This window comes from Alligator mississippiensis, chromosome 5 (assembly GCF_030867095.1).
Source record: "Alligator mississippiensis isolate rAllMis1 chromosome 5, rAllMis1, whole genome shotgun sequence".
Taxonomy (NCBI): domain Eukaryota; kingdom Metazoa; phylum Chordata; order Crocodylia; family Alligatoridae; genus Alligator; species Alligator mississippiensis.
In genome coordinates, this window is record NC_081828.1 from 24,418,726 (window position 1) to 24,479,673 (window position 60,948).

Sequence of the window (60,948 nt, forward strand, 5' to 3'; positions counted from 1 at the left end):
GCCACCCCACCCATGCAGCTATGCACCATGTCCCCCTGTGTGTCCCATGCCACACCCCAGGGCCACTCCCCATGCCATGCAGCCACAGCCAGTGGGTTCTTCCCATGCTGTGGCTGCTCCCTGTGCCATGCCTCACAGCCACATGCCAGCCCCCATCACATGTGCCTTTGCATCAAAGCCCCCCCATGCACCCAGCACCACATCCTGGGGCTGCTGCCTGTGCTATGACCTGTGGCCATGCACCACCCCACCATGCAGCCATGTGATGCCCCACCACATGCCCCGCAACACACCCCGAGGCTGCTCCCCATGCCTCATGGATGCAGCCAGCAGGCACCCCCTGTGCTGTGGCCAGTCCCTGTGCCATGCCCCACAGTCACATACCACGCCCCCCACAAACCCTGTGCCACACCCCAGGGCCACTCCCCATGCCATGTGGCCACAGCCAGTGGGTGCTCCCCTCACCGTGGCTGCTGCCTGTGCCACACCACAGCACCCTCCCCCGCACAGCTGTGCACCACACCCCTCTGTTCTCCTACTCTGTCTCTCAGCATAACTGTAGGGTTTCCATATGGAACGTTCTTCATTCTGTGGTGGGCTTGCCTATCTTCGCCCAGTTCCTTGGGTTTAGAGAATGGCCAAAGCGATTGGTGGGGCAAACCCACCAGAGACCAACAGGGGAGGAGCCTTGGGAGGAGTCCACCCTGCCCCTACATCAGGGTGAGGTGAGGAGCCGACCTAATTAAAGACTGTGCTCCACCTCCCCCTGACTGGCCAGTCTTCAGTCTTGGGGCAGAGCCCCAAAAGTGTTTATAAGAAGCTGCATGTATGTCATGCAAGAGAGATGAGGGCAGATGGAAAAGAAAGAAGAAGCTGGAGCTGAGGAAGAGCTGGGGTAGAGCTACCCAGGGGGGCATTTCCAGTTGTCCTGAAGAACCTGAAGACTCTGCTGTCAAATGGGAGCAGCAGGCAGCCGTGTCCCCAACCCTTCGTTGTGAGAAAGCATGGTGAGCCGGTGCAGGTGTTGCTGCACAGAGGGTCTGTGAGGGACTGGGACCTTGGGAGCCGCTCAAGGCAGCTCAGGTCTCCAACCCGGCACAAGGCTGGACAGTGCAGGTGTCACTATACAGAGAGTCCGAGAGGGACCAGGACCCTGGGAGATGCTCAAGGTGGCTCGGGTCTCCACCCTTGGCATGAGGCCGGGACTGGTGCAGATGCCACTGCACAGTGAGTCATTGTCAGGCTGAGGGCCTTTGGAGGGGGCTTGGGCCCTGTTCTCCATTGTCGGGTGCGAGGGCCTGAGCACAGCACAGGCTCTGTAGAGCAAAAGGCCTGTACTGGAGCCCTGGCCCAGGGAATGCACAAGGCAGCCCAGGTCCACAACCTGCTAAGAAGGCCAAGCCATCTGGGTGTGTGAACGAGCCATGTACCCCACACCGGGACTGAGACTGAGCACTGCAGAAAATGCTTGCCTAGCTGGGGACGAAGCCCTGGGAACCCTTGCTGGACCCCTACTCACCAGGAAACGTGAGTTCTTGGGCAAGGGGGTTCCCACTGGGGAGGGACACAGTGGCTAGCCCTATCAGAGGGGGTTTAGGCTAGAGAGAGGAAGACTCCTTTACAGGAGGGGAGTATTTGGGATTATCACGCTTTATATTTTGGAGTGTTTATTAATTGTTTGCTGCATCTTATATTTTGGAGTGTTTATTAATTGCTTGTTGTGTTTCCTATTCTGGAAAGTTTATTAACTGTTTATTGTGCTTTACATTTTGGGGGTGCTTACCCATCAGTTGCTGCGACATACTTACCCTCTGAGGATCCATGGGCGAGGTTTCTCTGGTGGGTCTTGGGGACTGCTATACTTACCTGTTCTGTTATTTGTTGACTTGAATGTATTAGATGTAAATATTCATCTTTATCACCCATCCAGTTTATTCTATCACCTCCCCTTTTATCTGCATCTGAATAAACCATGTATATAGTTAAGATGTTGTGTTTTTTGTCTTCCTCTATAGAGCACTGGAGAAGGGGAAGCTGTGAGCAAGCTGCAGTTTCCATTTCCAGCAGGTATGCCCTGCTGACCATACCTTATATTGGAAAGGGTGGGTACACACTCCACTACACCTGGGTTACAATTCTTTTGCCTTATTTAGGGCGCATTTCTCCACTCGTGTGCACCAGTTTTAAATCAGAGGGAACTCCATTCAGTTCAGTAGAAGAGATTGATTTTTACACTGCCATGTGAGGAGAAACCAGCCTGTTGCACAGTCATATTTCCTTTGAAATATGAAGACTTTACTTAATCTAGAAATTGCTAAAAGACATTACGAATATAACAACTGTCATGAAGTGTTAGCATTAGCTGACAATTTTCACACAGTGGTTATTAATTTTCCTATTCTGATATACAGAGGGAAATTGCAGGGTCCCTGGATGTTCCCTGAACCAAAGCTGAGGGTTATGACTTTCAGTTAGACTCTGAGAGGTAATTAACCACAGTAATCTGAAGTTCAGCAGAAGGCAGGGAGAGGTGACACCTTAAAAACTAACTGGTTCAGAGGAGTATAAACTTTCATAGGTAACACCCTACTTAATCAAGCAGTCCGCCTCCTCAAAAGCTTATGGCTTTCTGAGCCAGTTAATCTCTAAGGTGCCTGGCAAATGTTGCACCTAAAAGGCGATTAATCCTTCAAGGCTCTGGTGTGCTCCCACAGCTGAGAATGTCAGTCAGCTGACTGGTGCTCTTGTTGAGAATATTATTAAAAATGAATTTTAGATGAATGCATGGGTGAGTGAATGAATATGGTACCAAGCATACCCAGTCTACTGAGAAAGCAGCCTTGAGAAGAACAAACAAACCATCTACAAGAAGACAAGGAGCAAGCAGACACCTTGTCTCCCCTGTCTCAGGATGTTGTAAATCAAAGTAACTCCTTACCATCCATCCATCTGCATATCTAAGCCATGAGGTATGTGACTAGAGTCAGCTCAACAGCAACAAGGTGACTGGCTAAGCGGGTTGTCAGGGGCACTGCAGCAAAGTCTGCCTAAACTAGTGGAACCTGAGCACCAGTGGATTGGCCTGTGTGTATGTGTGTGACTATGAATGGTTTTTGATAAAGCATTGCTTTTACCTACTTGATCTGTGTGTGTCACTCAGTAAAGATTGTGGTTGCTGAGCCCTTGCGTTGATCTTTCATTCAACGCTCTGAGCCACAGGAGGACCAGGCACTTGGCTTGCTACTGGCTGGTGCAGGGGGAGCTGGGGATCCTGATCCTGGGCAGTCAGCCCATCAACAGGGTGTAACTGGGATCCCAAAATTTTGCCTCTTATCTTGTACATGTGGTATAGCAGGAGGCGTGATTGTTGGGATTTAGGATCAGATCCCATTGTGCCTTTAACTGAACATCTGTCAGTGGACTGAGATGCCACCCTGACCTGCCTTCTGTGCCCTGACCTGCCTTCTGCTTAACAGACTCAGGCAATTTTACTTGGTCAGGCCTTGCTTTCTTCTTGAATCACATGTCTACTCACAAAGAACATTTCTCTGTCTCTTGCCCTAGCCATTCTATTGGTCAGGAAATCGCTATTCACCTCTAAAGCACGTGTTGTATAAGCAAACATTTTAAGAAAGCTTCTTGCTCCCTAGTATATCTATGTTTAATAGACTTTTATAAAAAGTAGTTATTCTTTGAAAATGGATAATATATCACCAAATTTTTTGGAGAATATGTATTCCTCAACAATAGTACCTTTTTGAATACTAGACTAGATGGCATGATATAATTTAATTGCATCACTTGTCTTTATAGTTCAAAACTGAAGCAGTTGGAAAAGTCCTGAGCAGTTCTAGTCAGTGCCTTAAACTTTCCTTATTGCATATTGTTTGTTTTTTTAAATTAGCATTTCAGTGTCAATAGTGTTATATTGACAAAAATATGATGCTGACTTGCTGTACAACTATCATATCTTGAAATATATTCTGGAGGAAATCTATTTTTGTGGGAGGGATGCTAATGCTTAGAATTCACTAACCTCACTTCTTTACCACATGACTGTTGACATGCTGTGGACAGTTCACAGAGATAAAATTATGAGACAGTTTGCATGTCAACTGATGGTGTTCACTGAATGATATGAATTCTTATTTCATTATATTATTTCAGTGAAGAAGATGACACCATTTTGGCAATGATACTCAAGGAACTGTGGAGTCATTAATTCAGGACTATTACACTTTTAAAACTATAATGCTTTAAAGTAGTTTAAGTTTTTTAGCAGAATCAAAGATTTGTATTAAGATAATATCATTTTACAAATCACCTGGCTGGAACAGATCTTGGAAATGTAACCAGATGTTTCAAGAGAATATTGGGTGCATTGGGATACATGTTTCCTGATGACCTGTATAAGTGACAGCTTCATTGGGTGCATTAGTGAGCTAAGGCAGACAAGGTTCCTTGGGTGAATTTGATATCTTATATTAGACCAACCCAAATGGTTGGAGAATAGTTATTAAGCAAGCTTTCGGGTTCAAAAACCCTTCGTCAGGCTAAGGAAGCTGCAGCAGTTGCTGCGTGCTCTTCCTGGATGGAATGAAAAGTAAAGAAGCCAGGGGCTGGGCTGGGCTGGGGAGTCAGTTGCCAGGCACATTGTAATGTATCAGAAATCCAATGTCTACGTTTAGTCCCTGATCTCTAGTATCCAGCAGGTTGATGAAATGGAGCTCATAGGCTCGTCTCTGGGAAGTGTTGTGTAAATTTCCCTTGAGGATCAGGACTGAGAGATTAGAGAGAAAGTGGCCCTCCTGTGAGAAATGTGCCCCCACCGGTAATTGGGTGTTTCTGTCTTTGATGGATTTCCAGTGTGCGTTCGTTCTGGTGCGCAGTTGTTGTTTGGTCTCTCCTACATATCTTCCATCAGGGCATTTGGTCCATTGGATGAGGTATATTACATTCCTGGAGGTGCAGCTGTAAGATCCTGGGATGCTGATGGCTCTGTTGTGGGGTGTAGTAATAGTGGGGGTGGTGGAGATGTGGGGGCAGGTTTTGCATTTCTTGTCCTGGCACGGTCTGGATCCTTTTGGTGTGTTCTGGGCTTGAGGAAGTTTGCTTCTGGTGATGAGGTTGGCGAGGCTCGGTGCTTGTCTGAAGGCTAGGATGGGTGGCTCTGGGAAGATCTTTTGAAGAATAGGGTCTTTTTCTAATATGGGTTGCAATTTTTTGAGGATTTTCCGTACAGGTTCAAGGGATGGGTGATACGTCATAACCAGCGGTGTGCGATTTGTGGGTGTTTTTCTTCTGTGCTGCAGCAGTTCTTCACGTGGTATCCGGGTGGCTCTTTCAAACGTGCGATCTACCTCTCTGAAGGAGTGTCCTTGCTGGGTGAAAGCCTTTTTAAGATCGGTGAGGTGGCAATCCCGGGTGTTCTCTTCAGTACAGATGCGGTGGTATCTGAGGGCTTGGCTGTATATCACAGCTTTTTTGGTGTGTTTCGGGTGATTGCTGGTTCTGTGCAGATATGTATGTTGGTCTGTGGGTTTCTTGTATACTGTGGTCTGTATTTTACCCTTCTGGATACTGATCATTGTGTCTAAAAAGGAGATGTTGGTGTTGGAGTATTCTAAAGAAAGTCGGATGGAGGGATGGTGACTGTTGAATTTCTGGTGGAACTCAATTAGAGATTCCAGGTTCTCACTCCAAATGATGAAGATGTCATCGATATATCGTAAGTATAGCAAGGGTTTGATGGTGCAGTTCTTGAGGAAGTCTTCTTCCAGGTGGCTCATAAAAAGGTTGGCATACTGTGGGGCCATTTTAGTGCCCATAGCTGCTCCCATCATCTGGAGGAAGTGTTGATTATTAAAAGTGAAATTGTTGTGTGTGAGGGTGAAGTGTATAAGCTCAGTGATATCTTTGGGTCTGTATTCTGGGTTGTAATCTTGTTCCTGTAGATCTGTAAGGCAGGCATGGATACTATCCTGGTGTGGGATGTTGGTGTATAGGCTGGTAACGTCCATGGTGGCTAGGAGGGTGTTGCTGGGAAGGTGGTCTATGTTTTTAAGTTTCCGTAGCAAGTCTGTGGTGTCTTGGACAAAACTTGCTCTGTGGGTGACAAGTGGTTTTAGGATGGATTCAACAAAACCTGATATTTCTTCAGTTAGGGTCCCATAGTTGGATATGATAGGTCTGCCAGGGTTCCCTTGTTTGTGGATTTTAGGGAGCATGTAAAAAGTCCCTGGGTTAGGTAGCGGGGGGATCAAGGTCTGTAGTTTTTCTTGTAATCTCGGTGGAAATGATTTGATGGTATTGTTGAGTTTTTTGGTGAAAAGGGGAGTAGGATCTTCTTGTAGTTCTTTGTAGTAGGTGGTGTCAGAGAGCTGTCTGTTGGCTTCCTTTATGTAATCCTCACGGTTTAGGATGACTATGGCTCCTCCTTTATCTGCTGGTTTAGTGAGCTAAGCTTTTTTTTAAATCTAAAACTGAGCTAAATGTAGTATAGTTATCAGACACTTTTTACTCGTCAAGCAAAATTTCCAGCTAAGTTATAAAGTGAATTGACCAAACCAGTAAACAGTAACATGTTCATGATAACCCTTGGACATGTAAGTGCTGTGTTTATGGCTATGTGCATTTCTTCATTTAGCATGATTTTTTCTGCCAGGCATCAACTGTTCAGTTATCCTGCATAATATAGCTGCCTTACCTCCCCAGTCAGTTCCAGCTTCTCAGTACATTAGTAAAGAATGTTATTGCTTTGTTACTCAATACTTTTTGCTGCTTGTAATTCTGCTTTCTCCTACTGTGAAACCAATTTTCTGGTTGGCACTGTCAAATGCTAATACTTAATCTCCAGATAAAACACCAAATAAAAGGTCAGATCCTTAGATGATATAAACTGGGTTTGCTCCATTGCATTTCATGGAGCTATGGCATTTTATATGTATTCAGAGTCTGCCCCTGTTTTTCTTTGTCTTAGTATCATTTTATGGCTATGAAACTGATATTACATCTTATGTCACTGCAACCTGGTGCCTCCATTTATTTTAAAGTACTACTTATTTTTAGATAAATATTTTAAAGCAGTCCAGGTCTCTTGAAAGATTAGTATAACCCCGATAAATATAATGAACACAGAAGGCAGTGAGACAGAATTGGAAAGGAGGTACTCTAAAATGGCTCCATGCAAAAAGTGACCTTAAGCAAGGGGAGCTGGAAGTGAATGGGAAATAGGATATTCTGAAAGCAGAGGAGACTCAGTGTGTTATTGCATTGTGGCAGTCCCCCAGATATTCTGTATAATCAAATAGGGAAGGCTTCTCAAAAACCTTAACCTGAACATTAGGTCAAGTGAATTAAATGTTGTATTATGTGCAGAAGCTGCAGTATTTCCATTTGCTTTTAGTTTCAGTGAATTTGCAGGCCTGTGATTTGTGTTCAGATGAACCCTAGGCTTCAAAATTCAAGCTCAGGTAAACCAACACAATTCACCAGCTGCTGATCTAAATAATATGAGATTTGCTTGCGCTTAGCCCAGCTTAATTAAAATTCACTTTCATGAACTTCAGAAATTTCCCAGAGCTAAATTCCCCTGGGCTAAATTCTCCAGTGAATTGACTCTAGTTCCAGGTTTCCTCAGGAAATATTTATACCTTTCTATTGGGAATCCTTTGCTGGGAGTAGTGGAAGCCAATAACTGGCAGTGGGAACTGGAGTGGTCCATCATGTCAACTCCATGTACAGACAACAAGGTAGATTTGTACCATACAGAGCTCGCTGTACGGCGATGTTGCTATGGCGCAGTATGGGTGGTTACTGCACCATGTGCATAGCACACGGGTAGATTTTGCTGCTATGTTGCCATAAAGGTCTGCTTAACTGTGGAGTGCACTGCTATGATGAGATAGCTGGTGATCACATATAGACCCACGTGATTGCTACGTCACTGTAGTGCGCTGTACGGCGATGTAGCATGTCACTACGTTGCCATAGGGCGATGTGTAGAAGCATGCATAAACTAAATCAGAGATGTATAGCATAAGCTGTCATGAGCTTATGGAAGCTTATTATTATATATCTCAAATTCAGCTAGGCTATAAGGTGATAATCTACCCTGTCTTCTGCCTGATTTCAGACTACCATGACTAACTTACCTCCCTTTGTACATCATTGGGACCAAGCCTGAATTTCCTTAGTTACCCGCATTTCTTAAAGAAGGTTAGGAATGTGAGTTATTGCCAAAGCATTGTCAAAGTTGTGCATGCTCTGACAACTGCACTTTTTCATACCTTAAAAAATGTGAACTCCTATAGTATTACAGACAGAGAGGATAATAACATCCTTTCTCTTGTGTTCAGCACTTTACACTCTGAGCTATGAAATCTGTTTCTGAATTACTGACTTAGCTTCAGTAGCTACAAGTATTTTTAGTGGCCATGAGATTACTCAATATGCTTTAGAATAAATTTTAGTTTAATATAACTTGCAGTATTTAGCTATGATATTCTGTGTCAGTTTAACTGTATGCAAATATATTTTCCTTTTTATTGGTCCAAAATAGAATGTTCTTTAGTTGCATCAAATGTCTTTCTTTCATACTCAAATTACATGTCTGGATGATGATTACGGACTGAAGATTTATTTATTTTTTCCCCCTGTACCTTTTATAATTTTGAACACTTCAACCAAATTTCCTGGAACTGCTCAAGGGAGTTTAATTGGAATAACACTATTCATTAGTTGGCCCTTTCTAGTAACTGGAGAATAAGCCTTTCATTACATCCAGATGATAGTATACTATGCCCAAAAATCAAGAACACAGATGGAACTTATAAACCTATTAAATGAAGCTCAGGGTAGGTGACTTATTGGTCTGAAACCTGTATTTTAATCTGTAAACATTCAAGGTTGGGTGTTATTTGGCAGATTCATGCTGCAGAACTTGGCTCTGTTTATCCATATATTGGCCCCATCATGATCTTCACATGAAGCTTAGAGTCCCTTGCTACACACATTAGCATCTAAAAAGACTAGAAAGAGTCACATTTTTTCTGCATTTAGAAAAATAGAGCCTGAAAAAGAAAGTACATTCTACTTGAGAGTGCAAAACTAACAATGACCAAATGTGTTAAAACGGTTGAATATGATTTCATTTTCAAGTCATTGAATATCATTTAAATTATTTTTATTTATAAGTGTTTCTTTTTTGCTTTTTGTCATAGCACCATAAGGGCAAATGAAATAAGTTTTGGGGGAAATTTTGGGCCATAAGTTAATATGAGTTTTTTATTGACATATGTAAAGTTAGAGGTATTGACCCTGTTCCCTTAGGAAACAGGTACACACTCCACTGAAATCAGGATCCAAATTAATTATCATGAAATGGTCCCATTGTTATTACTTACTTATCCAAAGCCTTTACAATGTGGAATCAAATACCTATGTTTTACTAATGTATAACATGAGCATTTTTGCATTCCAGTATCCCTTTAATATATCTTCTAGTTCTTCTTGCACAAGAAAAACATGAGGCAAAAAGTGAAGGGGTGAAGTATAAGGCTGAGACTAAAACACAGAAATACAAAATCAGGGCCTCATTCTTGGGTTTGGTCTGGTGCAGACTCAAGGAAAAGCAATAAGATTTATTATGCAACTTCCTTTTTCTAGATACCTGAGCTGGTTGGATTGTACCCTCAGCTAAAAACAACTGGAGCTCTCAGATGTTCAAGCTAAGTTTGTATCTCAGCCATGCTTATCCTCTATATGCTTTAAGTATGTGACTCATATTCTAGCATGCATAGCACCTGAAGATATAACAGTAATATGGTATTCCAATTTGCCCTGATCTACTGGGTTCCTGGCCCCTTTGAGCTGGCAGAGCAGCATAAATGAGCTATAGCAGGGCAACATTTGGGTCCTGGGTCCCTGGTCTCTGGTCTCATATATATAATACCTTTCAGTAGGTCCAGCCATTTTCCTATGAGACAAGTGGTAAAATTCAAACTGACTTTGGCTGAGGAGGATTGAACTCAAGATTGCTACATTTACTTTTACAAAAAGGAAAAAAAAAGTTTTACTAGGCATTCAAACGACCTGTCACAAACTGAAAACCATTATTGTGGAGAAGACAGGCGATAGCTGTGTTATTTGGTATGATAATCAGATGTACCCCAGTTTCCCTGCTCAGTATTGCCATATGTGATTCTACACAGGTAAATTAGGGAAGGCTGTTAGGAAGAATGAGCAGGAAATTAAAACATGATAGAGATAAGTTACCTCCAGAAAGAATGTCAAAGGTCTTTAAGAAAACAATGGAATGACTATTAATTAGGAAGTATATATTACAAGAGTAGAAAAGTTGTCATCCTATACCTGGCCTGATTTCATCCTGTTCTGGTGTAGAGGGAAGGGATCTTTTCCCCCAACACTCATGTGTGTGACCTTTGAATTCTGAAACTAAACTTTCATAGTTAATATGCTTAAGGTAGTGCAAGGCTTATTCCACTGACCATACTTATGGGGAGAAGTAGGAGGACATATATCATTGCCTCCTATCTGTACTGATCCAATAAACTGGCAGGACACATGGAATGGGAGGAAGAGGGGAGCAGGAAGAGGATGGCATAGCAGGCATGGTTTAGTATTTCCTAATGCATTGGGGTGGTTAGCAGAGTACATGCAGACTGGAAGGTACTTTGGATTTTTGTGATTTTTTTCTTTGGGTTTTTTTTGTGTGTGTAATGAAAAGGTAACAGAGAACAAATACTACAAAACAAGCAACATCCTAAGATGAAAAAGATATACTAGCAAGGGCAGTCACTGTAGCTATTAAGAGACTATACAAAGAGAGCCATCTTGTGGTCAGGGAAGGTTTCTTCTATGTAAGCATGGTGGTAAATACATCATCTCTCTAGGTATTTGTTCTGTCCCCAGATGTGCTGTCTACGAAGTCATTATATTTAAGGATTTGTTTGCTTTTATAACAGAGCAACTGCACTGATTCTGATGATGTTAATACCGATTTCCCTTAATGTAAATTTCTTCCCACTTAGGCTTTGGACCTTCATTTCAAATTTGACTTTATAACAGATCTATGAACAAAATCCTGCTCCGGCATGTTAGTGAAGGAAAGGAATATGACACACTTGTCTCTCCTCAGATTTCATTGTTTATTTTTCAAGATAGTAAGAGTGAAGAACAAGAGGGGTGAAAGAAACATCTATCAACTTTATGCATGATCTGTGAAATGACATATCAGTTAGTTACTTTTAAAAAAATTTAGTCCCATCACTTGCTTGTTGTAATATATTATCTTAATTTAAACTATCAGTCAGTCCAGCATGACTATGATGTTAAAACATTCATTATTATATCCATGTTGGAGGAACAGGGATATTAGTCATCAGACTTACCCCTAGTACACCTATTTTCTCCATTTTATATATCTTTATTAATGAAACAAAGTTTTGGAGCAAAGCTGTCCAATCTCTGAGTGGCCTTAGGCCATACTAAAAGGGGCTGCAGGCTGCAGGGGCTGCACTAGTAGGAGCAACAGGCAGTAGGGTTGTATGCGCATGTGTGCACAGGTATCTGTCCCTCGCCACAATTGCACTGCATGTGTGTGCATGCAGGCAACCCCACTACTGTACCATGTGGATGCCCCTCACCCCTGCTGCATTGCACATTGGCACCCCGCTTCACAGCTCCCTGGTGAAGGACTACCCTGCTGGACCATGGCAAATGGCATGGGTGCTATGACTCACCCAGCCCCATGGGTTGCCCTGCTCCCTGGGACAGGAAATGGAAACTGGGGGAGGGAGGGTAGGTCCTGAGACCTTAGCTGCTGCTGCAGCCAGAGCAATGGCAGGCAATGGCAGCTAAGTGGGAGTTCAGGGGCCTCATGTTAACCCCTCATGGGATGAGCTCAGAGTTGGACAGCTTTGGTGTTAGAGGATGTATAGAAGTTTGTAAACCACCATGAGCCCAAGGATTTAACCCTTACATATACTGAGCACCACTTCACATGAATAATCCCACTAAAGTCAGTTATGCCTCTATACACTTCATGAGTTCCTAGGAAAAGTTCATATCCCAGTTGGATAGGTGCAGCATGCAAATATCCAGGAGAAGGAGAGTAAAGTAAGACTACCAGTAATGATGATCAGTATTTCCTTTTTTGCCCAGAAAAGTGTGATTTCACCTAAATGAGATTATTTTTAGAATGTGTTTTTCTTCCAGCCAAAATGTTTACTTTCTTGTTGAAAAAGTTAAAGCTTAAAAAATTTCAGCCACAAAATGAAAAAGAATATAGTTTTGGTGATTTTTGACTGCAAGTATTACAGCTATCTGTAGATATTATTATCCTACTCCATGACTGAAATTTTAGAAAACGTTGGGGTTTTTAAGATCAGATTGTGTGATCTGAAATCAATTTCCCTTTAGCAGTCATGTCTTCATAAAGGATAAGATAGTAATTATATGGTGAACTGTTGGCCTAGGCTCAGCCTTTTGTAAGGACTCTGGGAGTATAAGAGCTAGGCAGCAATATCTGTAAAGTACTGAAGTTAACTCTTTGTATTTTCAGTGCAGTCAGAATCCATTCCATGCCACTGCATGATTGTATTACAAAATGTACATTATTATCAACCTGTACATTTATTATCTTACAAATTGGTAACAAAGGCATAGGGAAATAAAGTAACTTGCCCAGGGTCACATAGGAAGTTTGTATCACAGACACCAACTGAATCTTGATTGCATGAGTTCTTTCCCCTTTAATTGTTTATGCCTATTTACTTTAACAACTTCTGGGCACAAAGACTATTCCAGTCTCTGTCTTGAGAGCCTTGTATGGAAAATAGTATAAGGGAGCTAAGGCTGAGAAGATAGCCCTTAACAAATAATATATCCAAATAGAAATTGATATTTAATGTTATCATCAAGGTTCCCATGTGCTCTGTTGATTTATTTTGGGGACCATTTCTTCACTTTACAACAGGGACAGGCAATTATTTTGCGCAGAGGGCCGCTTACTGAGTTTCGGCAAGCCATCGAGGGCTGCATGACAGGTAGCCCAGGACAGATAAATATTAATTTTCTAAATTTTTTAGGGGCTCCGCAGGCTGGATAGAATGGCCTGGTGGGCCGCATCTGGCCCCTGGGCCACATTTTGCCCACCCTTGCTTTACAACCACTTCTGGGACCCATGATGACAATCATTAAGCTATAGATGTCAATATTACATAAGAAAAAAATTAAGACTATTGAAATAAAAATGAACCTTGTCTGTACAGATCAATTTTCTAAGGGGAAGCATGAAAAGGAAGGTTGAGTATTATCTTTTTATATCATCTCATCTGCACTGACTCTCCTCATTCTCCCCTGAGGATGAAGCCTGAACAGAGTTCCCTCCACTCACAGAACCAAAGGGGGGTAATCAGCCCTTAGTCCTGACCAGGCCCAACTCTGGTTAGGCTAAGAGATGGTGGCCCACTGTGGAGCAACTAGAGCAATTCTAGAAGGGGCTATGTTCATAAAAACAACCATCTGGTACATCTGGTATTAAATATGCTGTAGATAAGTCTCAATAAATAGTGATTTTCTTTATTTCTGTCAAGCCGGCCTCTTTCTACACAAGATCGACTATTCTAATTACATTCAGCCTTCTTTATGACACCATTTTACTATTATTTATGGATTATTTAATTCTTTTAATGGCTTTGCACAGGTACATTTGCTTTCTTTCAGGTCTTAAAAAATTACACGCACTGTTCTGTATAGAGGGAAAATTTTCTTCTGCAAAGAATTGTGGATAGATTAAGAGCCATCCTTTACTTAGCAGTGCCATAAATATTCATTGTCTCAGCACCACTTGCTTCCTACAATGGCTGAGAATAGTTGAAAATGCACGTTGTAAATGGTAATGAATAACAGGAGAGAACAGTTGCTTTTCAGCTTCCAAATGAAAGTTAGTGCATATAAAAGCTATGCTGCAATGGCATTGTTTCTTTTAGTGACCTCCTGAAAGTTAAATGATCAAAATTCCCATGAGTGGAAATATTAGCACTTACCATTTCAAAGCTTTGTAAATCAGTGTAACAGGATGCTTAGGGCACTCGTTACTTTAAGACAAGGAAAGGCTGCTGAGAAAGCAGGAAGCAATCTCCTGTCCAGCAAGCGGCTGGTCTTAGGGAGGATATAAGTCCAGGGCTAGAGCTGAGCAGACACTCTCGCCCTGAGAGCCACGGAGAAATTGCTCCTGAGCAGCTGGGCTGCAGCAAGGCTGCTGACTAACACCAGAGTTGGGGTAAAGAAGACCAGTGGTTTAGGGTGAGACTGTAGGGGCAATGGAGGTCTCAGCTGGGCTAGGAGTGAGGTCAGAGCCCAAAGGATAGGGGCTACAAGGCTACAGCTGGAGAGGGGCAAGAACCACGGCCTGGTACCCATAGCAAGCAAGACCAAACAGAACCTGGGGAGCCCAAAGGCCTCAACTGGCCTAGAAGTGGGGCCAGGGCCCAGGAGTAGGGGCCAAAGGTCAAGGAGGGGACACAGCTGGAGATTGTCAGTGCCAGGACACTAGAGATCTCAACTGGCCTAGGAGTGAGGCCAGGACCCGGGCCAAAGGCTGAGGAGGGCCACAGCCAGAGACTGACAGTGTCAGGGACCCACAGGCCAGAGAAGCGAGGGGTCAGGGGCCCATGCCTCAGGAGAGGTGGGAACAGGGTCAGGGACCCAGAGCAGCACTTGGGAGTAGCCACGATGGGCAAAGTGCCCCAGTGTAGGCAGAGGGAGACAACTAGGGAGTGACCGGTAACAGCTGTGAGGCTTGGGCATGGCTACAAGGTGAGATGAGGAGGCCATGTAATCATCCCTTAAGGCAATGATCAGTGAAAATGATGCTCATAAATGGGATCTTGCTTGGGGACCCCTGGTGTAGCTTCCCACTTCTAAATATAGATACATCAAGGTGTGGCAGAAAGTAGACGGGGATATGCTATCACCCTAAAGGGAGTGAAAGGAGACAAAGGCTGAGAGGGTGCTCCAGGGGCTTCACTGCCACCCCTGGGGCAGGATCCCATTACGATCAGGAATATTCATAGACGATCACCTGTGTCTAGAAGGTGTCATTCAATGACATGGGATGTTTTTCCCAAACTCACTCTGTCATGCAGAACAAAAATTTCTAGCACTCCTTCAGATAGCAGCAATGGTGTCAGCTACAGCTATGTTCCACCTGCTGTTAAAAAAGCATCAGCACAGCAGTAGACACTATGGCAGTGCTACTGCCAGTGATGGCCTCTCCAGAGGGGGAACAAAGAGTAGCATCAGGGAAGCTTGGTGGAGCTGGCAACTAGGGGGGAACACACATTGTCTCCTTTGCCTGGGTGGTATATTCTCCTCAGTGGCATAAAGTGCTTATTAACTGCCAAAGGCAGGGAAAAGAGCAATATTTTGCTTATCTCATTTGTCCCCTGCCCCCTTGCCACTCATAGACTCATAGATTGTTAGGGGCTGCAAGGGACCTCGCAAGATCATCGGGTCCAGTTCCTCTGCATTAGGCAGGAAGGGCAACTGGGGTCAGGTGACCTTAGCAAGGTGACTGTCCAGTCTCCTTTTGAAGATTTCCAGGGTAGGTGACTGCACAACCGCTGGAGGGAGTTTATTCCACAGTCTGGACACTCTAAGTGTGAGGAAGTTTTTCCTAGTGTTAAGCCTGAAATGGTCTTCCAGGAGTTTGTGGCCATTACTCCTGGTTTTCCCCAAGGGTGCCCTGGTGAACAGATGTTTGCCAAGCCCTTGATGTATTCCCCTGATATAGCGGTAAGCTGCTACCAAGTCCCCTCTCAGCCTTCTCTTTTTTAGGCTGAAGAGGCCCAAGTCCCTCAGCCTTTCCTCGTACAGGTTGCCTGGCAAGTCTCTGATCATATGGGTGGCTCTTCTATGGACCCTCTCAAGCTTTTCTATGTCCTTGTTGAAGTTCAGGTGGCCAGAACTGGATGCAGTACTCCAGCTGTGGTCTCACCAATCGTGAGTAATGCAGAAGAATCACTTCCTTGGTTTTGAGATACATCACTTAATGCATGCCAGAGTATTGTTTGCCCTGATGGCTACAGCATTGCATTGACAGCTTATGTTCATAGTATGATCTATTATTACCCCTAGGTCCCTTTCAGTCATGGTGTAAATCAGTATGGAACCCCATGGTCCTGTAAGTATGTTGGAGATTTTTCATCCCCAGATGGAGCACTTTACACTTCTCAATGTTGAACTTCATCTGCTTCTGATCCACCCAACTTGCTAGTCTGTCTAGGTCCATGTGTATCTGCAGCCTATTTTCAAGTGTGACCATGCTCCCCCATAACTTGGTGTTGTCCGTGAACTTGGCCAGTGAGCTCTTCACCCCCACATCCAAATCATTGATAAAGATGTTGAAAAGCACTGGACCAAGCATGGACCCTTGAGGGACACCACTTCTTACCAGGATGACACAGATCCATTCATTAGAACTCTCTGGGTCCTACCCACCTAACTGTCAAGTAGTTAAGCCTGCAATCCTCCAATCTTCCTGTGAGAACATCATGGGATACCAGATCAAAGGCCTTTTGGAAATCTAGGCATACAATGTCAACCTCCTCTCTCTTATCCAGGTGGTGAATTACCTGGTTGTAGAAGAAGATGAAATTGGTAAGACAAGATCTGCCCATGATGAAGTCATATTGCCTGTCATTCAGAATCCTACCTTTTGCAAGCGTATTGTACATAGAGTCCTTGATGAATTTTTCCAGGATTTTCCCTGGGATAGAAGTTAGGCTAATTGGCCTATAGTAGCCTGGGTTCTATCTGCTCTCCTTCTTGAAGATGGGCACAACACTGACCCTCTTCCAGTCTTCAGGGACCTCCCCTGAGCGCCATGAGTTTTGGAAGAGTTTCGCCAGAGGTCCTGCAATGACTTCGGCCAGCTCCTTCAGCACTCTCGGATGAAGTTCATCTGGTCCTGTTGACTTACAAATGTCTAACTTTTCCAACTGATCATGCACCAGCTCAACATCAACAATAGGAAGGCAGTCATTCCCACTGTACCCATTCTTAACCTTATCTAGTATGATTTTTCCCTTAGTCTGCTGAAATACCAAAGCAAAGTAATCATTCAGGAGTTCAGTTTTCTTCTTAGTGTCAGTAACCAGCTGTCCTGAGTTGTTAAGCAATGGCCCCACGATTCCATTTGTTTTCCTCCTGTTCCCTATATACCCAAAGAAAGCCTTCTTATTGTCCTTGATTTCTGTTGCTAGTTTAAATTCAGTCACTGCCTTAGCCTTTCTAATCTGCTCCCTACAAGTGCAGGCAGTTGTTGTATAGTCCTTCTTAGGGACTGTCCCAAGTTCCCATTGTTTGTATGCTTCTTTCTTCTTTTTCAAGAGGACTATGATATCTCTATAAAGTCAAGAGCGCTTACCAGCCCTTCTGCTACCTTTTTCCACACGGGAATGGGCTTTTGTGCTTTGAGGATCATATCCTTGAGGAATGACCACTCTTCATGCACTTCTTTTACCTTCCGTCCCTGGTCCCGCAGTGCTTCCCCTACTATTGCCCTGAGCCTGTTGAAATTCCCTTTTTTTGAAGTCCAGAACTTCAACCTTGCTAGCTCATTTGCCTGGCTTGCAATGGACAGTGAACGTGATGGTTTCAAGGTCGGTGTTGCCCAGGCTACTCTCTGTGTTCAAGTCGCTCACCAGATTGTCTCCTTTGGCCAAGACCAAATGTAGGAAAGTGTTACCTCTGGTTGGCCTGTGCACTTCCTGAGTCAGGTAGAGTTCTTCAATACAGGTCAGAAAGCAATGTGACCTATCTGACTTAGCCAAGTTTTCCTTCCAAGAGATGTCTGGGTAATTGAAGTCACCCATGATGGCCATGCCCCATGTGTGCGCGGCATCTGCCAGTTCTCGAGAGAACTCCAAATTGAGCTCCTCCCCCTGGTTTGGTGGTCTGTAGTATACACCTACAGTTAGGTCTCTCTCACCGCGCTTGCCCATAGTTTGACCCAGAGAGTTTTGAGCTGCTCTTCTTTGGAGCCTTTGGAGCCGATGTTGGCCTCCAAGGAGGTGTACTGCTCCCTCACATAGAGAGCTAAACCTTCACCTTTCTTCCCTACTTAGTCCCTTCTGTGCAGGATGGAGCCCTCTATGGCTATGTTCCAATCATGTGAGGAGTCCCACCAGGTCTCCATAATCCCTACTAAATCATAATGCTCAGTGGAGAATAGGAGGGATAGGAAAAGGTATTTCATATTTTGAAGTTTTAAGAGTGTGGTACTGGAATGTGCCTGAATCCTGGTTTTCTTATTAGCAAAGTCTAATCCCTTCAAAAATAAAAGTTTATTTTTTTTCATCTTCCACACAGTTCCTATGAGACATTCCCTGGAGAGTATCCTGCCATGAGAAACCTTCAGGACTAGACCAGTCACCAGCCCATTGAGATTATTTCTTTCTGCTATATAAAAATCCCAACCTATATAGACCATTTGATAACACTCCATAATAATAACAACAATCACTTATTTATTTTTTTCAGGGAAAGGCTAGTATCCCATGTCTTCAAAAATTGTGACTTAGCTCTTCCTAATTGTATTTCAGACTGGCTTAATTTTTAAAAGAGCAAATATTATTTTCTATTTATATCTATATATACTAGCCTCTTGGGTGTTTTTTTTTGGTGTGCTTTTTTACGATTCAAACTATTTTACATAAAAATGGAGGCTGCACAACATTTGAGTGAAAAATCCTGGATTACTGAAGAGTGGTGGGAAAAGGACCCAGAATGACAGTGCTTCCTGTGTGAGATAACTTTTTGTCCTGTATGGCAAAAGTTTTGATTTAGGATTGTACCACACATAGGCACTGATTTTTATTCTTGCTGGGGGGGGGGGTGTGCTAAGATGATGGACAGGTGCCCCCTTGCTTAGTGTGCAGGGAATGGGGTACGTGTGTGGAATGGGGTACGTGTCAGTTGAAATGACTGCCTAAAAGCTGAAATATTGAGATTTAGAAATTCGGCTGTGATGCCTGATGGGGCTGTTGTTCAGTCAACTCATGTTCCCATTGTCCTCAGGGCTGAATTTCTTGGTTGGACTACGTCCACCTGTGTGCTGTGCTTGTCCTATTCTCACTTGGAAGGATAAAGTACCATCCACCCTTTCCTGAGGTGCCTGGTGAGGGAGAACAGTCTAGAAATCCTCAGCATGACAGAGACTGAGCAGCAGACCCTCCTGCATACTAGGCCTTAGTGCTCTGGTCTGCCACCTCAGGGTGACAGGGGACATTGTTACTTAATCCATGTTGTAAACTAGCTAATTGTCTGGGGGGGGCGGAGCTTGCTAACCCTAACCTCCCCCACACCTGCACTGTTGCCACCTCCCAAGAGTGGGGTGGGGGAGAAGCTTGCCCAGCTATCCCCTCCATTCCCCTCCATCAGCACCCTGTGCCACTACCACCACCAGCCGGGGAGGGGTGGGTGTGGGTGTGGGTGTGGGATGGAGCCGCTGTGTTGCCTCCTGATGAGCGGTATCCTGTGCCCCCTGGATGAGCTGGGGCTTTGTCCTATGCCCCCTGCTCCAGCTGGGCAGTGGTTGCCCCTGCCCCAATCCCTCCTTTAGTGTGGGGGCATTGATCTGCCCGCCCCCGCATCCTTTCCCTCCCCTTCCACCACAACATACTTACCAGCTGGACTCAGCTGTATTGGGCGTTGTAAAGGAACCAATGACCCATTTATAACATTGTTCCTATGGGAAAATTAGTTCTGAGTTACGACATTTTGACTTAAGATGTGGTTTTCAGGAACCAATTGTGTTGTAAGTCTGAGGACTGCCTGTATTTCGTTCTTGCTACCTGAATTGCCATTGGTTGTAGCATTTGGACAGAGAAGATTAAGACAGAAATTGTTTTTAACTTTGTTTCTCTCCCATGTTGCCTTCATTTAAAGAGAAAAAAAAAACTTGTTATCTCCACTCTTCATCTTCCTAAAACTTGATGAGCTTGTAAAATATGTTACATAGCTGCCTTTTTGTCATCCTGGGTTTTTCATTGTGTACAAGCATGCCACGCAGTATTTATTTTCCTGTTCTGCACACAAGGAGTGCTAATAAGTGCCTTTATTTTGGCTTTTCTTTACTTTTTTCCCTTGCAGGGAATTCAGTCTGCTTTCATGCCAAAAATCATTGGATAATGCATTTGAGCAAAAGAACATCTTAATATTATGAGTGGACTGATGTTTCTACAACTCAGAATGGGCTAATTATATTTAATATGCATTATTTTAGGTTGCTATAGTGAACTTATTTTATAGGCAATGATAACTGCCAAGCTGTCATTCTCTGACATTTTTTTTATAAGTGTCACTGTCAAGATTATAATGCCAGAAAATGTTTTTAGGCTTAACAATGGAAGTGAATTAAATGTGGTGTCACTTCACTTAGGTATCTTCAAGCTCATTTGGCCGTATGTTGACTACAGTCCTTGCTCTCTTGAAAAATAATATTTAAAAAATCACAGGGATTTGCATAAAACAAGCAGGTCAGACAAATGACATTCTAGCTAACATATCTGTAATGGTCAGTTCTATGGTCAGAGAAGTTGTAAAAAATTTACTTGGAAAGCTGATGCAATTGAATCTACAACATCAAAACTTTTCTGTAACCAAATACTCAGCAAGGTGCTTTGTTCTATGGAGCCTGTGTTCCATAAGACTGATGTAAATTTACTGACGTTAACAGGAGACTTACCACTTATTTATAGGAACTCTGGATCAGGCTCAATAAGGATCAGTGAAATGTATGATCTTGACTCTCTTGCCATTGTCATAAGAATGACACTTTTTGAGAGGAAATTATCTGGAAAAAAATGCAAAGAAAATAATTGATGGTCCTGTACTTTGAGAAATACAAGATCATTTTTATAAGTGTCACAAAACGGAAGAATGACTAGCAACTTTACAATACTCAAAGCACATCTGGTAATAGAGTAACTACTTTACACGGGGATACATTCTCATTTATTGGAACGATTTGGCATTTTACCTCTTTCTATGCTGAAGCTTCATAATAAAAGTAATAATTCCCAGCAGAGCCGGTATGATTAACAGAGCAACTCACCATAGAGCTGTGAATCCTGAATGTTCTGATATCGAGAAAGGAACAAGGACACCGTGTCTCTGATTTTTTTTGTTGTTGTAGAAGGGTCTTAAGAATAGTGCCTTGACTCACCTCTAGTGTTTCTTTTATATCTACAAAATAATGAATAAGATTGAGAACAAATAGGGAAAGGGGAGGAGAGAGAAGAGAGAAACAGAAATGGCTGCTGGCCTACTACTAAAAGCTTTCATTTAAGGCAAAAATTAAACTTGAAGTATAGGGAAAAGTTTTAGAAAATGGAAGATGTTCTGTACCTGAGAAGAAAGTGTTTGAGTGGAGGAGGAAAACCTATTACAAATCATATATATAGCACTCTGGACCAGGACTGCAAGTTGCCATTAAAAATATGTTTTATAATCTTGTAACTAAGCATTCAATTGAATAAATACCTATAATTTAAGCCTCAATTATCAATTTTTTGAAAATGAACTTTTTTCCTCTTTAAATTAGTAGCAATTAGAATAGTGCAGTTCTAAGTTATTTTGTTCATTTAGGAAAAATGTAGGAGGTTGATATACAACTTAATGCGTGTGAGAGCTGAAATGGTAGCAAAGTTCAGCATTCTGCATTGATTTTGGTTCTATTTTGCTGGTTCTCAAAGTGACAGTTGTGGTAACATATTCTTGGCAATGTTACTTTCAAATATACTGGCTATAAAAGTATTTGGGAAATACAATGCACCATTCTAAGAGTATATATTGCCTTAAGGTTTCCAGCATTTAGTGTCTGGAATATAGAGAATATGTTGATTGGGGTATCTTGAGAGTGTCATGGATCACTGAAACAGAAGATCTGCCACACTAAATGAAACCAATAATCAATGAATAGAGATAATTATCTGGAAATATTCCAGAGGAAAGTGACCACCCTTCTTAATTTATGCAGCTAGCACCACTAGACAAAAAAATCTTCTTTCCTAGTCTCTAAAGCCACCATTTTTATATCCTGAGGCATGGGTGCTGATGAGCACTTTCTTGCATAGATATACATATCATAAAGGAATCTTCTATCCACAGTATTTGATTTGCTGACTTTGGAGGGCTCTGAATTTAAAAAAAGAAAAGAAGACTGTGTTGTGTGAAAGCAGTATTTCCTTTTGCAAGTTCTGACTTTCACTGTCAATCTCGTTCTGGTAATTTGGAAAAGCAGAAGGATACAACCAGTTTTTATAGAAGACTTCCATTGGGAACAAGTTGCATTTCTATTTATGCTATTATTTTCCAGGCCACGTATCTTTGCTTTTGAGTCTTTTCATTGGCCCAGTCTTGCAAAAAGCACTCTGATTCATATAGCTTCAAGGCCTCATTTAACCTTATGCTGTAAGCCACACAGGTTAATCAGGTTAGTGCTGATCAGCTTAGTGGAGCAGTCACAACTTAAGGAGAAAAAACCATCTCTGACTGTCCTTCACTTGCACAACTGTGACTTGCCACCATAGGCTTGGTCAGCAGGGGCAAAACTAGTTTCATAGTTTTATAGTTTCATAGTTTGTAGGGTCGGAAGGGACCTGAGCAGATCATCAAGTCCGACCCCCTGCCATGGCAGGAAAGAGTACTGGGTCAAACGACCCCAGCAAGGTGTTCATCTAGCTTCCTTGTAAAGACCTCCAGGGTAGGAGCCAGCACCACTTCTCTTGGAAGTTGGTTCCAGATCCTAGCCGCCCTGACAGTGAAGTAGTGCCTCCTGATGTGTAGCCTAAATCTACCCTCTGCCAGCTTGTGACCATTATTTCTAGTTACTCCTGGGAGTGCTTGGGGGAACAGGGACTCCCCCAATACCTGCTGGTCCCCCCTGATAAATTTGTAAACGGCCACTAGATCCCCCCTCAGCCTTCTCTTGTAGAGGCTGAACAGGTTCAGGTCCCTTAGCCTCTCCTTGTAGGGCCTGCCCTGCTGATCCCTGATCATGCGAGTGGCCCTCCTCTGGACCCTCTCCATGTTGTCCACATCCCTCCTGAAGTGCGGTGCCCAGAACTGAACGCAGTACTCCAACTGTGGCCTGACCAGTGTCGCATAGAGGGGGAGGATCACCTCCTTGGCCCTGCTTGAGATGCATCTGTGGATGCATGGCAAGGTGCGGTTGGCCTTCCTGACCGCGTCCCCACACTGTCGGCCCATGTTCATTTTGGCATCAACAATGACTCCAAGACCCTTTTCTGCCTCTGCACTGACAAGAAGGGAGTTCCCCAGCCTGTAGGTATGCTGCTGGTTCTTCCTCCCCAGGTACAGCACCTTGCACTTGTCAGTGTTGAAACCCATCCTGTTCTCATATGTCCACCCCTGTAACCTGTCTAGGTCCAATTGCAGCCTATTCCTCCCTTCTAGTGTGCCCACTTCCCCCCACATCTTAGTGTTGTCTGTGAATTTGAAGAGGGTGCTTTTTACCCCCTCGTCCAAGTCGCTGATAAAGGTGTTGAACAGTGGGGGCCCGAGGACTGAGCCCTGCGGAACCCCACTGCCCACATTCCTCCAGGTCGAATAAGACCCATCCACAACCACTCTCTGGATGCGGCCCTCCAGCCAGTTAGTGACCCATTTGACTGTGTAGGTGTCAACACCACAGTCCCCTTGTTTTTTAATGAGAATGGGTGTTGAAGGCCTTCCTAAAGTCCAGAAAGACTACGTCCACTGCTACCCCTGCGTCTAAAAATTTTGTAATCTGGTCATAGAAGGCCACCAGGTTGGTCTGACAGGACCTGCCTCTAATGAACCCATGTTGGTTGCCCCTAAGCATGATCTCCCCTGTTGGCCCCTCATGGACATATGCTATGATAATTCTCTCAAAAAGTTTACCCAGGATCGAGGCAAGACTAACTGGCCTATAGTTTCCTGAGTCTTCCTTCCTCCCTTTTTTGAAAATGGGAATCACATTGGCCCATTTCCAGTCCTCTGGAACGTCGCCAGAGTACCATGAGTGCTCGTAAAGCCGTGCCGGGGTCTTGCAATGACCTCTGCTAATTCCCTCAGCACTCTGGTTGCTGTGCACTGCTCCAGGCAGAGGCAGAGGCAGTACACCATAATGTTCCTTGTGTTTTTCTGTGATTAAAAACTCTTTGAATCCCCTGTATCTGAGCCCCTTTCAGTGTCGGGGTAAAAGGCAGTTGGAGCATCCCTAGCAATCCCAGGTGATGCCAGGACCTGATGTACACAGGGGCTGGGAAGGAGATTGCTGGCCATAGGGAGGGACCACAAAGGAGGCACTGTGGCTGTGGGGCATGCCAAGGCTGTGGGGTATTAATTAATGTTCACTGTTACTGTTTATTTTCCATGTTTGATAGACATAATTCACTTGTTTGTACAACTGTCAAAACTGTAGATACTAGCGGTTGCTAAAAAGAGAACAATTTATTACAGCAACTAGCTAGCATAAAGCATCTATAAAACAAACCAGCAACTTATTACCTAACTGACTAATCTTGCCATTGATGTTGTTATACAAGAAAAATAAATGATATTAATTTCCTAAATTGTCTCGTTATTGCCATAGCACATCATAGCTGTAAAGCTCCTGAACCCAAGTGCAGAGAAGGGCTTACTACCATTTATAGCAAAAGTGGTAGGAATAGTGATATAGTTTCATAGTTTCATAGTTGATAGGGTTGGAAGGGACCTAAACAGGTCATCAAGTCCAAATCCCTGCCATAGGCAGGAAAGAATGCTGGGGTCAAACGATCCCGGCTAGGTCTAGCCTCCTTTTGAAGAGCCCCAGGGTAGGGGGGAGCACCACTTGCCTAGGAAGTTGGTTCCAGCTCCTAGCCGCCCTGACTGTGAAGTAGCGCTTCCTGATGTCTAGTCTGAATCTACTCTCAGTCAACTTATGGCTATTATTCCTTGTAACTCCTGGTAGTGCTTGGGGGAACAGGGAATCTCCTATTGCCTGCTGATCCTCCTTGGCAAGTTTGTAGGTGACCACCAGATCCCCTCTCAGCCTTCTTTTGTGTAGGCTGAACAGGTTCAGGTCCTGTAGTCTCTCCTCATAGGGCCTGCCCTGCTGCCCCCTGATCATATGAGTGGCCCTCCTCTGGGCCCTCTCTATGCTATCCACATCCCTCCTGAAGTGCAGCGCCCAGAACTGGACGCAGTACTCCAACTGTGGCCTGATCAATGTCGCATAGAGGGGGAGGATCACCTCCTTGGACCTGCTTGTGATGCATCTGTGGATGCATGACAAGGTGCGGTTAATCTTACTGACCGCACCCCCACATTGGCAGCCCATGTTCATCTTGGAATCAACAGTGACTCCAAGATCCTTTTCTGCCTCTGTGCTGACAAGAAGGGAGTTCCCCTGTAGGTATGCTGCTGTTTTTTTCTCCTCAGGTGCAGTACCTTGCACTTGTCCATATTGAAACGCATCCTATTTTCATCAGCCCACCTCTGTAACCTGTCCGGATCTAGTTGTAGCCTGTCCCTCTCTTATAGCATGCTCACTTTTCCCCATGTCTTAGTGTCATCTGCAAACATGAACAAGGTGCTTTTCACCCTCTTGTCTAAGTTAACGATGAAGATATTGAATAGTGGGGGCCTGAGGACCGAGCCCTGGGGAACTCCACTGCCCACATTCTTCCAGGTCGAAAATGACCCGTCTACCACCACTCTCTGGTTGCGGCCCTTCAGCCAGTTTGTGACCCATCTGACTGAGCAGGCATCGATGCCACAGTCGCCTAATTTTTTAATGAGGATGGGGTGAGAGACAGTCTCGAAGGTTTTTCAGTGGGCACATCTACACATGCATCCCATTGTGCAGTTGGTACTGCACAGTCCCAGTGGCACATGGGTCATTTTCAACCCCACTGCACACTAGGAATGACCTAGTACACAGTAGCTCATTCTTCCTGCGCAGTAGCAGTGGCGTTATGGTTAGTGCCTGCTGACACTATGTTGCTGTAGCTTGTCACTACAGTGTAGATGCACCCAGTGTCAAGTAAATTTATTCCAGGTAGGTGAAAAAAACACGGGACTAATTAGAATTAATTACTTGGACTGGATCTTGGTATTAAAGACTTAAGGAACAAGTGTTTATCAATTCTGTGCTGTATAGTTTTGCTACCTGCAGGAACGTATATATGGTCTTTTCTTGGCCAAGAGACCACTGATTTTGAGGAGAGTTTTGCAGTGATTGTAGGCCATATAAAACAGGTTTTCTCACTTATCTTTTCTGTTGAATATTGATGATACTTCTATCTGCCTGAGATATAGGACAAGTATTCATCAAATTAAGGATCAGCGACACTGAGAAGGGAAGAAGGATGAGAAAAGGGTGTATTTGGTGTAAGGAGAAGCACAAAAACAAAAATGTTTAAAATCAGTACAGGCAGATTGAGTGTGAGAGTATAGAGAAGGGAGCTGCAGGTCAAGGAAGCAGAGATGTATATAATGGAAAATTTATATGGGGGCTAAGGATGATGAGATTTAAATCTGGTGATATGAGAGACAGAAAGCCAATAGTTCGATGAATAAATCATTTGAGCTGGGGAGAGGTGGGAATGAGAAACACAATTCAAGGTGGGAGGGGAGCACCATGATGTTTGCATGGTATAAAATATCAGGTCCAGTAGCAGTTTTTAACTTCCAGCCTCATTTTTAAATCAGGTTGTGAATCAGTGCTGGAGATCTTTCCCTTTAAAATGATAAACTCAACATCATGCGGCTGCTGTATGATGAGTACCCTTCTTGGGAGAGAATTGGAAGTGTAAGCCACAGTAAATAATTATGTTTCATTATTTAAAATATCTTTTTGCTGATGTTCTTCTCAAGGCTCATATAGGAAAGGACTGTGCTAGCAGAAAGGACTGTGCTAGCAGAGCCTGGGGTGGCATATCCCTCAATCTCAGTTGCCCTTTCCAGTCTGCTGGGTACTTGAAGTATTGATTTTGATGGAATAAATGGACAGAGAGAGTCAAAGGTGTTTGCAGACATGCCCAATGTACAATGCTTAAAAGTGAAACAAGATTTGATATTTTTGGTTTCTGGGTTATCATAGCAAACATGTTAGGAAGATGGTGCCAAGATCTGGAGATGGAACAGGGTCCAGATGTCTTAAGTTCGGGTCTATGCTGGTACAGTTATGATGATTGGGTATTCCCACTCATGTGCTGCACTAAGAACATTATGAAGGTTTCATGATTCTTGAGGTACACACATGAAGGAGAGAGTTCCTCAATAGAAGTAGAAGCTAAGTGGCCTTTTGCTTGAAGCTATTCATCTCCCTTCTATCCCCAAGTCTGTTTTTTAAGGGCTCTAGAAAGCAATAAATATACTCTAATTGTAGAGCAGCAATAGCTGTCTAGTGAAAAAAAAACACACCAAACCTCATGGAATCTAGGGAGTTTACAATCTAACAGAAGTAGAGAGCTTCAGTCCATTAAAGAGACTATATATCTCCACTTTGTTTAGTCTATAAGGTGCAAATCTATCCTACCTTCTACATTATTTGCATGTGTCTATATGCATGTTCATATTTGAGGCTCTGAGACTTCTATTGTGGACTAAAAAGTAAAGTCAAGTAGAAATCTACATACCTACAACCAATGGGTTGTAGTTATAGAGTTGATGATTATAGCTAGGAATCAATACAATCATTCTTATTATATGTGCTTAGTGAAGTACATGCTTACTATGTCCTCAGTATATAGAAACAGATCAATTGTAAGCTGGTTAGGTATATTTTTCTTCATATGAAAGAGGGGTCACACAATTGTGACATTTAAAATGGGTCAGAATATGTTATTCTGAAGGGATTATTCCAATTATGTCATTCCTGAATTAGAAAGGAATTGAAAGGGTCCAAGAGTTTTTCCTCCAAGTCAGCCTATCCTTAGAGATATATTACACTGTAAGACAGTAATAAATAACCATCAGTCTTTCATGTTGAGGAAATCTACACACATTGTGAAGATGGATATATGCTAAATTTGACCTGCTAAAACACAGTCTTGTCCCTAGTAACATTTATCATGTTAACAATCTGTATCCTATCGTATCTGAGCTAATAAGATGTTTCTTCCACATACCTATGAAATGGCTGAATCAGATACATGCTGTTTTCTTCCTTGTTGATAGCTTCCAAAACTGATGCTTAGTTTATTGTCTCAATGGCATTTTTGGTTTCAATGTGGTGCTTAGAGGAAGTCCACGGAATACATGGGAAGCCTTCTCCGGAATACATATTCAATATCTCAGTGTAGTTGATACTCAGATAAAGTGAATGAAGTCCCAGAAGGCCAGGAATTCTCTGAACGCCTGAACCTATTCCATGGAAATCCTGTCCTGTTGTTGTCCCCCATTAAAGAAAAAAATGGAAGTGCTCCCTGGACAGGGATGTCAAACACTGAAACAGAATCTGATGAACTGAACTTGGATTCACAAAAGCTTCTGCTCTCTGTATCTTATTTAATTAGTCTATAAAGGTACATATCTACCCTACCTTCTGACTGACTTCATACTAATGAACCTAAGTACCTCGCTTGACACTGAAATAAACACCCACCAACAGCTGAGGAGTGGAAACAGACCAGCTGACACCCTGCAAGTTAAGTAACCCAGTGCTTTCCTGGAGAGGAGGTGCCACCTGTGAGTGACCTAGTATGAAGGAAGCCATTGTTTAAACTCTTAGAGAAACTAATATCATTGCTGGAACATTGAAGGTGGACAGGATGAGCTAAGGCAAAGGGTGGGCTGTCAGATGAGAGAAAGATTGGTTAATGTTCATTTACCTATGTTAGATTTCCCATAGTTGCTTGGCTCTGTTTTGGTAGCTAAAGTACAGATTTGAGGATCATTTAAAATTATTAGCCAAGATACTTATTTTGTAAAGCAAATAAGTAGTTAGAGAAAAAAAAATGAAGATGATAATGTTTACATTGCCAAAAATAAAACTTAGCATGAGGTATTACAATTTTCAAGAGAGATTAAATTAATTCAAGTTCATTCTAGAATCTTGTTATGAAGGCAAGCTTTATACTTTTCTACACCACTCTGAATAGGTGACTTTGGTACCAATTTGGAGCTACAGATACCTAATTTAACAAATCCAGTGAAGTCACATTTAGGTCAGTCAGTTGCAAATAGCTTCAAGGTGGGGTCTTGAGCTCAGCTTTATGTTGCAGTAAGTGCTTTTTTCACGATAAGACAGACAAGATTCTTTGGGTAAATGTGATATCTTTTATTATACCTTTTACAAGATAAAGAGTTCCTTCAGGTGATTCACTAAAAGTGTTAGGACAGCTGTATTCATATTCTTCCCAGACAGGCCTTTAAAAGACAGCGTTAATAGGATACTTGTCAACAAGGCTTTAGTTGTTATCAATGATAGTGCCAGTCAAGGTCTCTCTAACTTAAATGCTTCAGCTTCAGGGGCGAACATGCTAGAAATCATAGGGCATTTTATTGACTTTCTGCTGGGTGGCATGGCATCATATTCCCCTTTCAACAAAGCTAATGTGGGTCAATCAAAGTGATGTGTGCTTCTGGCTAAGATGCAAAACATTTAACAAAGGCACAAAGTGCCTCTTCTATGGTTTCATGCAAAACGTCTTGTGCTGTACCAGTTTGTTTAAAAAGTGTTGGGCCATACATTCAACAGCAGCTGGGCAAGCTCTTGTCAGCAACCAACTTCTGTGAGTTATTTTCCTTGCCATGTGATTTTATCCATTTTGAAGTTAGAACTTGGGGCTAGATTCACAAAGGGCTAGTGAATACCTGCTCTACCTGAATCTACATCTCCTTCCTGTCAGGATGATGTGCTAACCATCAGGCTACAGGGCAGAGTTCTCTCAGTCTCTGCTGTTGAAGCAATTTAAATTTGCTTAGAACAATTAAATATTTATGGGGTCAAAAAGAGAGGGATACAGAATGAATGGTTAGGGTACTTGCCCATCCAGAAAAGACACACTCTAATCCCCACTTCAATTAATATTTAAATATTGTATATAAAACAGAACATCTTCAACAGCAGAGAATGAAAGTAATCTATCCCAAAATGCTATACGTCTTGCTGGTTTGGGCACTATTGTGTGATGTATAGGCCCAGGTTCTCTCAAGGGGGGATGCATTTCAATCTTTATCTCACATATCCAAGATGAGTGCTCTAGGATTTGGGGTACAAGACACCACCACTTCCTCCCACTATCTGGTTTCACAAGGAAAAATACCTTCTCCAGGAGAGTGTTTCCAAAGAGATTCACATCTCCTTGTAGGCTTAAGTGCTTCTTTCACTTACCTTAAGTTCACCCCGCCTATCTCCTTGCCATTCCCTAATGGACTTCCTGGCTTTTGTGGATCCTATTTTATGTAGTTCTACCTGAGCATTGTATAGAAAGACTAGGCCTCTGACTGGCTGTGTAGCAGAAAGCCCCCTTTTCCTCTTGCCTGCATTTACTCTCCCCTATTTGGATATGTTTCTCTTTTTTTAGCTTTTCTTCCTTCCTCTCTCTTTCACTTTAAGATAAGGAATTGTGTTTTAAAATTTGTATGTGTGCATTTTGTATCTCCCCTTGTAGTTTGGTATTTTTATCTATTTGTGTGCCATGGCATTTGTAGCTTATATTTTATACTCCTCACCTTTCAACTTTCAACTGAATGTGTTTAGTTTCATAAGTAAATTATACATTGTAACAATGTTAACAAGGGCAGGAATCAAACTGCCCTTCCCTGTATCAGGCTGGCCTCTGAAAGAGTGAGTGAATCAGTGATTGAATGTATAACGTGACTGAATGTGTAACATAGTAGCAGGCAGCAATTATCACCTGGAAGCTGCAGATCAACCAGCGGAAGAACTCAATAGAAGACAATGTAACAACCCGGAAATCTCTAAACGTCACTGATCAAGGGCTAGAAGCCCTGGCCTGAGTTAATCAACACAGGGGACCAACTTTTGGGTTGAATATCTCCAGATCGACCACTCCCAGAGCCCTATTCTAAATTCATCAACAGACTCCCAAACCTGCACATACATGCAGACGACCCCTGTGGCTGACAGATGCCGTCCAGTAGCCACCGAGGGGGGGGGGGGGAGTCCCACGAGGGTCAATGACCCCTGGATTGGGCAAACCTGAAAACTGGGGAGTCACCAAAGTCTGTCAAGGACAGATAAAAGGCAGTGAAAAGTGACCCTCAGTGGCGCCCTCTTGATCTCCAGCTCGACCAGACCTGTCCAGCCAGAAGGACCAGCCGGCGACCCCCTTCTGAAAGATAACACCACGCTGAAAGAAGCCTCAACGACAGACTCCAGCGCTTGTAGGATAGGTATACCTGACTGTAGCCTGCTACTGTGTGTGCATGTGTGTGTGTGTGCATGTATGTGTGTATGTGGGGACCAGCCCCAAGGTTTATGATTACAGTGTTTCAATCCGCCTAATAAACTAGAATTTTAAGGATCCCGAGTTGGACATTTGTAGCCAACAGCTGCATTCCTTTAGGTAGCAAAATTAGGCTAAATGCTTCTATGAATCTAGTCTGAAATCTCTGGCCACTAGCAAAAGTTTGTGGTTAAACCTAGCTAGTTAGCCATAGTCACTCAACCTCTGGGAAACATTTGATATGTGTGAATGTTTTTTATTTATAATTCCTTAATTTCTATGTTGTACTATGTAGACCAATACACGTCCAAAATTTAGGGCATATAAAGGGGATTATGACATTTAAAATATTTACTGAGACTTATCAGACCCTCTGACTACTACCTCATGCTATTCATTCATGTGGGCACAAATGATACTGCCAGGGGAGACCCTGAGCAGATTAAAAAGTGACTACAGGGCTCTGGGTGAAAGGGACAAGGGCGCAGGTGGTATTCTGCTCGATCCTTCCAGTCAAGGGAAAGGACCTGGGCAGCAGCAGGTGTATCCTGCAGATCAATGCATGACTGCACAGGTAGTGTTGCCAACGGGGCATTGGCTTTTTTTACCATGGGATGATATTCCAAGAAGGATTGCTAGTGTAGCAAAATCCCCATTTTTTTCTTTTTATTTAAAAATACATTCCTCCCCCTTCCCCAACCATTTCTGACACTCTCTCTGCCCTCTCTATCCCTTATAAGTAGTCACAGATAAGCTAAGTTCTTGTAGTCCATTATTGTAATAAGCCCCTTTTTATACTGTAAATAGTGTTCTATTATTTTTGTATTGATTTGCACTGTTTTATATTGTATTCCTGTTATGTTTGTATTGAGTATTACTGTTTTATATTGATATTGTATGGCTTACCTGTAAGTTAACCAAAGTAATGTCAACCCTCCATCTTGTAATGTTAAGTTTCCGTCTTGTAAAGTCAAGTCTCCATTTTGTGTCCCCTGCCTGGGTATAACCTATTGTAACTGTGTTGCAACTATGATTCATTCCTACCCCTCCTATGTAAATTGGTCCCTAGGTGAATGAGGATGAATGAGGGTGCTTGAGACATAATGGTAGCAGGCCTAAAAATAGCTCCTGCTCAATGACTGAACCATCAATTTAATGACTGAACCACCTCCTTGCATTGACTCTCCCTGAAACCACAGACCTACTCCCAGGACCCAATATTTGAAAGATAAAGACCCTCAGGAAACCAGCTACTCACTGGAGTCACAGGTAGCCCACCCCTATAAAAGGGGTGGTAGAGTGTGACCTCCTTGGGATGCTCACTCCATCTGGACCAGCACTACACCATGCCACCTATCCACCCAGAGGCCCTGCCAGTGACCCCCTCTGGACAACACTTTTCTGGAGAAGACCCCGACTGGCCATCGAGGATCAACTCTCAGCCTGGGATAGGTAGCTATCACCCACCTTCTTCCCCCAAGCAAAGGACCTGAACTCTGTCTCTGCACACCTGGACCTCAAACCCCTCCTTTTCTCTCCTGCTACCATTGTGTGGGTGTGAGTGTCTTTGTGTGTGTGTGTGTGGGAACCAATAACTTTGTGATGCTGTATAGTGTGTTGCTGGGGCTGTATAGCTGGGTTTTTATCTTACCAACCTCCTGGCCCTGCTCCAGTCTCTACTGTCTGCCCCTCTGACCTTCGTTCTGACTGTCTGTCTCTCTTTCTCGCTGTCATCTCAGCTCCCTCTCTGCTACCTCTAAAACCCTGGCTCTGCTCTCTTCCAAACCTCAACTTTCACCACTCCTCACTTCTGCTCCACTGCCTCTCAGCTTCCCGGCTTCTACACCTTTGATCTCACTGCTTTCCCGATCTCTCCTGGCGTCATCTCCCCTGGCCGTCTCCTCCACCTCTGTTTCGACCTCCATCTCCCAGATCAGCCCCCCCTACCACCCCACAGCTTTCTCCCCTTCCTTCGTTGTCACCCAGCTTTTTCCTGCTCTGCTGCCCAGTCTCTTTGTCAGCCCCCCAGCTTATCTCTGTCCCACCCCCCTCTTTTCTCCCACAGCTTCTGCTCTGTCTGTTTTTCCCAGCCGCTCTCTTCTGTCCCCTGGCTCCTCTCTGCTGTCTCCCAGCCTTTCCCAGCTCCTGGTTTCTGCCTTTTGATCCCCTGGTGGTCAGCCAGGTCCCTGGCTCTCTGGCCCAGCTATCTCCACCTCTGCTGACTCTGCTTTCTCTTTGATCTCCCAAGCTCCCTGGCTCACTGCTCCACCTTCTCTCTTCAGCCCTGGCATCTCTGCTGGCTTTTTCCCTGCCACCTCTGCTGACCCCCACTGTCTACCAGCTTCTATCGCACCAACCCGACTGGGCGGTACATATTGAGGGCTATATATTGTATAGAAAGGACAGGTCGGGGAAGAAAGGGGGGGGGTTGCACTTTATGTCAGTGAGCAATATACATCAACCCTCATCAAGTCAGAATCCGAGGTTGAGGAAGTAGAAGGATTGTGGGTTAGGCTACATGGGGGGCAAGGAGAAAGGGATTTGGTGGTAGGGGTCTGCTACAGACCCCCACACCAAGGGGAAGAAATAGATGCGGGGCTCCTGAGGCAACTCTCGGAGACCATAAAAGCTAAAGAGGCGGTAGTCATGGGGGACCTAAACTACCCAGACATCTGCTGGGAGACGCAGAGAGCAAGGTCCCATCGCTCACGCAGGTTTCTAACCTGTATACAGGACCTCCACCTGACACAGGAGGTGCATGGACCCACTAGGGGGAATGCCATACTGGATCTGGTATTGGCAACAGGGGATGACATGATAGGGTACCTCCAGATCGGTAGCCATTTGGGAGACAGTGATCACCTTATAATAGAATTCAACATAAGACGGCGAGTGGGTAAGGTAACTAGTAGGGTGAAAGTGCTAGACTTTAGGAAAGCTGATCTCAATGCACTCAGGCAATTAGTCAAGGAAGCACTGCAGAGTAGGAGTTTTGAAGGGATGGGAGCCCAAGAAGAGTGGCTGTGCCTAAAGGAAACGATCCTTCGGGCACAAAGCAAGACGATCCCCGAGCGAGGCAAAAAAGGGAAAGGGGCCAGAAGGCTTCCATGGCTGACCAGAGAAATCCAGGGCAGCTTAAGGGCCAAAAGGGGAGCACATAAAAAGTGGAAACAAGGTGAGATCACTAAAGATGAATATACCTCCTCTGCTCATGCTTGTAGGGAGGCAGTTAGGCGGGCCAAAGGTACCATGGAGCTGAGGATGGCAACCCAAGTAAAAGACAACAAGAAATTGTTTTTTAGATATATTGGGAGTAAAAGGAAGGCCCAGGGAGGAATAGGACCCCTGCTAAATGGGCAGAAACAATTGGTGACAGATAGGGGGGACAAGGCTGAACTCCTCAATGAGTTCTTTGCCTCAGTGTTCTTAAGTGAGGGGCACGACAAGTCTCTCACTGGGGTTGTAGAGAGGCAGCAGCAAGGTGCCAGACTTCCATACGTAGATCCTGAGGTGGTGCAGAGTCATTTGGAAGAACTGGATGCCTTTAAATCAGCAGGCCTAGATGGGCTCCATCCGAGGGTGCTAAAGGCACTGGCCGACATCATTGCAGAGCCACTGGTGGGAATATTCGAACGCTCGTGGCGCACGGGCCAAGTCCCGGAGGACTGGAAAAGGGCTAACGTGGTCCCCATTTTCAAAAAGGGGACGAAGGAGGACCCGGGCAACTATAGGCCAGTCAGTCTCACCTCCATCCTTGGTAAAGTCTTTGAAAAAATTATCAAGGCTCACATTTGTGAGAGCCCGGCAGGGCAGATTATGCTGAGGGGAAACCAGCACAGGTTTGTGGTGGGCAGATCGTGCCTGACCAACCTAGTCTCTTTCTATGACCAGGTTACGAAACGCCTGGACACAGGAGGAAGGGTGGATGTCGTATACTTAGACTTCAGGAAGGCCTTCGATATGGTATCCCACCCCATACTGGTGAACAAGTTAAGAGGCTGTGACGTGGATGACTGCACAGTCCGGTGGGTGGCGAATTGGCTAGAGGGTCGCACCCAAAGAGTCGTGGTAGATGGGTCGGTCTCAACCTAGAAGGGTGTGGGCAGTGGGGTCCCGCAGGGCTCGGTCCTTGGACCAATACTATTTAATGTCTTCATCAGCGACTTGGACGAGGGAGTCAAATGTACTCTGTCCAAGTTTGCAGATGACACAAAGCTATGGGGAGAAGTGGACACGCCAGAGGGCAGGGAACAGCTGCAGGCAGACCTAGATAGGTTGGACAAGTGGGCAGAAAACAACAGGATGCAGTTCAACAAGGAGAAATGCAAAGTGCTGCACCTAGGGAGGAAAAATGTCCAGCACACCTACAGCCTAGGGAATGACCTGCTGGTAGGCACAGAGGTGGAAAGGGATCTTGGAGTCCTAGTGGACTCCAAGATGAACATGAGCCGGCAGTGTGACGAAGCCATCAGAAAAGCCAATGGCACTTTATCATGCATCAGCAGATGCATGACGAATAGGTCCAAGGAGGTGATACTTCCCCTCTATAGGGCGCTGGTCAGACCGCAGTTGGAGTACTGCGTGCAATTCTGGGCACCACACTTCAAGAAGGATGCAGATAACCTGGAGAGGGTCCAGAGAAGGGCAACTTGTATGGTCAAGGGCCTGCAGACCAAGCCCTACGAGGAGAGACTAGAGAAACTGGACCTTTTCAGCCTCTGCAAGAGAAGGTTGAGAGGCGACCTTGTGGCTGCCTATAAGTTCATCACGGGGGCACAGAAGGGAATTGGTGAGTATTTATTCACCAAGGCGCCTCCGGGGGTTACAAGAAACAATGGCCACAAGCTAGCAGAGAGCAGATTTAGATTGGACATTAGGAAGAACTTCTTCACAGTTCGAGTGGCCAAGGTCTGGAACGGGCTCCCAAGGGAGGTGGTGCTCTCCCCTACCCTGGGGGTCTTCAAGAGGAGGTTAGATGAATATCTAGCTGGGGTCATCTAGACCCAGCACTCTTTCCTGCTTATGCAGGGGGTCGGACTCGATGATCTATTGAGGTCCCTTCCGACCCTAACATCTATGAATCTATGAACCCTTACCTCCTGCTCCACAGCTCCTCCTGCTTCCTCTCTGGTTCCTTCCACCTTCTGGTCCTTCTGGTTCTCCACCCATCACCTCCACCTTTTCCTGGCTTTATTCCCCGGCCTCTGCTCTGTCCCACTGCCCCTCATCTTTTCTCCATTGCTTCCTGGCTCACCGCTCTGTTACCTCCAGTCTCCAAGGTGGCTCTCTCTCCCAGCCCCAGCTTCCCCTATTGCCTTCTGCCCCAGCTCATAGTTCCCCAGCCCAGCTTCCCAGCTGGTTCTTTCGCTCTCTAGTTCTTTCTCTTGCTCCCCCAGGGCAGCGTGATCCTGAGTAACCCCTAGTGTTAACGCACAGCCACGAAAGTGCATGTTTGCATGTTTGTGTATGTGCATGTGTGTGTAAACCCATAGTATTGTATGTGGAGTTTGTGTGTGTGTGTTTGTGTGTGTGTGTGTATAGTTTTGTGTCATGCCCTCCTGCCTAACAGCGCGATATTGAGATCCTAAGCATTGATCTGGATGGGATCCACCTGATGAAGAGAGGGAAGAACATCTTTGCAGACAGTCTCACTAACCTAGTGAGAAGAGCTTTAAATTAGGTTTGTCAGGGGATGGAGACCAAAGCCCTGAGGTAAGTGGGGAAGTGGGTGACCTGGAGGAAGGACAAGCAGGAATGGGCAACAGGGGAGGTGTTCTCATTCTTTCTGAGAAGTCAGGGCAATCGGCTAGTTACCTCAGGTGCTTGTACATGAATGCATGGAGCCTGGGAAACAAGCAGGAAGAACTGGAAGTCCTTGCACAGTTGCAGAATGATGACATGATTAGGATAACAGATACTTGGTAGAATAGCTTGCATGACTGGAGCACTGTCATGGCTGGGTATGAACTGTTCAGGAAGGACAGGAAGGGGAGAAGAGGAGGAGGAGTTGCACTTTATGTAAAAACTATACAATGGCTCAGAGATCCAGTATGAAACTCTGGGTTAGGGTTAGAGGGGAGAGCAACAAGGGTGATGTGTTGGTGGAGGTCTGCTACAGACCATTAGATGAAGAAGTGGTGGATGGGGCTTTCTTCAAACAGCTATCAGAAGTTTCCTGATCACAGGCCCTGGTTTTCATGGGGGAGTTCAATCACACTGATATTTGCTGGGAGGGCAAAACAGCAGTGCACAGGCAATCCAGGAAGTTTTTGGAGAGTATTAGGGACAACTTCCTGGTGCAAGTGCTGGAGCAGCCAACTAAGGGCCATGCTCTTCTTGGTCTGCTGCTCATAAGCAGGGAAGAATTGGTGGGGAAGGTAGAAGTGGATGACAACTTGGGCAGCAGTGACCACAAGATGATTGAGTCTAGCCACAGGGGAAACATTCACAGGACACTGAACACTCTGCTCTGTTGGCTCCATACCTCCTTTTAGAGTCACCTGGTCCACCAGGTGTGACCAACACCTGAGCAGAAGAAAGGAAAGAGTTTAACTTTGCGTTCACGTAAACCACCCAGCCTATCACATGCACCCACTTCACTGGGCCCCTCCAGGCCCTATCTGAGCTGCCCTTAGTTCTCTGGATGCACAGGGTCCCTCCAGGGTTTAATCATTCCTGTGCACTCCACATGCCTTTACCTCCCCTTTCCCAGGTTTCTTCCTGAGTTAACACAACAGAAACATTCTCCGCCCTCTGCACTTCCCGGGCTCTCCCTCACTCTCTGCCAACAGAGGCTTCCCTTCCTGAGCAACAGCTTTTCTTGCATGGCTTGCTCAGAGCCTTGCCTCTCAGGGTAGCTGCATCCTACCCCGCCACTCCCCCTACCTCAGCCTTGAGAAAAGGTTTATAGCCTCCTCAGTCAGCTGACCAGGCCTCCTAGATGTGGCCTAGATGCGGCCAGTCCCTGCTTTCTCTTCCTGCTAGTGTTCCTGTAGCCAGTTAGCCGGGGCAATAACTGTTTAAAAATTCTAACCTGTGCCACTTTATCTTACTGAGAAGCAGAACTATTTCTTGCAGAGGAGAGTCTTCTGTTGTTTTAAATTAGTTCCTGCTGGCCTGAAGATTGTTAGGAAACACGGCAGGTTGCTTTGTTATTAGCTGTGATGTTGAGGCTTGAATGAGGAACTAGAAATAAGGAAGCAAAGCATCAGCCTCGTGGTGATGTAAAAAATTGCTTTCACTTTCCTTTCCTTGCTCCATACTGAACTTTCCCAGCAGACGTGCTCACTTGGTGAGAATATATAATTTTATTTATATGTTATATTAACATGTATTATTAAATGTATGGCATAACTGAATGAAATGTAATATGTTAATATTTATAACACATACGTGTGTGTATATATATATCATCTCTTGAACTATTTGGGAGGCTTTCTAGTTTGTAAATGTTGTCTGGGTGTGGTATGAACATTTCCTTTTTTTTGCTGTGTTACTATGATCTAACCGGTAGCTGATTCTTATGTTTGTAAGATTATCATGCTCCCTTTTGCTATGTTTTAATTCTACATTTTAGCTTTATTGAAATAATTTCTGCTATGGAAAAGGTAAGTTATGTGCTTTGAATCAGAAAAGAGAATTAAACTAGGTACACTAGTTTAGCCAAAGAAACCCTGCATGTCCCAGATAATGATTTAGAAAGACGGTTTTATGTTAGCTATGCTGAACAAGCACGATGTGCTGGGAAATCTTGTACCAAGAATGAGCCAGTTGTGCCAGGCACCAATGATGCAGCAAAAAGAGCATGGATCATTTTCTGAACTTCTTCATTCTGCAGCATCACCATTTAGCACTGACCCTATTCTCTTTCCCCCCCATCCCATCCCCTAATCCCCTGTGCTGTTCCCTCCCTCCCCCATGAACCTTTTATACTGAACCTTTTTAGCAAAGTTTATGATGAAGAGGCTTAGAGAAAGTAGGGAAATACTGGCTGCCTACTCCCAGTTCTCAGCTTGTGCTACAATATACAGGGTGGGTAAATAAAGCACTCCCTTACCACCCCTTTAACCTGTGTGTGAGAAGTTGATGACTCTGATTGAGTTCCACTGCTGACTGACATCAATGGGGGTGCAATGGTGTAAGTAAGACAGAAGGTGGTCTGTAAACATATTTGTTTAATGATGCCTGTATATTGCAGTGCTAGTATGAATCAGTAGTGTAACAAAGGAGTGTGATTGGGGATTGGGGGTGCAAAACTAGCAGCATGTGAGCTCCTGGCCTGTCTACTGCTTCTGCTGCAGGCAGCACAGCACTGATGTTGCCATTCATGGCACTCAAGCATCCAGTTATACCTCTGGTATGGATCTTGTTCCAGTCATGGTAACTTTGGCTTCTAACTTTCAGCTGAATGCTTAACTTGTGGCAACAATCAGTGAGTAAGTTAACCAAAGCATGTGCAGGTTCCACCTGCGGGTTCAGTGCAGAGCTTTCAAAAGATTCTGACTACAATGGGATTTTCTAAGCAAAATGTTTCATAGGTTACCACATTTACCTGAATCCAATATGAGTGACTTTAATATGACCCCTCAATAATTAGATCCTAGACCTGGAAATTTTATAAATTTGTTATAGTTTTCCATGTATAGAATCTAACTATTGGAAGGTTGTCTTAATTTGCTCCCCCCTGCAACAGGAAAAACAGTGGCAGGGGCAGCTGGAGGGGGAGTCAAGCAGTCTGCCCCCCACCTCTTGCCCCTGTGCACCTGGCCCATTGCTTGTGATGGCAGCTCCAGCCCTGGCCCTAAGTTTGGAGCTGGGGCTGGAACCAGAGCTGGAGCTGTCAGCGCCACCATCACTACTTCCTGGCCAGGCAGGAGCCAGAGTCAGCATCTGCTCTGTGCCGTGGGCTGGAGTCACAACTCAGGGTGAGCAGTGGGGTGGGGGCAAGCAGGTGGCAGGGGGGAAAGGCAGCACAGAACAGAAGTAGCAGAGGTTGGGTACAGGAGTCAGGGATGGTGGCTCTGACTCTTAAGCCCAGCATGGTGCCAGAGCCACAGCCAGAGCTGCACTAGCTGCCTGCCCTCTTCCACTTGTACTTGAATCCAAAACAAGGGATTTTGCCCCATCATGTTATTTCCAAGTAAACATGTATACAGTGTGCTGCTTGCAGATTTGTTAATATGAAAACAGGCAGTTTGTAGTGCTGGAAGTTCTGCCTACTGCTGTGTAAATGATGTAAAAATTAAAGGACAACTTTATATGTCTCATTTATCTCTGTAGTTGAGAATAATAAAATGATAGGTATACAATCCCCATGACTTGAAAACCAGTATAAGTACACCTTAAAAAAAAAAAAAAAAAAAAGGGATAGCAACTTATTTTCCCTCTTCCCATATCAGTTCATACAGTGGAATTATTTTGGCAGAATTACGGCTATGAAAAATCAAGCAGAGATATAAAGGAAGTAGAAGAAAAAAGAAATAAAAAGAAAAACATAAAAACCACAAATGATGTATAATCTTTATCACTCCTATAGTACAAGCAAAATTACTAGCACCAACATATCTTACATGCATTTTTACTCATGCAAACAGTTCTGAGACTAGTTTGTGACACTATGTCTGTGAACGAGTCGTTCTATAAACATTGAGGTCCAAGAATATGTGTTGGTTTACACTAGCTGAGGACTTTGGCCTCCTGTATTTCATTTCTCATATGTAAAATAGAGAAAACAATTGCTTCTTCCACCATGCTCATCTTGTTTGTGTAGAGTGTAGACTTTGTATTTTGGAACTGTTCTCTGTTTTAACCCTGCCTGACCTCATTTGATAATTCTAGATACTAGTCTCATACATATGAATGAATAAATAATACATTTGTAATTTCTCTCTCTTTCTCTAGATTAAGAAGGATGAGTGCTGTCAAAACCAGATTAACAAAAGATGAAGAAAAGGAACTGAAATATCTTTTGGGAAGCAGTCACTTGACACTTCTCTACAAGGGAAGTGTCCATGGTTTTACTGCTGCTGAATTTCATGCCAAGTGTGATAATCAAGGACCAACTGTAACAGTAGCATATAATGGAAGTGGTTTTATTTTTGGAGGCTTTACAAGTCAGAGCTATGTTTCAGCTCAGATGTGCCTAACTGATAAGAACGCTTTTCTCTTTAGACTAAGAAGGAAAGAGGGTGTGGTCACCTCTCAAACATTTGTGTGTCAATTTGCAGCTAATGCTGTATATGTCAGTCAAAACAATGGCCCTAATTTTGGAAATTGCTTTCAAATCACTCTGGGTGGTAATAGTGCATCATCAGTAACAATAAATGCTAACCAGAACTACATAGCCACTGCTGAGGAGTTGACTGGAAATGATTTAATGCTTTTGGAATGTGAAGTTTATAGAGTTGAAGGTAAATTCACATCTAAAGAGAAAATGATTTCATAATTTTCAACAACAAAATTGTTTCATATTCTTAATATTATATTACTTTCCCCTAGATTATAATGATTTCCTAGAATCTCCGTGGAGGAAGGTGACTTGGACAGCTGGGTAAGTTAATTATTGTAGCAAATAAATGTGATGATCTGTGGCTAGTGAACGCTGAGGGTTATCTGGGAATTTGATAGATAATGATAAAGTTTGATATAGATATTAGATACTGAAATGCTGTTTGTCTATTTTAGGTACTTATATGAATTCCATCAACATAGAATCCAAGTGCCTCCTGGTCTTATTGCATTTATTCTTGTACTATTTCAGCAATAGATGGAAGTATATTATTACCATTTTAAAAGATGGCAAATGAGGCAAAAAGGCTGCTGACAGACATGAACCCCCCCACCCAAACTCCAGTGCTTTACCAGAAGAGGAAGCACATCAGTTTAATCAAGCTCCCCAGTGTCATTATAGATCAGGTGCTTTAGCAGGGCTTTTTGGCACTTTTAACTAAAGCAGATTCAATCGGCCATTAGATCAAAACACCAAAAAGCCCTGTTGAAGCATGTGATCTGTAAAGCCCTCCCACTCTTCCATAATGCTGAGTTGAGGAAGAGCATGACCAGGCCCCAGCAGGATGCTCTGACTAGGGAGGGGTTTCCCCTCCCTCTATCCGGAGCAGCCCAGCAGGAAGTTGATAACACAGTATTTATCACCCCTAACTCAGTGTTGTCCTCCCATTAAGAAAACAACAGCCTCTCTCCATTAGTTCAAGCTCTTCTTAAACAGCTTTTTCAAGGAAGGAATGGAGGGACATTACCAGCTACTTGTTGATTAGCTCCAGAAAGCCCTAATTTGACACAGTCCTGTCTGCCTTTATCCCATCTCCCACACCACAGACCGTAGCCAGCATGTGGTATGCTAGCTAATGCTGGGAGGTGTTTGGGTAAGGCAGAGCAGAGGGGGAAGTTCCAGCTTGAGGAAGGAGTGGCGGGGGGGAGAGGGTGGAGAACAGGAGGAAGCCAGGCAGACCCTATTGTATGCGTAGTCTGTGGTGGAGCTGCAGCCAGGGAGCAGAGAGGAAGGGCCAGCCCAGAGCAGAGGGCCCTGCCCAGCCCAGAGAGTATGCCAGGATGCTGGGGGACTCTGATTTAACTTAAACCAGGAAGGAGACTGGGACAGACATTGCATAAACTGGTTTGACCCAAATCAGTTAAGTCTGATAAACCTGGTTGAATGTAGTATCTCAAACCAATTTCAGCAATTTTCAAACTGTTTTATAACCAGTTTCAGCAATTTTCAAACTGGTTTATGTGCACTGAACTTCTGTTACAGGTTTAAAACAGTTTTTGAACACTTAAACCGGTTTATGTGTAATGTCTGTCCTTAGCCTTAAACTACTGTTCTGTTTTGGGTTCAGTATTAATCTGTGGGTGAAAGACAGCTGGGCTGCAACGCTCAATTTATGCAAGGGGATAACAGACAAAATCTGCACCAGAAATGTGCCAGAGAGGCCAAGTGTTTCAGCCTCCTGAGATCCAGAAAGTCTTAAAGGACATTAACTCAGTGGACTGGGAATTAACACTGTTCTGACAGAGGGAAAACTGCCAGGTCTGTGATACTATTGTCCTGGGTTCCCTGGAGATTCCAGGCTGGCATGAGGTTCTGAGAAACAGTGAATAAGTTGTTATCTTTAAGTTAAGGTTTATTGACAGCAGTCGTAACCTATTAGAGTTTCATGACTCTTTGGAAGAAAACATTTGAGGAACTTTGAGAAAAGGTAAGTTTACTTTATGGGAATTTGTTGTTATATGTTGTGTATGCTTAAAGATCATCTTGAGGAGAAAATCCTTATCACTTTTACACAATTGATGAAAGTTTCAACCATAGTAAATTTTCTGAAAAGCTAGCCTTATTGCTAGCCAAACTGTGTACTCTTTGGAAGAGATTCAAGGTGGCTGATCTACAGGATTATAGGCCAGTTAAACAGCTAGTTAAGATAGTTAATTGACTGAACAGTTCCCAAATCAGCCTAAGAATAGTGATAGCAAAAAATAGTCCATTTGCCCCATCTGGAGAACGCCCTGCACCCCAACATCCTTCATCATAGTGGCAGTATGCTGCTTTTCAAATCTATGCTGTACGTCCTTTTCTGCAAAGGATGTCCTTAATGTTCAGAGTGTAAAAAAAAATAAAAGGTATTTCTACAAAGCTTGACATCTCTTACATAAGAGATCAAAACATAAAATCGCTGTATTTAATGTTATTTCTCTGGGGGTAGTTAATTACTGTTTACCTCGAATTAGTCAAACTCCTTTACTACATTGATATTTGCGCTTCTGAACAATGGTTACATTCCAGTGACCACATTCTAGACACTGGTTCATCTGTTTCTCTTCTGCTTGAATCTGTGTATTTCCTATGTTTCACAGTATACAGGTTTAAGATATAAGCTGCATTTGGTGATTTATAGAACTTGAGCTCTGTTACCTGAATGCGTGACAGAGCTATAGATATTGTGTGTCTATATGTTCTGTAAATGGAGTCACCTACTCTCTTTAAAAAGGGTTTTTAACACATTCCTCAGATTGCTTAGATGATTTTACCATGGCTCAGTACCTGTGGCAGAGCCAGTGCATTTTTCTGGTTTTAACTTAATTCAGGGGTTTAATTTACCTCTGGTAAAGCAGAACAACTGTTTTAGGTCTTTTAGTTGCCTCATTTAGGATGCCTGTACCAGATTTTTTACAGCCAACTTTCTTTAACTTCAGAAGGCACTTTCTGAAAACCAGGCCATAGATATTTCTAACTCAGAATGCAGAATTGGAGGACACCAGAGTTGAAAGTGGGGTGTGGGAAGAGATGGGAAATATTTGCATGTTCCTGATCTTCCCTTGTTAATATGCATCATAAAATAGGGGCTGAGATACCACCTGTGCCTGATTTTGGTATATTTTTATCTTCACAGGGAGAGAAATAAAATCATGGAGGAAATCAGATCTTATAAGCCATATCTAAATCCAGTCTCTCAGGTTCGAATTCTATTTGTTGGTCCAATTGGAGTTGGGAAGTCCAGTTTTTTCAACTCCGTGAATTCAGTTTTCCGAGGCTATGTGACAGGCCAAGCAATAACAGGGTCTGATAATACAAGTGTGACAACACAGGTATGGATTTGCTTTTAACTGTTTAACTTCTAAGCTACGGGCACATTCACTTAAACAAAATCAATATATCATTTCAACACAAGAGAAAAAAATACAGAAGTTTCTTTAAGGATCATATTTTAATAACTTTTTCCATGCTTACCCTCACTGAAGTTCATGCTCCAGCAAAATGTGTTGTGGGAAAAGTCATTACGCATTTTGGGGAAGGGATGTGGAATCTGGCTGTCACTGTGCACTTTTCAGTAACATGTTACATTATGTTTCTGCTCCACTAGTATCGGATGTATCCAGTTAAAGATGGAAGAGATGGCAAGACTCTCCCTGTTATCTTCTGTGACACAATGGGACTGGAAGAAAAATTAGGATTTGGTTTAGAAATTGATGAAATAACTAACTTAATAAAGGGCCATATTCCTGATAGGTACCAGGTAGGATTTCTTCAAATGCTATGCATTTTGTATTGAACTCTGTAAAGTCCTTAAATGGTTCTTTGTCCAAATTTTTATCTTGCATGTAATTACTAGAGGAAAATAAGTACTGTGCTCAGTAGATTATGCTAGAGATTCTGGCAGATTTGGAACTGACTATAGGCACTGATTAAGGGCAGTCAGAAGTGAGGTGTCTTTAAAAATCAATGAACTATACGAAAGCATTAAGTCTGATTCTCCGCTGTCCTGCACTGTCTGTAATCACTTATGCTGTTATGTATAGTCATACAAACTGGTTTAAATAACAATTTATTCTTCTTGTCTGGTATAGTTTGGGAATCATTTTGTACTTGTGTAAGCCAATGAATAATTAGGCCCAAGTTATTACAGCTGGTTTAAACTATTTTGAACCATATTTGCTACTAGAAATGTAAATGACATACTGACTTTGTAGGTTTAAAAAAAATATTTAACAGCATTTTTCGAAGTACGGGTGACAAATAATAAAGTGTAACTAAGTTTATTAATAATTGTAATAGTTCCTCTTTAAATATTTTCATATGTATTCAGATATAACTTATACATTTTTAAATGGGCTATTTTGGATTTACACCAGCTTATAATAACTAAAATCAGAATTTGGCTGTCTGAAAGAATGACTAAGGGACTGGAACACCTGATGTCTTTTGGTTTTAATCTTCATTCTAGTAGTCCCACTGTGAGTTCAGTCACCTCCCTACAGACCAGCATTTCTCTCCTATTAAATGAAGCAAATACTACTTATTATTTGTTTAGAGATATGGCTCATATAACTCTTAGAATGCAGAGTTTTCTGGAACTGCTAAAACTTATTGTCAGATATTTTCTTTGCAGTTTAATTCAGCCGTCTCCATTTGCCCAGATTCTCTAGGCTACATAAAAAGTCCTGCTCTGAAGGATCAAATTCACTGTGTTGTATTTGTTATTGATGGGTGCAAAATAGAGATCCTCTCGGAGGCACTGGAACAGAAGCTGAAACAACTTCGAAGGAAAGTGAATCAACTTGGTATGTTTTATGTTCCTTAACAGTGCAGAATTGAAGGAAGTGAGCATGCTTAGAAATGAATCGAGGTTTCAAGCCTGAACACTTAAAGCATTGCTAGGAGCCATGCTTATACTCAGGGAATAGACTGTTACATATTGTTCTTGAGGGTGAACCCTTTGACCAGGTTCATCTCTGTAAATGGCATTTGTTTTATGGAAGGATATTCATTTTTCTTATTGGAGAAATATTTGCTACAGTGCTGTAGTAGTGGCACTGGGGAAAAAGAAATTCCAGGGGCCCCTGAGTACACTCTCTCTCCTGTTTGGATTTACAGCATATGCTTCTTCTCCTTAATATAGCAAAGCCATTTTGATTGGCATAGATCCCCAGTAGACATAGACATGTACTAATAAGGCTCCTAGGAATACATCTCTCCAGGAGTTACCCACTTTTGATTTTATTAATTGTTTTAGAAAATGCTAGGCATTAAAACTTATTTGTTTAGCAGCTACAGTGCAGGAAGAAAACAGAAAAAGCAAATAAAAACAGAAGCATGGGAGTTCCATACTAGCAAGCACTGCTCCACACCATTATCTCTTGTGGGTAGGGCTGGATACAGTAGCAGGAGTGTGATTTGCTCCCTATGTGGTACAAGTCAATTTGAGAGAATAAAATGGACAGAGCCATGAAAAGCTAATTGCTAAGTGTACCATGTTTTCTGTAGCCCTTGTTTTGAATAATCAGATGTCCACCCTGGCCCAGTTACTAAATTAGCCATTAAGTGTGATGTCTACGGTGTTAACTAAATAATCAATTTGATTACAAAATATTTTCCCACCCACATGCATAGGTTGTTTCATAACTGTTTAATTCATATTTGCTTATAATTAATCTTATTTTCTAATACTGTTGAGCAAAACAAAATTCTTTTGCCTTTTCTAGGCAGAAGTCATTGCAATGATTAAAAAAAATTGATTTTTTTATCTATCAATAAAAATTGATTAAAAAACTAGGTGTAAAAACTTACTCATTTTTTGATGCAGGAGTGCCACAGATGGTTTGTATGACTAAAGTGGATGAACTTTGTCCTGCTCTTGAAGACCACCTTGCATATGTGTATCAAAGTAAAGCTGTTGTGGAACAGGTAAGAAAACAGCATTGTTGGTTATAGTGCTATACAGTCACCAAATTATCTTGAAGACTGAGATATTGTGATATTGTATGGTTATTCTGTGATGCTTGTGCCCCTTCTTACTCTACACACATTTTCATTTGAAGAAGTCTTGTATGCACAAGCTGAAAGTATACCTATGTATATCCTTTAGTACCTGTGGTTCTGTTTTAAGACCTTGCTTAAATTGTAATGTTCATCTCCAAGAATAAGACTAGGTAATGAAATAAAATGAAAATATAATAAATCTCATTAAAATTAAGGATTAGATTCTTTTGCCCTATTGTTTGGTACAGAGGAGTCAGATTCTGGCCCCTATTGGCCAGCTGAGGATTTCCTTGGTAAGAAATGGCTCTTGGCTGATGTAAATACGGCAGCAGGGCAGGGGGGAGGGCAGGACAGGGAGTTAATTCTTGCACTATCTAGTCCTTTTCCTTCCTGGCATTGGAAGCATGTCAGGGGAAGAAGGAGGGGCGAGGAGAGAGCAGTTGCTCTAGTATAAGCAGCTCAGGTGTGGGACTGCCTTGAAGAGTCTTTCCTCTGTGTTAATAACTTAGGGTGGTTTGATTGGTGCTAGTGTGTTTGCCTAGTCCCTAGTGTGTTTGAGGTATTTTTTTCCTTTTTTCCAGTGGTGTGTTTGCTTTTTTCCCGCTCTTTCTCTCTTTCTTTCTTCTTTCTCTCTCTGTCTCTTTTTAGATGTCTATACATGTGCAGAAAAGGTGCTCTGTCATGCTGCATAATTACCGCGATCCAGCAGACTGCAGCTTCAGCTGTATTTGTGTCCCCACACTACAAAATGTCAGCAAGGGCACTTCAACTAAGGAAGAGGAGGTGAATGAGGCATTTTTCAAGCACATGACAAATATATCCAAAACCAGTGAGATGGTACTGATGGGAGACTTCAATTTTCTAGACATCTGCTGGAAGAACAGTGCAGCCAAATGTAAAATGTCAAGCCAGTTCCTAACTTGTGTGGAGGACAACTATCTGTTCCAGAAGGTTGAAGATGTAACTAGAGGATCATCTATTTTTTGGATCTTGTCCTGACCAACAGGGAAGAACTGGTAGAGGATGGCAAGGTGATGGGTAACTTGTGAGGAAGTGAGCATGATATGATAGTATTCCAAATCCTGAGACAGGTAAACCATGAGGTCAGCAAAAATAGGATGCTAGATTTAAAAAAAAAAAGTGGATTTCATCTGAGGAATTAATAGGATTTCAGTTCAGGAATTAATAGGCATGGTGTCATGAGAGGATAGACTGAAGGATAAAGACATCCTAGAGGGCTGGAAGTTTCTAAAGGGCACAACATTGGAAGCTCAACAAGGAGTTGTCCTTACACAATGGAAGCAAAAGAAGAAAGGCAAGAGACCAATATGGCTGCACAAGGAACTTCTAAAAAGCCTCAAATGCAAAAGGAAAGCAAATGGGAAATGAAAGAATGGTCAGGTCACCATGGAAGTGTACCAGAAAATAGCAAGAACATGCAGGGACAAAATCAGGCAAAGATAAAGAATGAGCTGCACCTGGCAAAGGAGGTTAAGGACAACAAGAAGAGATTGCATAAATATGTTGGCCAGAAAAAAAGGACCAAGAAAACTGTGGGTCCTCTGTTAAGATAGGGGGAACTCCTAATTGAAGAACCAAAGAATATGAAGCTACTTAACTGTTCATACTGTTCATATTTTATCCTGTCAGCATATTCCTTTGTTCCAACAGACCCACCACAAGCACACCTCTTAATTTGGTCTTTTACTGGTGTCTTAAGTTGGGCATGCCATGACCTCTTACTTTGGTCAGTCCACCAACACTGGAAATCCAAGGACTCTGCAGTTGGGCAGTGTCCCATTTGGTCCCCCATTATCACCTTTAATTGACATATCCAATCATTTCATCTCTCTGATGTTCTCAGTTAATGCCACGTTCAGTTAATCTGAGCTGGTAACAAGGCTAACGCTATACTGATAATGTTAAAACATGAGCTACCTTTCTCACATTGATAAGAATGGAAAGAAACTGTGAGGGAAAACTCACAGCTATAGCTGACCATTCAAATACCAAAAAACAGAAACAGAAGAAACAAAAGAAGGTTCAAACAAAACTGTAATTCACCACGCAAGCACGTGCAACTAAAGCAAAATGTGACAAGCTACGCTAACAGTCCCACTGCCTGATGCTGTTCAACATTTTATCGATGATTTGGATGCTGGCATAGAAAGCTTCTTGAGCAAGTTTGCAGATGACACAAAACTGGGAAAGATTGTGAACATGCTGGAGAATGTGAGTGCAATTCAGAAAGATCTTGATGGATTGGAAAGTTGGGCTAGAGATAACAGGATTGATAGATTGTTTGGGGCTGGAAGGGACCTTGTAGATCATTGGGTCCAGTGCCCCTGCACCAGGCAGGAAAAGACAGCCAGGGTCAAGTGACCCCAGCGAGGTGACTGTCCAGTCTCCTTTTGAAGATTTCCAGGGTAGGTGACTGCACCACCACTGGAGGGAGTTTATTCCACAGTCTGGACACCCAGACTGTGACGGAGTTTTTTTCTGGAATTGAGCCTGAAGCAGCCTTCCTAGAGTTTGTAGCCATTGCTCCTGGTCTTCCCCAGGGGTGCCCTGGTGAACAGCTGTTCACCGAGTTCTTGATGTACTCCCCTGATGTACCAGTAAGCTGCTACCAAGTCCCCTCTCAGCCTTCTCTTCTGTAGCCTGAAGAGACCCAAGTTCCTCAGCCTCTCCTCATATGGCTTGTCTTGCAAGTTCCTGATCATATATGTGGCTCTTCTTTGGACTGTCTCAAGTTTTTTCCATATCTTTGTTGAAGTGCGGTGCTCAGAACTGGATGCAGTACTCCAGCTGTTGTCTCACCAGGGCGGAGTACAGTGGGAGTATCACTTTCTTAGTTTTGCATGAGATGGAACAGTTAATGCATGCTAGTGTGCTGTTTGTTCTGGTGGGCACTGCCGGCTCATGTTCATGTGGTGGTTGATCACTACCCCTAGGCTCCTTTTGGCTGTGGTGCAAGTCGGATTGTAGCCACCAAGCCTGTAGGTATGTTGGGGATTGTTTGCCCCCAGATGGAGAACCTTATCCTTCTGAGTGTTGAACTTCATCTGGTTCTGGTCTACCCAGCTCTTCAGCCTGTATCTGCAACCTATCTTCTGGCATGACCATGCTCCCCCATAACTTGGTGTTGTCTGCAAACATGGCCAGTGAGCTTTTCACCCTCACATCCAAATCATTGATAAAGATGTTGAAAAGCACCGGTCCAAGCACTTACTCCTGAGGGACACCACTGGCTACTTCTCACCAGGACAACACAGATTCATTCATGAGAACTCTCTGGGTCCTACTTTCTGGCAGCCAGTTTTCCATTCACTGAACTGTTGAGCAGTTAAGCCCACAATCTTTCAATTCTTCCACAAGGATATCATGGTATACTAGATCACAAGTATTTTGGAAGTCTAGGTATATAGTGTCGACCTTCTCTCCCATGTCCAGGTGGTGAGAGACCTGTTCATAGAAGGAGATGAGATTGGTAAGAGAAGACCTACCCGCAACAAAGCCATGCTGGCTGTTGTTCAGAATCTTACCCTCAACGAGAGTATTGCATATAGAGTTTTTAATGAGTTTTTCCAGGTTTTTCTCTGGGATGGAAGTTACACTGATTGGCTTATAGTTGCTCGGGTCCTCCCTCTTCCCTTTCTTAAACATGGGCACAATGTTGGCCCTCTTCCAGTCTTCAGGGATCTCCCCTGTGTGCCATGATTTCTGAAAGAGTTTTGCCAGGAGTTCTGCAATAACCTCAGCCAACTTCATTGGCACTCTTGGGTGAAGTCCATTTGGTCCTTCTGATTTAAAAATGTCCGGCTTTTCGAGTTGGTTGTGCACCAGCTCAGCATCCACAGTGGGAAGGCCATCATTCCTACCATGCCCCCTGTGATCCTTATCTTAGTTGTCTTTCCCCTTGGTTTGGTGAAGTGCTGGTGCAAAGTGGGCATTCAGGAGTTCAGTTTTTTCCTGAGTGTCCATTACCAGCTGTCCTAAGGTGTTAAACAGGGGTCCATGCTTCCATTTGTTTTCCTTCTGCTCCCTACGTACCTGAAGAAGGATTTCTTACTGTCCTTGACTCCTTTGGCTAACTTAAACTCAGTCACCGCCTTAGCTTTCCTAATCATTTCCCTACAAGTGCGGGCCACTGTTGTATAGTCCTCCTTGAGCACTGTTCCTAGTTTCCATTGTGTGTATGCTTCTCTTTTTTTTCTTTTTCAAGAGGACTGCAATGTCCCTATTGGGCCAGGAGAACTTGCCAGCCCTTCTGCTACCTTTCCTCTTCATGGATAAAATTCAATTCAGACAAATGCAAGGTGCTACAGCTTGGAAGGAATAATCAAAAACACAAATACAAAGTGGGTGACACCTGCCTGGAAAGCAGCACTTGGAAATCTTGGTAGATCCCAAAAGGATGTGGGAGTCGTAGGTCACAGATTTGAGTATAAGTTTTCAGTGTGGTGCAGCAGCACAAAAGATGAAAGTGGTTTAGGGATAAATCAATAGAAGCATTAGGTGCAAGACACGGAAGGTGATAGTACTTCCCTACTTGGTGCTAGTTAGGCTTCATTGGGAGTACTTTGTGCAGTTCTGGGCTCCACATTTTAATAAGGGCATGGAGAAGTTAGAGAAGGTCCAGAAGCAGACAACAAAGATGATGAAGGGCTTGGAAAGCAAGTCATAGGAGGAGAAACTGAAGGCACTAAGTCTGTTCAGCTTGCAGGAAAGGTGCTTAAGAGGGTACATGATACCTGCATGGGGTTGTGCTTGGGTAGGTGGTGGCAGTTATCTTCCTTAGAGAAAAACCAAACTGGACAAGCTTAGAAGCATTTTAGGATAACCCATTTTGTACCTTTTTTACAGATGCGGATAACTTCAGAGAGACTTGGAATCCCTCTTTCTCAGATTGTACCTGTTAAGAATTACTGCTCAGAGTTGGAGCTGACGTGCAATGTTGATATCCTGATACTTTCTGCATTAAGGCAGATGATACGTTTAGCAGACAGCTATCTTGACAACTTCACTTTTGAGGAGCCAAAGAAGACGAGCCAGCGTGATTAGCATAATATTGGTATTTTTTGCTATTATCAGACTAGCCTTTTAAAAAACTTGACATCAGAAGTTAAACTTATTGCTGCCTGAAGCCAATGCAACTTCATTGGCTTCAGTAGACTTGCAGCTCCTTATGCTAGTGGTGAATTTGATCCAAGAGATTTCTATTTGGCTATAACCTGCATGCATTAAAAGCATGTATTCTCTAGCTTTCAAGGTAGAATCCATTTATTAAACATGTTGTAGCCTACCTTTCCCGATTTTCCACTTTAAGAATAATCTGTATAAACCTTTAGGGAAATTACCTAAAGGTATTACTTTCCTAATGATTTAACCTGTGTTATTACCTGCTAATGATAGTTGCTTGTACTCTATATACTGTTTAGTTTTTCTCTTAAGCTAGTTCATAACACAATACAGTCTATCTAGTCTAACATTATTATAGCTTAAAAACACATTTATTAGGTGAATAATTATTACCTTTCAGATATAGACACATTACAGCATCCATTGTAAAGATGGAAGCATTATGTTATAATCACAGTTAAATTGATAATTTGCAATAGGTAGGAAACATGCGATTGACATTGAGAAGGAAGTTTGAATTAATTTGGGGGTTTTGTTATATCACCTGTTCTTTTACAAAAGATTTCCAAAAAAATTCTAAACCATGTACTGTAAAACTTTGTAGTCCATTAACTAGAAAAATAAATTACTATGAGCACATTTTCAAAGTAACTTTTTCTTTATCCAAATATGGGGATGGTCAAGACAGAGGGATCTGATTGGTTTTTGCCTTCACTGATTCGAGACAGATTTGCAGGTTTGAGACAGGTTGGTTTTATTGGCATTAGGAGATACCCTACATCAGGGGTACTCAACCTCTGGCCCATGGGCCAAATGCAGTCTGTGAAGAAGAGGTATCCAGCCCATGGGTCTCCCCATGGGTTGGGATATTTGGTGGTATGGGAGCTATGACAAATAATACGGCTATCCTCTCTTGGTGCCAGATTCTCAAGCCCAGCCTTGCAGTTGGGCCACAGCTCCTTCACCCGGCCTCCCCCCTCGCTCCCCAGCATGACCAGATTGGCTGTGCTCCCTTCCCCACATTGAGCTGGGCTACGATCCCTTCTCCCCCTCCATGGAGCCAGGTTGGGGCTGTGTCAAGCCCCCTTTGCCCCCCAACCCTATGGGACTGGATCGAACTCTTTCCCCCTACAAGACTGGGCTGGAGCCAGGCTGCCCCCTCACCCCACTATGGCTGGATGGGGGCCCATTCCTGGCACAGCATGAGACCGCCAATTAGATCTGGCCTGCAGATTAACCAAGTGCTGCCCATCCAGCCCATTGGGCAAAAAGTTTGAACACCACTGCCCTACATTCATACCTGGGCATCTAGAAATGGAATTTTTCTTAGATACTTTAAAAGGTAAAAAAAATATAAGATGCAGAGACAAATATAAAAATTGTAATCAGGTTGTAACTGCCAGAAATAGTTTCCATGTCTGATTCCTGAAAGTACATTTAGGCAGAGAGTTAGTTAGGTAAGAATTAAACTCTAATTAAGATTGAGTAGCATGTATTATTGGATGAGGAGGCCTTTTGTGTTTGTTAAATGACTTGGTAAAGTTTGCCCTCTTGTGGCAGAGAGTTCACAAATAGTGGATGTTTAGAAAATGTTGCACATAATACTTTAGCAAGAACTTGGATGTAGGATTTTATGTAGGCTCATTTATGATTCCATCTCTTTATAATTCTCTTTTTTGTAAGCTCACAACAGTTTTGGGAGGTGTTTTCATTACCCATAGATTCATATTTGATGCATGCATGTCTGCCTCCAGTTGCCCCTTTTTCAAGAGGGGCAGAGGCACATAGTGGACCACCAGGGCTTTCCCCCCAGTAGCTGGTGGTAAATTAGGGCCTCCTTGTGCCCCCTGGTGTTTTGCTGAGTGAATTTACTTATCCTCTAGACATTCATTTTAAGGACGTTGCTACTTGAATCCCATCTTGTCTTCAGCAACAAACAACTTGAACTGTGTTACATACCACAAATAGCAATTGAGATCCTAAACATAACAGAAAACTAAATATGATCTGAGGCAAAAATTTATTGGAAAATGGAAACCCAATAACTGTAGAGCTGCAATACGATATTTTATCCTACCTTTCCTCAGTCTGCCATTCAAAAAAATTATTGCAATTTTTATCTTGGTGAAACCACCTTAGTTTGACAGTATTTGTTCCTGTATTCTGTTGTCTATATGTCATTTTAAGTGGTCTTCTAATATTTTTGAAGTTGGGGCCTTTTTGTCATTTTTCAGGTTTGTGTGCCATAACTAGTTCAGTTATTTCACCTGTGTTAAGTCTGTGCCACCACTGAGAGAAAGGAAGAATAGGGGTGCTTTTTAAGTTGGAAATGATCTATTAGGAGGTTTCCTGCAGGAACAAATGTTGGTGAAGTTAAGCAACCTTCATGCTAAATACCTATTGACTTGTGGCACTTGGTTAAAAATAGCTTCAACAGGCCTATTCCATCCATCTGCGGTGCCTCAGAATGAGCTCTCTATGCATCTCCAATTCAGTTAGTCTATGAGATGCATGTCTAACCTGGCTTCTGTCTATACAGGCCAGATCCAGCTCTCAGCATTGTATCATCTGGCTCAAGGGACTCCCCACACATCTTTGGGGAGCCCTGTGAGCCATGGCCCTGCACTTGAGAGAGGCCCTGTGGCTCCCTGCACACCCTGATCTGGCTTATGAGGCTGGGTGGAGCTTGCTTGGGGTGAGGGTGAAAGAGGTGAAGGAGGAAAGTGGTTAGGGTGGTCAGGTTTTCTTGTTCTGGGGACTCAGATATCCTAGCTGCTGCTGTTGTGTTGTTGCCTTAAGCTGCTGCAGTGACTGACACGGGCTGTGTCCATACAAGCATGAATGGTTCCACGGGGACAACTAGCAGTAGGACACTTTGTGCTGTTGCTATTTGTCCCCAGGAAATGCTTGTACCACATGTACTCTGGCCAGCAGCAGGTTACCTTGGGTGGGGTAGGGGAGGCTGGGGCCAGCACTGAGATGGCCACAGCATCCTTACTTGGGTCCTGGGGACTTTCTGGGGCTGCAGCAGTGGCAATTCTGCTGCTCAGAGCCTAGTTGGCAGCTGGAGCATGGCTCTGGCTGCCTAGGCTCTAGTTCTGAGCAGTGTGTGCACGTGCAGGTCCTTTTTTTTTTTTGCACTGTTTTTTGTTTGTTTGGACCCCTGGATACCCAGAGGTCAACCTCCTGCACCCCGCATACTGCTCCTTTGCAGTGCAGAGAGCATTTGAATGTATGTTATGTGGCACCACATACTGCACGGATGCACTTGTCTGGACATGGCCATAATGTCTCTGCATGTAGCTGTTACTTTCATGGCAAAAACTTCACAGGAGACTGACTTTCTGGCACCTCCTCTCAGTCAGCTCCCTGGGCTGATGCCCCACTCTTAGTTACCATACTGGCTAAAGAACTATGTTTATAGCTTAGAAGTGGTTACAAATTCACATCTTCTTTGCCAAAGAAAGGGCTGTGTAACACACAGCAAACTGTCTGACTACCAGTGCAGACAGGGACATACATACCTCTATGCTCAATATACAACTGCAAAAAGTTGACAAGACATTAAGATCCATGGAACAGACATGGTGAGCAGTTTAGAAATACTTCATTACCATTACAAAAAATCAGTGCTGTGGCCTTATCTGAAATCTGGTGTGTAGTCCATGTCACCTCATATCAAAATGGATACTATATAATATGAGGGGTTTAAAGAATGGGAATATGAACAAAACCAATCTGAAAATATAGTCTTTAAGTAAATGGTTCTCCTGTATATTATCCAGGTATTTGGATTAAAGAGATAACATGTGTGCACACAATTTACACACATAAATAGATATTGGTGTGCTGAGTGCTGAAAGTATAAAGACCATTTCCTGGACAAATTCAGTAGCCAGTATAGTTTGTATTATAGAGAGAAGGGTTAGGAAAGGTGTCAGAATCTTCAAGGAAGGGATGGGGCATGATTTTTAAGAGTACACTTCCATTATAAATCAATGATGGAGCCTTATATGGAAGTTCAGGGCTATGTTCACTTAAGATTCTCATACCAGGCATTCCTCTAAGTCCACTAAGGGGCTCTGATAAGCATGCATGCTCATAACCACACCTGACAGATATTTATAGGATTGAGCTTCACACAAAGCACAGAAGCCATGGCCATGCTCATTCAAAAAAAGGAGGTCCTCCAGGAGCCTTTGTTTGTAACATACTGTCCTAGCCTTTGGTTCAGCCAGTCTGTCCTTACACATGGAAAAGGAAAAAGAGAACAACAGGAATGCAGAATTGCATTTTTACAGAAGCTTCCAGTCAAGGATTTCAAGTCATTTAACAAATAACAGTAAAAAAGCACACTATTGCTGAGAGTGAAGATACTAGTATTAAACTTGAGGGCCCCAAGGCAGCTGCAGGAGTTGAGGTTTGTGGAAGTAACTTGGTCATGTCTCTTGACAACAAATTGCATCTGCTTGAAAGAATGCTTGTTGAAGCATCCTGTGATGGCTAACCAGCATTCAGAGGGTTAAACCTGGTTTTCTGCTTCTTATTTATTTATTGCAGAATGCTTATAGCTAGAAGAAAGTGCGTAAAAGGAAGCCATTGTGGTTAAGCATTTACTGTATTTTGTTAATGCATTTTGCCATAGCTTAAAGCCAGCTTTGTTAGTGATGGTGCAGCTAAAATTAGTCATATAAGGAAAATGGAAAGGCTTGTACTGCTATTGGCTAGTCATATAAGGAAAGCTTGTAATATAGAACTATAATTGGCTGCAAGCCAACAGCTAGCTCAAAAATCTATAAATTTGCTGGCGCATCCAGAAATTGGCTGAGGGAAGGTGCAGTGTGGTAAAGGAAGCTATCATTGTGAAAGAGAAGCCGCAGACCTGGGATCGGTGGGGCAGCGGGTCCTGAGAAGCCCGAAGACTGATTACCAGGGTTCTTCCTGGTACTCCTTTGGACAGCGTAGATTGGAGATGCCTGACTTTGCTGGATTGCAAGAGGCTTGTCATATACCAGGCATAAAAGGGGACTGCTGATAAGTTGCTGACTCGGAGATTTACTGTCTGTCTTTGTTGTGTTGTTAAGCTTTCCGTAATTACGTGTTTGTTAGATCAATAAACCTTTCTTATCTTTTTACCCCGACCACTCTCTCAATCCCGAAGTAACCTACCTCAGGCAGCTGGGACAGAGGTGGATATTATCTATCTGGACTTCAAGAAGGCCTTTGACGTGGTATCCCATACCATCCTTATTAATAAACTGAGGAGATTTGCCATGGATAACTATATGGTAGAATGGGTAGCAAACTGGCTCAGGGGTCGCACTCAGAGGGTGGTGGTGGATGGGTCAGTGTCGACCTGGAAAGACATGTGCATTGGAGTACCTCAGGACTCAGTTCTGGGGCTGGTGCTGTTCAAAATCTTCATCAGTGATCTGGATGAGGGGGTGGGAAGCACCCTGTCCAAATTCACGAGTGACACTAAAATATGGGGTAAAGTTAATACCCTGGAGAGGAGGAACCAGATCCAGGCTGACCTCGACAGGTTGGGGAAGTGGGCAGAGAACAACAAGATGCAATTCAATAAGGACAAGTGCAAGGTGCTGCATCTATGGAGGAAAAACTGCCATCATACCTATAAGCTGGGGGGGTGGGGGGCGACCTTCTCAGCACCACTGAGGCAGAAAGAGATCTTGGAGTCACTGTTGACTCCAGGATGAACAGGAGTCATCAATGTGATGAAGTAGTTGGCAGAGTCAATCGCACCTTGTCATGCATCCGTAGGTGCTTCACAAACAGGTCCAGGGAGGTGATTCTCCCTCTCTATGCAACATTGGTCAGGCTGAAGCTGGAGTACTTTGTTTAGTCCTGGATGCTGCAGTCCAAGCGGGATGTGGACAACCTGGAGAGGGTCCAAAGAAGAGCCACTCATCTGACTGGAGGCCTGCAGGGAAGGCCCTATGAGGAAAGGCTAAGGGACCTCAACCTTTTCAGCCTCTCCAAGAAAAGGTTAAGAAAGGACCTTGTGGTGGCGTACAACTTCATAAGGGGGGAGCAGCATGAAGAAAGCAATGATCTGTTTACCAGGGCACCCCCTGGAATAACAAGGAACAATGGCCATAAGCTATTAGAGAGTAGGTTTAGACTGGACATTAGAAAAAAGTTCTTCGTGGTCAGGGTTGCCAGGATCTGGAATGGGCTTCCAAGGCAGGTGGTGCTTGTCCCATCCTTGGGGGTCTTCAAGAGGAGACTGGACAGGCTGGGATCACATGATCCCAAGTTTGGTGATGTTTTCTTGCCTGCCAGCGGCAAGGGGTAGGACTAAATGGCCCTCTGAGATCCCTTCTGACCTTGGAATCTATGAATCTATAAACCCGAGGCAGAGAGAGTTGGGCCTGCTCCCACAGAAGACACATGGGTTAACGCCTGTTGTGCCCCTGGGAGCCAAGACCTGGACCCAAACTCCACAGACCCCCACAGCGTAGAACCAGGAGATAAATGTACCAGGGCCAGGTGAGGGTGCATGAGCGCAGGGAGCACTCAGAAGGTGCTATGTGAGAGAGTGTGTGTGTGGGTGCATGTGTGGGGTCATGCCAGGCAGGATGTGATGGCTGAACAGAACCTGGGAGGGGAACGCCCCCACCCTGGTCCCTACCTAGCTGAGCCCTCCAGGGAGCCCTGTGAACAGAGTGTGCAAACAGGCATGGCTTTACTTGGGTGCAGCAGGTTGTGCAGAAGTTCGCGTGGAGGGCATGTAGAAGGCACCCAGAGGGCTGGTCTGGGTGAGAAGCCTGAGGCCAGAAGCCTGAAGGGGAGATGGTGGGACCAGGTAGGGGTGTAAACTCACTCTCAACTTTGGTGGTGAGACATTGCGGCCGCAGGCATCCCGGCATCACCGAGTTCTCCACCCAGACAGAGCCCATGGCTCTGTCCCCAGATGGAGTCCCTGGCCCCAGACTGTGGGGGTTGCTTGGCACTGCTGCTGGCAGCTGGGCATGGGGGCACACCCACTTGTGGGGTGTACTCCATAGTGGAGTCTCTGGAAGGCCAGGTGCAGGAGCTCGAGGAGGAGGTACCCCAGCTACTCAACATCCCACAAAGACTTCATCAATGGCTACTGCCAGGCCCTTCCTGAGAAGAAGGAAGAAGAGATGGAGACAGAGATGGTGGCCAGCAAGGAGGTTGTCCACAAAGACCCACCTGGAGCTACCTGGAAGACAGTCACCACACACTCCAGGAAATGCAGGGGCACGGCTGCTCCTTTCCTGGCCCTGCACAACAGGTATGCTTCCCTCCCCATGCATGAGGAAGCTCCAATGTTGACACTGGAGGAAGAAGAAGGTAAGCACCGTGCTGCCACCCCCAGGAGGTGGTGCAATATGGTGGTGGTGGTGGGGGGCACGGGCCAACCAGAGGTAACGCTCTCCTAGACTTGGTCCTGGACAAAGGAGATGACCCGGTGACTTACTTAAACACAGAGGGCAGCCTGGGCAATAATGACCATGAAACCATCATGATCATAGACTTCATAGACATTAGGGCTGGAAGGTTCCTTGGAAGACCTTTGAGTCCAGCCCTCTGCCCCAGGGGCAGGAAGTCAGCAGGGGTCATAGGATCCCAGCAAGATACACATCCAAATTTCTCTTGAAGGCATTCAAAGTAGGTGCTTGAACCACCTCTGGCAGCAGTCTATTCCAGACTTTGAAGACTCAGACAGTAAAGAAGTTCTTCCTTATGTCTAGACTGAAACGGTCATGGAGGAGTTTGTGACTGTTTGACCTTGTCATCCCTTGGGACGCTCTGGTGAACAGCTGTTCCCCCAGATCCTGATGAGCACCCCTGATAAACTTATAGGCAGCCACCAGTTCACCTCTGAGCCTGCATTTTTCCAGGCTGAAGAGACCCATAGCTCTCAGCCTCTCATCATAAGATCTGTTTTCCTGACCTCTGATCATGCATGTCGCTCTTCTCTGGACTCTCTCAAGCTTCTCCACATCCTTTTTGAATTGTGGAGCCCAAAACTGGGCACAGTACTCCAGCAGTGGCCTCACCAAGGCCAAGTAC

At 43.8% G+C, this 60,948-nt stretch overlaps 1 protein-coding gene across 3 annotated transcripts; it reads left to right on the plus strand.

Annotated features, from left to right (window-relative positions):
- Nucleotides 1-38,299: 38,299 nt before the first annotated feature.
- On the plus strand, nt 38,300-53,526 carry LOC102565843 (interferon-induced protein 44-like). Of its 3 annotated transcripts, none has more exons than XM_059727985.1 (9): nt 38,300-38,766; nt 41,376-41,884; nt 41,973-42,024; nt 44,879-45,074; nt 45,350-45,502; nt 46,361-46,547; nt 47,570-47,670; nt 48,394-48,776; nt 52,612-52,696. In XM_059727985.1, the coding sequence occupies exons 2-8, from the start codon at nt 41,386-41,388 to the stop codon at nt 48,742-48,744; spliced, it is 1,539 nt and encodes a 512-aa protein (XP_059583968.1). In that variant the 5' UTR covers nt 38,300-38,766; nt 41,376-41,385; the 3' UTR covers nt 48,745-48,776; nt 52,612-52,696. The 3 variants fall into 3 exon arrangements, with proteins under 3 accessions (XP_059583968.1, XP_019344734.1, XP_059583969.1); XM_019489189.2 differs by having other exon boundaries at nt 38,307-38,766; nt 46,376-46,547; XM_059727986.1 differs by lacking the exon at nt 48,394-48,776 and having other exon boundaries at nt 38,332-38,766; nt 52,612-53,526.
- The last annotated feature ends 7,422 nt before the right edge of the window (nt 53,527-60,948 follow it).

What these genes read in the sequence shown, in the direction of transcription:
- LOC102565843 (XM_059727985.1), top strand. Translation starts at nt 41,386, where the DNA reads ATGAGTGCTGTCAAAACCAGATTAACAAAAGATGAAGAAAAGGAACTG. An exon ending in AAGGAAAGTGAATCAACTTG is followed by an intron (nt 46,548 to 47,569) that starts GTATGTTTTATG and finishes TTTTTGATGCAG; the next exon opens with GAGTGCCACAGATGGTTTGT. An exon ending in GTAAAGCTGTTGTGGAACAG is followed by an intron (nt 47,671 to 48,393) that starts GTAAGAAAACAG and finishes GTCTCTTTTTAG; the next exon opens with ATGTCTATACATGTGCAGAA.